Below are 72089 nucleotides of genomic sequence, written 5' to 3'. Positions count from 1 at the left end.
AGAAACAGCAAGGTCAGTACTCCCTTGTCACTTCAGCTCCCAGAATACAGCCCCGTTGCCTTCACACATTTGGGGCTGGTATGGTGATATGAGTGATGCCAGATAAGAAAATGCCTCTTTCCAAGACCCTCCCTCCACCATCTGAGAAAGTCCGCCAATTAGAAACGTGTCTGTATTAACAGAAATCTGGTCCCGAGATTCGTAAAGAGTCAGCATTATGGAGTGAGTTCATGCTCACAATTGCCAATTGAGAAAATCTACAGAGAGGTCCTGTCACTCTTAGACTTTGGGACAGGAAACTCAAGAAAAGGTAGAAGCCTGAGGCTGGACTTAGGATCACTCAGGGAGCTAATATAGGGAGCTTCCGGCAATAAGAAAATCTTGGAAGCACAAGACATATAAGGGAAGATGACCTCAGCACCCAGAATCAAACATTTAGGTCAGCTGTCAGAGAATGAATTACACTTCCTCACTTTTCCCATTCAAATATCTGAGTGTTCTAAAAAATCACACGTATTTTGTACATTTATACTTGTCTAACTTATTTTGTGAAATGTAGTTTAGCTAGAAAAGTGTGTACTCGAGCCCGGCCCCATGGCCAAGTGGTTAAGTTCGTGCGCTCCGCTGCAGTGGCCCAGGGTTTCGATGGTTCGGATCCTGGGGGCGGACATGGCATCACTCATCAGGCCACGTTGAGGTGGCATCCCATATGCCACAACTGGAAGGACCTGCAACTAAGATATATAACTATGTACCAGGGGGATTTGGGGAGATAAAGCAGAAAAAAATAAACAAATAAATAAAAGTGTGTACAAATGTATATATCCAGTTAAAAAATAATAAAGTGATCTCCCATGGAGGAAATATCTAGTTAGAAAATGAGGCACTGTCGGTATCTTAAAATTCCTTTGTAGATCACAAACTATTTGATGAAGAAAATGATCATTTAACATTTGAGTGAGTGCTTTCAGATTATTCAGGTGCATGATGATGAGTACGTGATTGCCCTTAGGACAGAGCTAATCCTTGAGGAGTTGACAGCAGCATTTCATGACATCTCAAAAGGCCTCTATGAATTTGTCATTCTGGAGGGTAAAGATAAAATGGCTCAGAAAAAGGGTCACCCCTGAAACCACCAGTGACACCACCCTGTTGTTCTCAGCTGCCTGTGTTTGCTTGGGTTTCACACACAGGAACAGGCAGTTGTCACAGCCAATCATGACAAAGGTGAAATGGGAGGCACATGTAGGGAAGGCTTTCCTCTGGCCAGAAGCTTAGGGGATCTTGAGGATGGTGGAGATGATGTAGGTTTAGGAGATAACTGCAGGGATCAAAAACCAAAAAAGAACAAAAACAGCCATTAAGAAGAAGGTAAACTCCATGAAAAGAGCGTTATTGCAATAGTTTGAGCAATTGCCCTCAGTCACAGAAAAAATTGTTCACCACATTTGATTTGCAGTAGGAAAGATGAAATGTGGCATAAACTGGCCAAATTTGAAAAAGGAACCCAAACACCCAAGATACAATTACCACAAAGTTGTAGGTGCAGCTGTTCATAATGATGTTGTACCTCAGAGGGTTACAGACAGTCACGTAATGCTCCATAGCCATTGCTCCCATTAATATAAACTCTGACAAACCCAAAGGTAATACAGTTGTGCACCACACACAGTCAAAGATACTGTCTGCATTCCAAGGAGCAGCAACCCCCAGAGCATCAAGGGGACAGCAGTGGATGTGATCAGGATCTCCAGGATGGATAGGTGACCAAGGAAGAAATACGAGGGGGACAGCAGACATTTATCAACACAGACCATCATGATGATGACAGTATTTCCAATCAATGTCACAGAGTAGAAATGGGAGAAGTTAGCAAATAAGACAACAACATAATTCTTGGGAGCCAGGGAAGGCTAAGAGATAAAATTCAGTGGCACTGGAGTGATTCCCTAACATTTAGTTCTGAGCTCTTGTTCTTTGTGAAATCTAGAAAGCAAAAGAGATAACATTGCTCCTGATCTCAAAAGAAGTAGAAAAAGTTCCAGGCAGAGAAAGATGTTCCCCTTGTCTTCATAGGCTTGACAACATCACCACGAAGAGTTCATGTTCTACTGTTCCCTCTACATGGTCAGTGCTACTATTTTTTAAGAAAATACATGATATATGAAGAAAATTGAATCTGGTCAAGAAGATGAACACAGTCACCAATGCTATACCATGAGCAAGACAGCCCCTTTCTCAGCAGGCACCATCTGCATCTAAATCTACAGGTTATCCTGCCTCCCACTCTGCTCTGAACAGCCACACACAGGGAAGGTCTGCTTCCTTGACCACTGTGCTCCTTTTCACCACTAAGTCCCTTTCGTCTGAAATGCCCAAACTATCTGGTCTACCAAGTATATGCTGTCCTGTGAACCCTGCTCCAGGATCACATCCTATGGAAAAGTTTTCCCACCAATCCTACCCAGAGCTGGTTATATGCTTACTTTGTTTCTTCCTGACTCAGGGTCCATTTGCGTCATATTCATTTTGAAGCTTTTCCTTTACCTCGAGCATCATTGGTATCACAGGTGGGTATGAATGTGGGGGAACTCTTTGAGGAATTTCTGTAATATCTTGAGGACAAGGAGTGTCTTTCTCAGGCTACTGGTCAGCTAGTTCCCTGAGTGAATTACTGTTTTCTTTCTCCCTACTCTTGGAAGGGAAAGTCTGCCTTGCTTTTCTCCCCAGTGAATGTGTCTTCTCATAGGAGGTAGGCTAACAAGCCCCTGGGCTTAGTCAGTCAGGGGCCTCTCTCTCCCAGACTCTAATACCAACTTAAGACTAACAGGTAGAGGGTCTAGAGGAGAGCGTGGGAGGAGCTTCCACCCTCGATGTCCACCTGTCCCACACTGACCTCATGCTGGGACTGACAGACAAGAGACTAAAGGTCCAATTTCAACATCCTCTGCCTTCACAAGAGCTCAAAACCTTAGATCCAGCAGGAAGTCAAAGGCACCAAATGTGAAATCTGGGCCCAGTCCACACCCTGCATAAAAGTGGCCATGCTCTCAGTCTAACAGAAGTTCAAAAAGTCTCCCTAGAGCCAATGTTCCTTTTATAACCAGGTTTTTCCTCCACAATTATATGTAAAATTAAAGATTCACCTGTCACCAACATGAAATAGACCCAAGGTCCTGAGCCCCCTAGGATTTCTGTGTTCCATTCTTCATTTCCTTCAGGTCTTTGCTCAAGTACCCAAGCTCAGGGAGCCTTTCCTCATCATCCTCTCTAAAAGGACACATACCACCCTTCACTCTCTGTCACCTCACCAAGATATATTTATCTTCTTAGCTCTCCTCAACTGAAATTATTTCTTTACTTTTTGTTTATTTTCTCTTGCATTTTATAATGTAAGCTCTATGAAAGCAGAAAGTTTGCCATGCTTGCTTACTGTTTCTGATACTCGATGAATAATTGTTTTTTGGAGGAATATTAGCCCTGAGACAACATCTGCTGCCAATCCTGCTCTTTTTATGTTTGTTTGTTTTTTTGGCTGAAGAGTACTGGCCCTGAGCTGACATCCGTACCCATCTTCCTCTACTTTGTATGTGGGACGCCTGCCACAGCATGGCTTGCCAAGTGGTGCGTAAGTCCACATCCGGGATCTGAACCAGTGAACCCTGGGCCGCCAAAGCAGAATGTGTGAACTTAACCACTGCACCACTGGGCCAGCCCCCTTGATGAATATTTTTTAATGAATAAGTCAATGAATCGATCAATAAAAGAATGAATTCATGAACAAAGCTTATCTAGTCTTGGCTATGGCCAATTTTGAAGTCAACTCTGCTTTGTCTCCCTTCAGTATTCACTGAAACACTGCCCTGTCAACATGCAGTCCTTTCTTTGCAGATCCCTCATAAAATGGCAATTGGGTAACAATTGTTTGGAGAGCTCAGTAGTCTGCATTCCATCATTTCTGTTTAGCCAGGACCAGATGAAAAGAAAGGAGAGGAGGGTCCTGACAAGAGCAAGGAGCTGTGCTTATGTCCAATTTGAGTCAGCAAAGAGTTGAATCTACTCTCTGCTGCACAAGGAGTGGGGATTTGAAGATGAGCCCATCCACTCTTCTGCTCCCCTAGCCCACTCTTCAGGCTGTAGGTATCCTTGTTCTAGAAGGAAGCCAGACCCAAAACTTCCCATCCTGATCCTCTCCTATTCTGTCTTTCACAGAGGGAAACTCATGAAAGACACTTACCTCCAGAGAAAAAGATTGAACTGGAAAGTTCTATAGCTCTCAAGGATGTTGCCCAGACTACTATGTTCAGTCTGACTAGTGCTGAGCATCCTCTGTGGGCCAGAGCAAGCTGCTGCTGTCTTCATTCTCAGTGAAAGAGAAAACATTCTTCACACTAGCACATATAAAAAGTTCCGATAATAATAGTGCTGTGGGAAGCCCAATCATCTCTCTCTGACTTTCTCACTCCTTATTTCCCTCCCCAATGTGTCCCCAAGGGGAGTATAAATCTGTCCAAGGTCAGAAATTCTCGGCATGCAGTCAAGGGAAAGCCAAAGAAACGTTCAGCCTTCTCTCCTGGGACTAACCAAATTTTAGAACTCTTAAAGGTTCTTTTAAATGGCCAAACTTGAAATCTCTTTTGTCGGGAGTTTCTCAGCACCCAGGCTGCCTTTCTCCAAGGCTCCAAGTCCTGGTTACCACAAAGCAGTTCAAACCAGCCTCCTGCTCTCCTCTTTGCATATTTCTAATTCCATTTAGCCCTACAGAGCCTAAGACCACCCAAGCAGAAGACACCACAAACCATTCAAAGACATATATCAGAAACCTACATGCCAGAGATGGGCAAGTGATGTGAGTAAAATGGTGGATGAGGCCACTCCAAGCTCCTGTTCCTCCACAAAAACAGCAGAAAACAAGCAGAAACTGTCAGAACTAACTTTATCAGAACTCTGGAAAACATTTGAAGATTTATAGCAACCAAGGATCACTGATTCAAGAAAAACGCAACTTAAAATTGTTAGGAAAGGGAAGCAGACCATGCAGAGCAACAGGCATGCTCAGGAGTAACTTTCAAGAATGACTTCTAAAGACTCATGTTGCCTGAGGATGACGCTCAGAAGAGGAAATAAAGGGGGTCAGGAGTGGCTATTTCTCACATTTTAAAAATTCCCTCATGGAGTGACGTCAGCATCATGGCTGAGTGAGTTATTCCCTTCGTCTTTCCCCTCTAAGTTATAACCAGTCAAACATCCATTGATCAACAATGGACTCCCTGCACAGCATACCAGAATGCCTGAGAGGTCCATGCATCTATACATCTGATGGTGGGTGGACTGGACCTCTGGGAGGCAGTGGAACTAGAAGGGCAACACCCTTCACCAACCCTGGCAATGGCGATCCAAAAGGTGGATGCTCACACTGACCAGAGGGTGCAGGACCTGAGAGCTCACTTGCAGCTTAGCCCCTGCCCCCCTGACCCCCACAGTGGTGGTGGTGGCACACACATCCTGAAGCTTCAGGACACAGAGTGGTGCCAGTGACCCAGCCCCCTCCCCAGCCCCCAGTAATAGCTCCAATCTTTCCAGCAGTGGGGACAGCATCTAAAACATGGATTTTCCTGGCAGGGGTGGGGTGCCCTGACCAGAGGTTTCAGAAAGCACATAGGTGTATGGCAGAGACTCCAGGAGCAGCAACAGCATTTGTGGCTTAGCCACTTCCCCTCCCCCAGCAGTGGCAGGTGGCATCTGTGACCTGGGGCTTCAAAAACCACTGCAGAACGTGTGACCCAGCCCTTAGTGGTGGCACCACTGACACCAGCTCTACCAGCAGCAGGGGCTCCATACAAGATCCTGGGCCCCCAGCAGCAACAGGAACACCTGTGAACCCAGTACCCCTGGCAGCAGTGCTGCCAGCGCCTGTAGAAAACCCAGGGGCAGCAAAGCAAGTGGTGCCTGGAACAGCAGCACCCAACCCTATGGAGAGCCCACAGAGAGCCAGGGGAAGCACCCAAGACACAGGCAACCCCACAAGCAGTGCAAGTGCTCACAGGCAAGTGACACTTGAGGCAGCACCCGAAACTGCATCAACATTGTAAGTTGCAAGGCAATAGCAACCTCAGAGGCAAAAGCAACACAAAGATGGAACTGACAACACCTCTTGCACTGGCAGTAGAGCATGAAAAGTGCAGGCTCTCAAATACAACCAGAAGCAGCTCAGAACCAAAGTAACCAAAGTTATACCCCAATGAGAAAGGTGGTTACTACCACAAATGCACTGGCAGAGGAGTAACTGATCAAGTACCATGAAGAACTACAGTAACATGGCAGAACAGAAAGAAAATAGCAACTCTCCAGAAACCAAATTTGAAGTCACAGAACATTACAATCTAACTGATAGAGAATTTGAAATAGCTGTCATAAAGAAAATCAATCTTACAAGAAAACTCAGAAAGACAGTTGAATAAGCTCAGAAATGAAATTAATGAAGAGAAGGAATACTTCACCGAAGAGACTGAAACTCTAAAAAAAAAACCCAAACAGATATGCTTGAGATGAAGAACATAATTAAAGAGATGAAAAATAAAGTAGAAAGCTTTGGAAGTAAAGTAGGCCGTACAGAAGAGAGAACTAGTGACCTCAAAGACAGAAACCTAGAAATAATTCAGGTGGAAGAGGGGAGGAAAATAAGATCCTTTAAAAATGAATAAATTCTACAAGAAATATTAGACTAAATTAGGAAAACCAACATAAGGATAATGGGCCTAGAAGAAGAAGAGATGGAGAAAGGAGTAGAGAGCTTATTTAAAGAAATAATAGCTAAGAAATTCCAAAACCTGGGAAAAGAACTGGATATACAAGAACATGAAGTTAATAGAACTTCTAATTATCTCCATACAAAAAGACCTTCTCCAAGGCATATTATATTAAAATTGTCAAAAGTCAATAACAAAGAAAGAATGTTAAGGGCAGCCAGAGAGAAGAAAATAACTTACAAAGGAACCCCTATCAGGCTATCAGCAGATTTCTCAGCAGAAACTCTACAGACTAGGAGAGAGTGGAATAATACATTCAAAATATTGAAAGATAAAAATTATCAGCCAAGAATACTCTATCTAATAAAGTTATCCTTCTGATATGAAGGACAAATAAAGGCTTTCCCAGACAAACAGAAGCTGAGGGAGTTCATCACCCTTCTACAATGTTGAAAGGAGCACTTCTACATGAAACAGAAAAGCAAAGGTTTACAAAGCTTTGAGAAAGGTGAAAAATAGACAGACAGAATCTGAAAATTGCAACTCCATATCAGAATAGGTTAGTAAACAATTATAACATAAAGGCTAAAGGGAAAGAAAGCATCAAAAATAACTGTAACCCCTTCAATTTGGCCACAAACTCGCAACACAAAAAAGATAAGGTGTGACAACAAGGACACAGAAGGGGAAGAGTAAAAGGGTGGAATCGGCACAGAGTAATGGAGACAAGACGCTGTCAAAAGAAAAAGGATTACCTCATCTATGAGATCTTTTATACAAATCCCATGGTAATCACAAAACAAAAAATGAGAGAATAGTCACAAATCAGAAATATAGAGGAAACTGAGAAAAACATCACAGAAAACCATCAAACCGAAATGGCAGACAGAAATACAAGGAAAAAGAAACAATAGAAATGTGGAACAATCAGACAACAAAAGATAAAATGGGAGTATTAGGCTTTAATATATCAATAAACATTCTAAATTTAAATGGATTGAATTCACCAATCAAAAGACACAGAGTGGCTGCACAGATGAAAGAGCAAGACTCAATAATATGCTACCACCAGGAAACACATCTCAGCTCTAAGGACAAACACAGGCTCAGAGTGTGAAAGGGCAGAAGATGATATTCCAAGAAAATGGCAACCAAAAGAAAGTAGGCATAGCTATATTTATATCAGAGAAACTAGACTTCAAGCCAAAAAGATAACAAGAGGCAATAATAGACATTATATAATGATAAAAGGGACATTCCATCAAGAAGATATAACACATTAATATATATGCATCTAACATAGAAGCACCAAACTATATGAAGCAACTATTAACAGACCCAAAGGGAGAAATTGACAGCAACACAATAATAGTAGAGGACTTTAACACCCCACTTACATCAGTGGATAGATCATCCAGACCAAGAGTCAACAAGGAAACAGCGGCCTTAAGTGAAACACTAGACCAGACTGATTTATTAGATATATAGAGAATATTCCATCCAAATCAGCAGAATACATATTCTTCTCAAGTGCACATGGAACGTTCTCAAAGATTGACCATATGTTAGGGCAAAACATAAGCCTTGATAAATTTAAGAAGATTGAAATCACGTAAACAATATTTTCTAACTGCAGTGTGTGAAACTCAAAATCAACTACAAAAAGCTGGAAAAGTCATAATATATGGAGACTAAAAAAACATGCTACTTAGCAACTATTGAATCAATGAAGAAATCAAAGGAGAAATCAAAAAGCACCTGAAGACAAATTAAAATAAAAATACGACATACCAAAACTTATGAGATGAAGCAAAGGAAGTACTAAAATGGAAGTTTGTAGTACTACAAGCTTACCTCAAAAAACAAGAAAAATCTCAAATAATCAATCTAACACTATACTTAAAAGAATTACAAAAAGAAGAACAAACAAAGCTCAAAGTCATTGGAAGGAAGGAAATAATAAAAATCAGAGCAGAAATAAATGACATAGAGTCAAAAAAAATAGAAAGGATCAATGAAATGAAGAACTAATTATTTGAGAAGATTAAAAAAATTGACAAACCCTTAGCCAGACTCACTAACAAAAAGAGAGAGAAGGCCCAAATAAATAAAATTAGAAATGAAAGAGGAGAAATTACAATGGATATCACAGAAATACAAAGGATTATAAGAGAATACTATGAAAAGCTATATGCCAACAACGTGGATAAGCTAGAAGAAATGTATAAATTCTTAGGACCATACAACCTCCCAAAACTGAATCAAGATGAAATACTGAATAGACCAATCACAAGTAAATAGATTGAAACAGTAATCAAAACCCTCCAAAAAAAAACAAAAATCCAGGAGAAAATGGCTTCTCTGGAAAATTCTACCAAATATTCAAAGAAGATTTAATACCAAGCCTTCTCAAACTCTTACAAAAAAATTGAAGAGGTTGGGATCCTTTCTAACTCATTTTATGAAGCCAAAATTATCCTGATCCAAAAACCAGACAAGGACAACACAAAAAAGGAAAATTAAAGCCTATATTGCAGATGAACACAGATGCAAAAATCCTCAACAAAATATTAGCAAATTGAAGACAATAACACATGAAAAGGATCATACACCACAATCAAGTGGGATTTATTCCAGGAATGCAGGGATGGTTTGACATCCACAAATCAATCAATGTGATACACCACACTAATGAAATGAAGAACAAAAATCACATAATTATCTCAATAGATGCAGAGAAAGCATTTGACAAGATTCAACAGCCATTTATGATAGAAACTCTCAATAAAATGGGTATCGTAGGAAAGAACCTCAACATAATAAAGGCCATATGTGACAAACCTACAGCTAAGATCATACAACTGTGAAAAACTGAAAGTGATTCCTCTAAGAAGAGGAACAAGACAAGGATACCCACTGTCACTGTTCTCATTTAACACAGTATTGGAATTGCTAGCCACAGAAATTAGGTAAGAAAAAGAAATAAAAGGGATCCAAATTGGAAAGGAAAACGTAAAACTGTCACTATTTGTGGATGACATGATTCTATATATAGAAAACCCTAAAGTATCCACTAAAAACTGATTTGAAATAATTAAAAAATACACCAAAGTTGCAGGGTACAAAACCAACATGCAAAAATGAGTTGCATTTCTATACACTAACAATGAACTAGCAGAAAGACAAATGAAAAATGCAATCCAATTTGCAATTGCAACAAAAAGAATAAAATACCCAGGAATAAATTTAACCAAGCAAGTGAAAGACCTTTACACTGAAAATATAAGATTGTTGAACAAAATTGAAGGCATAAAGAAATGGAAAGATAATCTGTGCTCATGGATTGGAAGAGTAAAAGTAGTTAAAATGTCCATATTACCTAAAGCAATCAACAAATTCAATGCAATTCCAATGAGAATCTCAATGATATATTTCAGGGAAATAGAACAAAGAATCCTAAAATTTATATGGAACAACAAAAGACCCCAGTAGCCAAAGCAATCCTAAGAAAAAAGAACAAAGCTGACGATATCACAATACCTGATTTCAAAATATACTACAAAGCTATAGTAATCAAAACAGCATGATACTGGCAGACAAACAGACACACAGATCAATGGAACAGAAACGAGAGCCCAGAAGTAAAACCACACATCTATGGACAGCTAATTCTCAACAAAGGAACCAAGAACACACCTTGGAGAAAGGAAAGACTTTCAATAAATGATATTGGGTAGACTGGACAGCTACATGCAAAAGAATGAAAGTAGACCGTTATCTTACACCTTATCATAAACAAAAATTAACTGAAAATGGACTAAAGATTTCAATGTAAGACCTGAAACCATAAAACTCCTAGAAGAAAACATACACAGTACACTCTTTGACATCAATTTAGCAGTATCTTTTTGAGTACCATGTCTCTGCAGGCAAAGGAAACAAAAGAAAAAATAATAATGGGACTACATCAAACTAAAAAGCTTCTGCACAGCGAAAGAAATCATCAATAAAATGAAAATACATCCCACAAACTGGGAGAAAATATTTACAAATATTCAATAAGTGGTTAGTTTCAAAAATATGTAAAGAACTCATACAACTCAACTACAAAAATAGAACAACCCCATAAAAATGTTTCTGGCAATGAAACAATTCTATGCAGAGAGGCATGCCAAAGAGAAAAAGAAGTATTTGAAATTACCCTTTTCTAGATGGCACAGTCCCCTTCCTCTTCATTGTGAAGTGTGGTCCCTGGAGAGCAGTATCAGTATCATCTGGGAATTTCTTAGGAATGTAAATTCTTGGGCACCTACACCAGAACTACTGAACTGGAAGCCCAGCAATCCATGTTTTAACAAGACCTTCAGGTGATCCTAATGCTCTGTGTAGATTGAGTACCAGTACTCTAGGGTTTATGGTGATTGCCAGCAATAGCCAGTCCCAGAGTCCCCTACCAGCCTTCCCTGTTCCCAGATCAGATATAATTATGGGCCTGTTGGCACAAGGGAGGCAACAGCAAAGAAATTTCTGTTAAATGGGGTTTCATTTAATTTCTAGAAGTTTCTCCAGGACATAAGTAGTGATGAGAAGTATTTTATTGGCTTACTATACCAGAAGGCAGAGAAAAGGTGGCATTGAATCAACAACTCCATGTTCACTGGCAAGTATGTGAATATACCACATTTTTCGAAGGATCTTGATTTACTTTGAGAGATCAGACCTGAGATTCAGTGGGTTTGTCCTGGAAGAGCACAAAGGCTGAGACTTGGCTCTTTGTTCCATTCCTCTGCTTTCTTCCAACCCATCTATTCCCAGAGATAGATTTTTGGTAAACTTTTATTATAGAAAATTTCAAACATTTCTTAGAAGAGAAGAGAGTAGTCACACAATGAGTTATTTTTTCAAATCAGGATCCAAACGAATCCACATGCATGCAGTTTGTTTGACATATCTCGTAGGTCTCTTTTAACCCATAGATCACATTTTATTACAAAGTTCTTACAAGTTTCCCAGATTTGGCTTCCTTATGCAAAGAAAGTTTATTATAAGCAATTGTCTATGGCTTAAAGCATGAACTTTAACTCCCAAGAGCTACCTCCTATGAATCAGTCCATGGACATAAGTGTTAGTGGAGAACATGACTTTCCCAGTGTATGTATGAAAATGAGTCAGACAGAAAGCACGTCAGTTCCCCAGCCTGTAACTGGCCTTCCCACAGAGGGGAGGAAATTAAGACACATTCATTCATGTCTACTAAATGTCAGGCACTTGTTAAGTACTTTACACCTATAATTTCCTGGAGTGTTCACAATGATGCTATCAGAAAAGCTTTTATTAATCTCCATTTAAAAGACAGTTGGGTTGAGGATGAGAGGCTTAGAAATGTGTTGAATATCACCAAGCTGGGAAGTGGCAGAGCCACAATTTGACCCCACATCTACCAGACTCCAAAACTCACGACATTTCCATGACACCAGACTCTTTCCAGTCAGAGTGAAAGGGACCAAATGACGGAAAAAGAGGTGGGAGAAGTGCAACAAAGTTTTTCCTAAAAGCTAACTCTACCTAGGAAAGGAAGAGAAATCTCTTTCCTCCTCCTCTCAGCCCTCCTGCTGTGAACATCGTACAGACAGTACTAGAACATTATTTCCAGAAGGCAAATGGACACATGGCCCATAAGATATTTCTTACCAAACACAGATTGAGTTATTTCAAGACTGTGAGTCTATAAATGCTTACAGGAGAGACGACAAGAAATGATCAGTGTAGAGTTGGATTTGGGAAGAGAAGAGGGCAGACCAGAATCAGCAAAATGCAGGGTTAAAAGAATGCACCTTACCCATGCTTTCTTTTCCCATTTAGTGTCATCAATCAGTGTCAGGATTTCAAGTGTGTGACCATAGATCTGACAAAGACGTATGATGCTACATCATGTGACTTCAACTTCCACTGGATCTGAGAGAAGAGTACCAAATGATTGCAATCCTCCGTGGCCTCTGAAGAGAGCAACAAATATACTTATAGAGACAGCAAAAGAGAACATATATGACTGGGAAAGGTCCAGGAAATACAGAACATCAAATTACTGTGTCAGTCTTCCACAGGTTACTGGCAGAGCTCCCTAAAGTATCCTCAGGGCTAATGCGCTAGCCCCTCCACAAATATACTCACATACACACAACTGAGGCAAACTCCCCACTCTCAAAAAGCAATTCCCCAAGACCCCATTTCCTGTGAGAGTCATGTCTGTGACACTTTTTGGATCCATACAGCTTATCTAATCAATGATTCCTTTATCCATTTGTCTACCAGGAAATGTCCTGCCTGTTTGGGGAAATGAGGTTCTGTATTTTGCTTTGGGGGACTGATATAGCCATCTCCAGGAGAAAGAGTCAGTCTTATGGAGACGACTCAGTTTGTACCATGATGAGGCCTGTTTCGATAGGACTGAGCATTTCTGACTGATCAACAGGGTTTAGCCTCTTGCCAGAGTCTGTTTTATCCTTAGAGCACATGACCATCCTACCATGGAGAAATTGCAGACTGAGCAGATGTGAACATTACTTAAAGAGTAGCAAGGGTGTAAGAGGATAAGCTCAGCTTCTGTGTCCTCATCTCTGGTCCCCAGAGACCCTTGTTCACATGCCCCTAACCCCATCCCCTCTGGGATACAGAGGCCCCTCAGTCTGAACTGAGGCTGGGCCTCGGGGTTGGGAGAAAAGGGGGCTCCTGGAGCCAAACTTGGAGCAGAGAGAGCACTGGTCATGGGAATGGAGAAGGGTCTAAGCAAGGCAGGAATCTGCTTGGAAACCCCTTTTAAGACAACCAGACAACCAAAATGACCAAGCAAACTGAATCTCTCTGTTCTCCCACAAAGCCCTGAAGAGACACTCAAGCTTAAATTTTCTTGGTCTTGGCCTGAATCTCCATTTGAGCAGGTTTTCATTACCTAACCATGTTTTTTGACTATATTACAAGATTTTGCAATAGTCTCTTGGCCCCAGTGATCACAACATATTCTTGCCTGCAGTTCTAGAGTGACCTTGCTACTGAATACAGGCTGATGACACAAAGGTGCCACAGCCTTGTACTGGTTGGCATCACATAGACCCAGGAGTAGTCCAGCTGGCCAAGGAGTCAAAAAAGAGGAGGGCTGCTCAAGGAAACACTGGGTGCAGGCAGGGAGTGGGCATGTAGTTGAAAGAGAACACCAAGAACAAACGGAAATCATACATGGGAGGAAACAGTTCATTTGGCCATACTGGAAGAAAGGCCAGACAGAGGTAGAAAGTTTTGGGCCATCCTGGCTATTCTCTGTGTTTGCAAGAAACCGTCAACTCTATAGCCTCCTCAGTAAATGGAAAAGAGAGAAGAGAGGACTGTGTGTTTTGAGTAACAAGAATTAAACCACAGGGGAAACTGTATAAAACTAATGCAAATTATACTCACCTCAGTAAACTACTCACCATTTATGTCTAACAACAATGTGCCATACTGATTATGTATATCATTAGATCTATCAAAGTAAATTGTTGTTTTATTTTTTATTAAAACACTAAGCTCTGTTCCTATATTCTTAGACTTCATAATTTTTGATTAATTAACATGGCCACTTACAATTTAAAAAATGAGATTATACAGTAAGTGTCAGAACTTGCTTGAAGGAATTCACTGGAGATAATTTGTATTTGGGGAGGATTGGATATTGGAATTATATCAGTACTCTGCGGAGATACATGCCCTCTGATGATTTTGGTAAAGAACGAGTGCTGAAGTTCAGGAGGGGAAGAGGCTGAGTCTGTGGTAGAGAAAAGAATAAATAGAATTCTAACTGAGAAGAAACCCAAGAATTCAGACAACAGATAGGAAACCATAATGCTTCTGTTTTGAGAAGGAAGAACTGTGGTTGCTGCACTTCCTATTTTATGACAGAATAAGTTTCAGACTTTCATAGTCAGGAAATGTAGGCATCTAGTAATTTCCCTAGTAGACATCACAAATTTCCCTCAAGATGTGGAGATACTTCTGCACAAGTTCTAAAAGAGGCCCAGTGGGCCAGGGTGGAGGTGTGGGAGGGTGCACATTCATTTTGGTTTAAGTTCATTGCCGGGGGCTGCAGGGATTACTGGATCCTTAGAAGGGTACATAAATGCATTCTTATTGGGCAGCAGTGGTATGGCTTTAAATAAAAAAAAAAAAACAGCAAGGGAAATTTAGTAAACTGTTGGATTAGAGTTTTGATTTTGCTTCCAATATTCTATGTGAATCTGTACAGATTTCTTACCATTTCTGTGACTTAATTTCGTTACCTGTAAAATTAGGTATTATCCCTCTCAGAAAATTCTTGTCTGTGTTAAATAAGATCCCCATTAAGTATCTCAGTGGGAATAAACAATAGGGGAAGCACATTGTGGAAGATTTGATGTTGCAATCTTCATGCAAGAAGTGGCTCTTCCATTTGCTGCAAGTTGAACATGGGCAAACCACTTCAATTCTCAGAACCTGTTTACTCACTTATATAATACGGGAATAAAAAGATACCCAAATCGGGGAACGGTGCCTAAAAAATTCTGTAGGTAAGCCACATGAATATCAAAGCCATACTTTTCATGCCTCCTGCTTGCCTACAAGTTACCTATCCTCTCTGTGTGAGCTACTGGTCCCAACCAAAGTCACTGACCCCATCCTCAGACGATGACAGATTAATACTGATTCATGACTGAAAACATCAGGTATAGGTAGCCTTTGGTATTGTCCCTGCTGTTGCCAACACTTGCCCCAAGAAGCTATATCTTTTGGTGACCTTGGCCTTCTGGTTAATCCTCTTGGCTTCTTAAGTGTCTTTCAGCACAGGCTGAGTAATAATGCAGTAAAAGTCTTAGCTCCCCTCCACTTTACCCTGGCTCCTGACAAAGACTGTAATTTAGGATTCAGCAGCCCAAGTCTCCTGCAGTGGGCCCTCATGATTCCCTCAGACATCGTCATTACCAGCCAGTGAGTCTGAGGCAGCAGAAGTATTTGATTCTCTCTCAAGCCACAGTGCATGGTCAATCTCTCAACTTCAGGTACAAAGAATTGAATTAATTAAAATGCTTCATTCATAATACACTCCATTAATTGGTACAAGCATGGTCTTTTTATGTATTTGTTTTCTTATTTATTTATATAAAAAAAAGTAATAACACCCATGACACTATAACCCATACACTATACACCCATAACACTATACAACATACAAACAAGAACCTTTATAACAGCTAGTATTTACCTATGTAGTCGTCTTCTATTCTACCCTTCTGTTTCCCCCAGCACAGGTAACCACCATCCTGAATCCCATGTTCAGCACTTAGTAGTTTTTTTAATTCACTTTCATCTCATTTTTATGTACACGTTAATTTTAGCTTTATAAAAAGGGATTATGATATAAGGAATCATTTAGGACTTCTTTTTTATTTCATATTATATGATTCATCCATACTGTTGTGGTTCATTAATTTTGACTACTGTATGACACCCCGTTATGTGACATTATATATACCAGGACTGTTCCTGTTGGTGTGCAACTGGATTGTTGACAGGTTTTTGCTAATGTGAACAGTGCTATCATGAACATTCTTCTGGTATTTATATGCAAGAGTTTCTCTTGATTATATCCTGAAGAGAGGAATTGTTGGGTTATAGGGTATGTAAATTTTCAACTTTATAAGATAATGCAAAATAGTTTCCAAAGATATTATATCAATTTTCAGTCCCATGATAAATATATAATAGAAATATATGAGATTATATGGATTTATGTATGGTCTTCATCTGCTTTTCCCTAATTATCAGTATATTATTTAGAGTCATTCTAAATGCTATAAAAAACTCCAGATATTTAGTGGCTTACCACAAGTAAAGTTTATTTCTCATTAACGTATGCATTATGCTTATTGGTAGCACAGACTACTCCACAGAAGGAACCCATGCTAGTGGAAGGTTTTCTGTTTTCAATATATAGCCTCAAGCATGTAAGTGAAAAAGATAGAGAATTATGCATGAAGAGTCTTTGGAACCAGGTTTGAAAGTCACCTTCCACTCACATCGCACTGGCTAAAACTCACCCACATGGCCACTCCTATCTGCAGAAAAGAGTCAAAACTTTATTTTACCTATGTGTAGAGAAAGAAGAGGAAATGTGCTTGGTGACAATCTAGCAATCTCTGCCCCAACTAATAAAGTTGAATATTTCTTTACATGTTTATTGGCCATATATATATATATATATTTCCTCTTTCATAAAATGTCCAATTGCAATATTTGCCATTTTTCTACTAAGTTGTTTGTACTTATCTTAATGGCTGGTAGAAGTCCTCTAGATAATATTTTGTTTGTGTGTTCATTGAAAAATCTCTTCTCGCAATTTGTGACTTGTCATTTCACCTCCTCTAAGGTGTCTCTTGATGAACAAAAGTTCCCGATTTTAATAAAGTCAAGCGTATCTATCTTTTCTTTTACATTGTCTCTTTTCATATGTTCTAAGCCACAATCTGAAAGATGTCCCCACAAATTTTCTTCTAAGAGTTTTAAGGCTTAAATATTGACATTTGAGTTTGATCCATCCTGAATTGATTTTAGTATATGATGCAATATAAAGAAACAATTTCATTTTTGGCCATATGGATCACTTTTTTCCAGCTCCAAGTATTATTCTTCCTTTCCTCATTTTTGTCATACCAATGATCCATATAATGTGTGAGTCTATCTTGGGCCTCTCTATTCCATCCCATTGATTGATTTGTCAGTTCTTACGTTTCATACTGTCTTAATTACTACAGCTTCAAAATAAATCTTCATGTACAGTAGGGTGAATCCCACCCCTGCTTCTCCATTTTTAGAAAATTCTGAATATCCCTCTCCATTTACACTTCCCAATAAAGTTTAGAATCACTTTACCAACTTCCATGAAAATCTTGTTGGAATTTTGATTGTTATAGCATTGAATCCACAGAAAAATTTGGGGAGAATTTACATCCTTATGATAGTAAATCTTTCTAACCTTAAACTTGACATGTATCTTAATTTATTTAGATCTTCTTTAAGATCTTTTATGAAGTTTAATAAAAATAACTTGAAAGATATTCTACCCTTTTTTCAGAGATATTCATTGGTATTTTATGTCCTGATATTATTGTGATTCCATTTAATTGCATTTTGTGGTCGTTTGTTGCTAGGGTATAGAATTGCAGCTACCTTGACAAACTCTTCTATTCTTTCAAATATATCATCTATAAATGATTATTTGTCACTCTATTATTTTTCCTTCTCTTATTGTGTTGGTTAGTACCTCTAGCAAAATGTTGAATTAAAGTTGTGATATAGAGCATCATTGTCTTGTTCGTGATTTTAAAGAAGATGCTTTCTATCTTTCCACAATACCTTTACTATAGTTATTTTATATCTATGCTTTAGTAGGCTAAGAACATTCCTTTCAGTTCATTAGTATCGAGTGGTTTTAATTAAGAATTTATGTTGAATTGAATGCTTTTTCTGCATCAATTAAATGATAGCTTTTTTCTCTTTGCCTTTTTTAATGTGGTGAATTGCACATACATATTTTCTAATATGAAACCTCGTGGTATACCAGTGATAAACTCAAATCGGTCACAGTTTATTATCTATTTTTATTCATTTAATTTGTTTTGTTAATATTTTGTTTTACTCAAATTTATGAGTAAAATAGTTCTGTTATTTTGTTTTCTCCTAATATCCTTGCCTGGTTTCAATGTTCTATAAATTTTCAAACATTCACAGCAAAATATTCCTTATGATAAAAGGAAGTGACTAGCTAATTCAGATCTCCAGTTATGAAGCTAAAGGGTATCATCACCAAAAGAGGAAAACTTCTCTAAAGACCTCTATTTATCTTTTAAAAAATCAAGAGATTTTTACATTATACCGCAAATATATATATATTTGTTTGCTTTCATATGCACAATGTTTAACTACTTATAATCAATAAAATTGACACTCCAGGATAATGTGCCATGATATATCTTGGGGTGTTGAGTACACCAAGTATGCCACCAGTTGTTTCTCCTAATGTGTAACTCATTGGCTCTAGAATAATTCATTCTGACTCTTATCCCTTTTAGCTACTTTCTTGCCCGGAGCTTTGCTTCTCTGTCCCAAAGCCCTGAAGCTACAGACAGATGATGTTCAACATCCTTCCTCTCACTCTGGTAAGCTGTTCTTTGACTAATACTGCATCACTTTCCTACTATTTAGTCTTGCATTACCATGATACTGCCAAAAGAATGTAAAGTATACTAGGTAAAAACAAACATTTTAAATTAGACACCTGTAAGTAGAATCTTCGTTCTGTTAATTCTCTATTTGGGAAGCCTTGGAGAAGTTGCTTAATCTTTCAAAAACTTAGCACCAAGCACTGCTTTGGTATTGAAGATACAGCAGGAAGTAGAGCAAAGTACCTGCTCTCATGAAGTGTCCATTATAGTGGATGATACTGACAATAAACAAATAAATAAAATGATACACCTTAGATCATAACAAGTACTATGAAGAAAAATGAAAAATAATGAGGCAAGGATTGTCAGAGTGAAGGTAGAGGTTTGTTATTTTTCATGTAGTGTTCAGAGGAAGCTTCCTTGAAGTGACTTTGAAAAAGCAATTTTTGGGAAGTGAGAGATTGATTCATGCACACATCTTGGGTAATTCTAACCAAAGGAAAGAGCGCGTAAAAAGTCCCAAGACAAGACTTGTACTTAACATGTTGAAGAAATACCACAGAAGCTAGAGAGTTTATAACAGAATAAATGAAAGAGAATGGTAGATTATGAAGCCAGAGAGGTCATTGGGAACCAAATAACGTAGGATCTTTTAAGCTATCATAAGAACTTTGGATTTTCCTTGAGTTGAGATGAAAAATCATTGTAAAGTGTTGAGAAGAAAAATGACATAATCTGACATTAATAACAAGATGGCTTTGGCTGCAATGTCAAATATGGAAACAAGTTAATAAAAGCTATTACAATACTACAGGTGAAAAGTTATAGTAGTTTGAACCAGAAAGGTAGTGATTGAGGTGGTAAGAAGATGTTGTATTTTAGAAATGTTTATAATGTAGAGCTAACAGTGTTGGCTAATAAATTGGATATGAAGTAGAAGAAGGAGAGAGGAGCCTAGGATAACTCCAAGGTTTTTGGCCTAAGCAATTGGAAGAATATTTTCTTTTCTGACATGGAGATGCCTGGAAAGTACAGGTTGAGATGAAGAAGCATATCATGAATTTGGGTTTGGACATGTGAACATTGAGATTACACTTAGATACCCAAATAGAGATGCTGAGTACGCAGCTGGATGATCAGGTCTGGAGTTCTAGGGATAGGTTCAGGCTGCAGGGTATAATTTTTGGAATTGCAAGTATACAGACCCCATTTGAAACCATAAGACTGAATAGAATTACTTAGGAAGCGAGTGTTGTAAGAGAAGATAAGTCAGATGGCTGAGCCCTGGATCTTCCAATGTTGAAAAAAATAGGAAAAGAGGTAGAAGGTGAAGAAAGAGAGAGAGAGAAATTGATTCCCAGAAACCAAATTAAGAAACTGTTTCAAGAAGGGCCTGATAAACTTGTGAAATGTGCTTTAAAAAGATGAATATTGATAACATTGGATTTAGTAATGTGAAGATAACTGTGTACACAGAGCTTTGTAGTGTGGTAAGTACAAAATCCTTATTAAAGGAGCATGGGAGAAGAGGAAATGGAAACAAGATTATAGCCAAGGCTTTCATGGAAGCTTCACTAAAGTCGAGCAGAGAAGTGGTCCGTACCTAGAGGGGGAGGGTTTTAATTTGCAGATGGATGATATTACAAGTTTGTATAGTAATAAGACTGGTCCAGTAGAGACTGATCCACTTATGTGGCAGGAGAAAAGAGAGTGTATTGTTGGAGTCATATCCTTCGGTACACATAAGACCAATTCAAAGACGGAAGAGTTGCCTTCAATGGAAGCATGAACAAACAAGTCATCCATAGTAATAGAAAGAAAGGCAGAATTTATGGGTACATATGCAAGTAGGATATTAGATTGATGGTAGGAGAGTGTCAATGTCCCCTCTTGGTGGCATCTATTTTCTTGGCGAAAATAAGCAAAGTCATCAGCAGAGAATGAAAAGAGTAGGAGGTGTTAGTGGTGTAAAGAGAGAATAAATGTGTGAGTAGGAGAATAGGAAAGTGATTGAACTAGAGAAATACACTAGAATCAAAGGGCCACAGTGAAGGTATATTTAGAGACAATAATCATTAATGTAAAGTAAAACTAGTCAGTGTATGTAGCAGCCACCCTGTAGGTTCTTTCAACTAAAGACTAGTTGGATCAAAATAGGGTTAGAGCTTGGTCAGGCAAATAGGATATTGAGAGGGGTTCAGAAGTTTGAGAATATATGAAAGAGAGTGATTATAATGATGGACCATGGAATCAAATATGAGCGAGGTTGAAGAGAAAGCACAGGGGATTAAGGACAGTAAAAATATTGAAAGATCAATGAATTGTAGATACAAAGGAAGAAAGAAATTGACTAAATTAAGGTACTAAAGGTGGTGAGCTGGAAAAGATAGAAGATGGTGGTTAGAAATGTGGATGCTTAAAATCGAGATTATAGATACTAATCAGCTGCAAAACAGAATAAAATCATTCCATTTGCAATAACATGGATGGACCTTGAGAGAATTATGTTAAGTGAAATAAGCCAGCGAGAGAAAGATAATCTGTGTATGACGCCACTCATATGAGGAATTTAAAATTATGGACTAAGAACAGTTTAGTGGATACCAGGGGAAAGATGGGGTGGGGGGTGGGCACAAAGGGTGAAGTGGTGCACCTACAACATGACTGACAAACATTAATGTACAATTGAAATTTCACAAGATTGTAACCTATCAATAACTCAATAAAGAAAAAATCGAGATTATAGAGAGGTACAGGTATCGATAGGAACAAAGGAAACCTTCAGACAGAGTAGCTGGAGAAGGATGAAGTTCAAGATTGCTTGAGGAGAAAAGATCAAGGAACTGAGAGGTTGATCTGTTAGAAGGATTGTTTTCGTGCATTTTGATGTCACTAAGAATTATGGCAACACTAGTGTTATGGAAAATAACAGTGATTTAGATATTAAAATCTTCAAAAGTTAGTTACAGTGGCCTGAGTGTTTGTAGATAACCACAACTAGCAGGGGAAATTGTTGGTAGAACAACAACTTCAAAGCTGGGCAAAATTTAAGGAGGCAGATGCATAATTGATATGGGTAATAATGAACAAGAATTAACACCTAATCCACATCCGAGCACAGAGAACTGAATAAAAAAAGTCATGACTTCAGAGGAGTTATAGGTGCACAGTGTCCTTAGGGAAAGTACATTGCAAGTAGAGTACGAAAATCGGTGAAACACTCAGAGAAGAAGTTGAGGATGTAGAAGAGTTTGATGATGTCCCCTGAGTTCCAAAGGGATCAAGAAAGTGTTTCACAAGAACTTCTCTTGTGAGGTCACTAAAGTCATCAATAACCTCCAAGAGCTAAATCCAGGGTCAATTCTTGGTCTTCATCTTACTTGACTTCTCAGGACCATTTGACACAGTTTATCAGCTCCTCAAAAAACTTTCTCCACTGGGCTTTCAAGACATCACTCTCTCCTGGTTTACCTCCAGTCATGCTGACCACTGCTTTCCAGTCTCCTTTGTTGATTTCTGTCTATTCACTGATCTCTAAACGTTGATAACTCAAGCCCTAGTCATTTGCATTATTTTTTTCCTTTTTATCTATGTGCTTTTCTTTGTCACTCAGTTATTCTCATAGCTTTAAATACCACCTACATTCACTTGACGCTCACATTTATATATCCAGCCTGAAACGTCCTGAACTCCAGGGTTTTATATCTAATTGCCTAAACATATTCTCTTAGATATTTAGACATCTCAGACTTAAATTGTTCTTAACTAAGCTCCTGAAAGTCCTCCAAAACTAGCTTATTCCATGGCGACACCTCAGTTAATAGAATACCATCTCACTTAATAGAATTTTAACCTTCCAGTTTTTCAGACCAAAAAATATATAATCATTAATTCATCTCTTTTTTCCATATCAGATCCAAACAAATCCGGTTGTCTATAGATAGATGTATAGCTTGTATAGATAGAAAGATGATAGATGATAGATACATAGACATAAAATATATTTAGAAACAGACCACTCCTCTCCTCCACTGTTATCACTCTGCTCCAAGTGGTTATCACCTCTAACCTACATTATTGTAATTGCCTCCATGGTAAATTAGACTATTGTTCAAAATATTCACTCTCTTCATCCAGTCAAAGCAAAAATTACCCCAAAGTTAAACAGGCAAGGAAGAATTTATTCCAGGTTATTGCAGTAGGAGAGTGAAGCAAGAACTCAACTCCACTGAAACAAGGATGGGAGTGTTTTTAAGCATTGAGATGAGTTACTGGAAAACTACTGAAATATCTTAATCGGGGGGTGAGTGTTGATCAATGGGATGAGCACATTGAGTTATTTCTGAGTCTGGAACTTTTTTTTTTTTTTTTTTTGCTGAGGAAGATTCACCCCGAGCTAAAATCTGTTGCCAATCTTTCTCTTTTATTTTTTTGCTTGAGGAAGATTCGCACTGAGCTAAGATCTGTGCCAATCTTCCTCTACTTTTTGTATGTGGGATGCCTCCACAGCATGGCTGATAAGTAGTGTAGGTCCAGGCCAGTGACCCAAACCATGAACCCACGCTGTCAAAGCAGAGTGCACCAAACTTAACCACTATGTCATGGGACTGGCCCCCTAATGTTTTTTTCTTTTTTTCTGTGATTAGGCCCTCTGTGTTTGTTAGTTAGTGCCTATCAAAGTTAGGCTCCTACCCTCCCATAGGGACTGGGGATAAGGGTACCATCTTCCTTGAGGATTACATTTCAAAGAGGTGGCTCCCTGGTCCTTGAGAAAGACCTACCTGGGTTGAAAAATTGACAAGGGGCTTTTTAAAAGATTTACATGTGACAGGGACAGAAAAAGAAATTATAATTACAAATGCTCCAAAGTAAACACTCTAAGAAAAAGGATATCTGGGGCCTGGAGTCAGGAAGAAGCCTGCCTAAAGTTGAGTCAAGAGAGGGAAACATTAATGCTGTCTTGGTCTACCAGGTCCAGCCCCTACTTCCTTAACTGGCATACTTCTCCACACATTGATTCTGGGTTCTGCCCTGTGACTGGCTTTCATCAGTAGAATGAGACTGAAATCTCAATGTGCCAGTTCTGAGCCCAGACTTTAGGAGGCTTTAGTGTTTCCACCTGAGTTTTCTTGTGCTCTGCCACTGTCATAGGAAGAACATGCCCAAGTGAGCCTGCTCGTCCCAGGAAGAAGAGAAGAGATACTCCAGTTGTCAGCCCAGCCTCATAAAAAAGCCCACCTGAGATTAGCACAGCCACCAGCTGAGTTTAGCCTAGATTAGCTGGAACCCTAATGCATGAAAATAAAAGTTTATTGTTGTATGCCACTGGAGTGTCGTGCTTGTCTCTTATGTAGCAAAAGGTAACTAACACAATCTCTTAACTGGTCTCCCTCCTTCTCTCTTACTCTCCTTTAATTGATTGTATACCCAGCAGTCAGGATAATCTTGGTAAAACATTAAACAGATTCTGTCACTTTCTTCATTATCTTGCAATCGTTTTCAACTCACTCCTAGAGAAAGCAAATGTTTTTAAAAGGCTTACAAGGCTCTACAGGATTTAAATGCCAATTACCGCTTTCATTCCATTTTCTCTTACACTCCCCTGTGCTCACTCCATTCCAGCATCTTTGCCTCTGCCTTCCCTTGGATCTTTCCACTTATTGCTCATTATGCCTGGAATGTTTTTAACTGATATCCAAACTTCTCACCATTTTACCTATCTCAAGCTTTCCCCGACAATCCTATTTAAAAGTTTGTCACTCTCCCAACAGATATTTCCTTTCATTCCTATTTCACTCTTCTTTGCAGCATTTTTCCACCGTCTAACATCCTATTTTTAACAACTTTGCTAAGATAGGATTCACATGCCATAAAACTTACCCATTTAAAATATACAATTCAATGTTCTTTGGTATATTTACAGATATGTTCAACCATGACGTCAAAAAGAAGGCGTGTACCCCTTAGGTATCACCACCATATGCCTGCATTCTTCCCAGCCCTAAGCAACCACTAATCTACTTTCTGCTTCTCTGTATTTGCTTATTTCATATGACTTTCACATGAATACAATCATATAATATATGACCTTCTGTGACAGGCTTAATATAATATTTTCAAGGTTTATCCATGTTGCAGCATGACTCACTATTCCTTTTTATGGCTGAATAATATTCCATTGTTCATTTATTAATTCATCAGCTAATGGGCATATAGATTGCTGCCATCTTTTGTCTATTATGAGTAATTCTACAATAAACGTTAATGAACAAGATTTTGTGTGGATGTATGTTTTGACTTTTCTTAGGAATATACCTAGGAGTGGAATTGCTGGGTCATATGGTCACTCTATGTTTAATTGTGAGGGGAACTGCCAGTATTTTCAAAGTGGCTGTACCATTACACCTTCCCATCAGTGACGTATATGGGATCCAACTTTTTCCACATCCTCAATAACACTCACTATTATCTCACTTTTTGATTCTAGCTATCCTTCTGAGTGTGAAGTGATATCTCATTGTGGTTTTGATTTGCATTTCCCTGATAAAGAATGATGTGGAGCATCTCTTCACGTATATCTTCCTTGGAGAAATGTCCATCAAATTCTTTATCCATCTGAAATTGTGTTGTTTGTCTTTTTATTATTGGGTTATAAGTGCTCTTTCTGTATTCTGGGTTCAAGTCTCTTATTAGAGATGTGTTTTGCAAATATTTTCTCCCATTCTGTGTGCTCCCTTTTTACTCTCCTGGAAGTCTTTTGATGTACAAAAGACTTTAATCTTGGTGAAGTCCAATTTATCTATTTTTCATTTTGTTGCCTGTGCTTTTAGTGGCATACCCATTAAATTGTTGCCAAATTCAATGTCATGAAGATTTCCCCCTACGTTTTCTTCTAAGAGTTTTTTAGTTTTAGCTCTTATGTACAGGTCTTTGATTCATTTTTTAAGTAATTTTTTGTATTGGTGTGGGATAAAGATCCAAATTCATTCTTTTGCATGTGTATATCCAGTTACTTCAGGTTTTGAGTTTTTATAAACTTAGGATTGAACGCAATGTTCTGTCCAATTTTTTCCCTTCTCTAAACTAATTACAAGTATGTGTCTAGGTTATGGAAGCAACAGATTATAACAATGAAAAAATACAACATATGTTACCTTTATCAGACATATATAATCTTATACTTCTGTATTGAAATTAGGCATTTTGGCAAATTATACTATCATTCACAAATTCACTGTCCCTCCCTGAGGGAAGAGAATTCTTTCCTATCCTGCTGACAGCAGTCTTGGCCTTGCCACTTGCTTTGGCCAATGAAATCTGACCATAATTTATTTACTCTTTCCCCACTACTTCAAAACCAGACAAGTCCAGTTAGAGACTGTCCCATTAGCCTGGACTATAATAAAGACAACAAGGAAATGAGGGACAACTGACCCACAGTAGACAAATAATGGGAACAAAACCAAACATTTTTTGCTGTGAGCTACAAGGATTTTCAAGGTTATTTGTTATGATAACATAACCTAGACTATCTTGACTGATATGACCATGAAGAACAAGTAGTTCGTAAAAGATATACAATTAGCATTGCAGAGGTTAGCAGTGCAGGCTACTTAACATACTGGTTAAGAGGATGAACTCTGGAGTCAGACTGGCTAGGTTTGGATCCTGGGCCCCTAGGTACTAACAATGTGACCTTGGGCAAGTCACATCCTGTCTCTGTGTCGCAGTTCCTTGAGTAATAATAGTAGTTACACTATGGAGTTGCTTTATGGTTTAAATAAGTTCTTCTGTGTTTAGTAGTAAGAAGTAAGAGCCAGACCTAAGTAGTATGTCTTAGATTGAGTTCCCCAGTAGGTAAAGGATTTATGAGCTATCATTTCATTTGGGAATCCAATCCATCAGAGCAGTCATGAGTGACAAAGGATATGAAACAGAGAAGGCTATAAAACGAATAAAAAGACGCATTATCAAGTTTGCTGCCACTGAGTGCAAGTAATTGCTTGATCTTTAGGACCACTCACCTTAGAAGATGTATAAACTGTGTCTCATGACTGTCCCTCAGAAGGGAAAGGGGGAAAAATTATCTACTGGCTTCTACTTTCGTTGGTCAAATTTCATGCAACAGGGAGTAACTCCCAGAACTTCTGGGTTGTCCAAGCAAGGACTTGGATGCCTAGTGTATCCTTCTTTGGAAAATCAACAAGGAAGCCCTGGGTCCAGGTATGAGAGGTGCTCCTGGCATGCATAACATGGAGTATCGGCTGTTAATATCATTATTACTGTTTGTGTTGTACATATAAACCAAGTATTTCTAAAATCAATTTTTGGGAAGTATTCAGCACAGCAGAAAGCTATTAACTTGAGAGTTGAGGATAAGAGAGTTTGGGATTGGGTCTCTCCAGTGTTTAGCTACAGAGGTACACTGTTTTGGAGTACGGAGTTGTGCATGGATAGTTTTCTGGCTCTTAGTACCCAGCACACAGATAATACAGGTACTGTGTGTTGAAGAAGTTTCCTTGGAATGATGCAGGCTCCTCTCTTCTGCTGAGGGTGGTATTTCTTCCTTCTCTGTAATACTAACCTCGGCCTCAAGTTAAGGAAAGCGTATGGTCACATCTACATGGGCCTCCATCTCCTAATCTTCTTCTTAAGCTTCAGCTTCTTTTAAGCTCTAGAGATATATCCCAAAATATTCTGATTCAACAGGAGGCTCCACTTAGCAAATATTTTCCAGTTAGAGAAATATATGTGTGTAAATAGGTGAGTATTCCTGTATAAAAGAAAAATTAGATACCTAAAGCATAAATAAATATGAGTGAGAGGTTGAATTACTACCTTCCTTAAGGTACATAAAAGAAGTGCAATTATTTAATTTTTGTAGCCTGTACATACAAACAGTTACCAAAATTAAAGGAATATTAAAAGCCATACAGTAAAAAGTCTTGCTCCCTTCCCCATTCAATAGCCCTTTCCCATTACCACAATCTCATAGGTAACCACCCAGTAGTTTCTTATGATGCTGTCCACAAGCAAATACAAGCTAATATAAACATGTACTCATTTCTACTCCTTTGTTACACAAAAGACTGAATACTAAATTCAATGTGCTTCACTTTTCTCACTTAACAAGATAGCTTGGAGATCTTTTTTATTTTTCTTGTTTTCTTTTGAGAAAGATTAGCCCTGAGCTAACATCTGCCACCAATCCTCCTCTTTTTTGCTGAGGAAGACTGGCCCTGAGCTAAGATCTGTGCCCATCTTCCTCTACTTTATATGTGGGATGCCTGCCACAGTATGGATTGCCAAGTGGTGCGTAGATCCACACCCAGGATCTGAACTGGCAAACCCCAAGTCGTGGAAGCGGAACATGCAAACTTAACTGCTGCACCACCTGGCCAGCCCCTTGGAGATCATTTTTAATCACTGAAGAAAGAGCTTATTTAATCTTTCTACAGGTGCATAGTACTTCATTATACAGAAGAAACATAATTTAAGCAGTGGCCTATTGATATCCCATTCAGTTATTAATATTTTGTTATTACAAAAATGCTGTAGTGGATAAAACTGTGTTCATGACATAAGACATGGACACTAATTGGGAACAGGGTCAGACTACGTAGGAGAAGGGTGAGGCTGGCAGTGCTGGAAATGAGACACGAGGATAGCTCTGGGGAAAGCTGGGTAACAGCACTGTGAACTTGGGGTTTGTAAAGGGAGAGGAGAGGGGAGCCCAGGAATGAATTGGAGAACTGGAGCCACAGAAAGAGAACTACCAAGAGGAATCATGAAAGAAAGTGGTCAGGAGAGGACCAACAAATGAAGGGGGACAGGAGGCATATGATGGGGTATCATGGACCTTGAAAATATTTAAGAATGTGAGAAAAGCAGGGAGAGAGAACAGAGGCTGCCACTTCATGCCCCTCTCTGAACTCCCTTGTCACTTCAGCTCCCAGCCCAGCAGTTCCATTGCTCACGTCCTTTGTGGCAGGCAGCACAATCTGGGTGCTATCAGATGAGAGAGAATATCTCCTTACTTAGCCCTTCCTCCCAGACCTGGAGAAAGGCCACAAATTAGACAACCACCCTGGGATTGTAAAAGTATCCAGAATCATGGACTGAGTTCATTTTCTAGTTCTCTCTCCCTGTAACTCTCCACTGAGTTCATTCTTCTCTCTGCCAGCCAAGAAAATATGCAGAGAAGTACTAAGGCAACAGGACTGTGGGACTGGAAATCAAGAGAATATGTTTAAGCCAGGGAAGGAATAGGGAGCTTTACACAGCCAGAGGACATAAAGCACAGAACAGTTTACGGGAAGACGATTCAAGAACGTAGAAGCAAGTAGTCATTCAATCCTGCAGTCGGAGAATATTTTTCCTAGACTTTTCTGTTCGGAAATCTAAATATTACACACATTATCTTTACATTTAATTTTTTAAAGTTTTATTGTGAAATTGTATCATAACTTGAGAAAGTATATGCATATATGTGTGTGTTTATTTACATATATATACATATTTAAAATAACAAAGTGAATTTTTTAGTAACAACCAATCATGTTAAAAACCATGGCCATAACCTAAAAGACTTTTGTTGCACACAGATTATTTGCTTATGATTATGATGCAGATCAAAGATGAGTAAGTTCTTTTCAGATCATTCTAGAGGCCATAATAAGTGTTTTCCCATGTAATATGCCTTAGGGAAAGACTAGCTCCTGAATAGTTGACAGCATCGTTTCCCTCCATCCCTAAGGGCCTCTATAACTTTGTCATTTCGGAGGGTGAAGATGAAAGGGTTGAGGAAAGGAGTAACTACTGAAAGCAACAAGGAAACAGCCCTGTTGTACTCAGCTGCCTGCGTTTGCTTGGGTTTCATATAAAGGAACAGGCAGCTGCCGTAGCCGATCACGACACAAGTGAAGTGGGAGGCACATGTAGAGAAGGCTTTCCTCCGGCCAGAGGCTGAGGGGATCTTGAGGATGGTGGAGATGACGTAGGTGTAGGAGATAAATGTAGGGATCAAAGAACCAAAAAGAACAAAAACAGCCATTAAGAAGAGGATAAACTCCATGAAAAGAGTGTTATTGCAGGATAGTTTGAGCAATTGCCCTCGGTCACAGGAAAAACTGTTCACCACATTTGATTTGCAGAAGGAAAGATGAAATGCAGCATAAACTGGCCAAATTTGAAAAAGGAACCCAAACACCCATGGCACAATTACCACAAAGTTGCAGGTGCGGCTGTTCATAATGATGTTGTACCTCAGAGGGTTACAGACTGCCACATAACAGTCCACAGCCATCGCTCCCGGTAATACAAACTCTGTGGTCCCCACAGCATGATACAGGAAGAGCTGGGTGACACATGCAGTCAGAGATATTGTCTGCATCCCAGGGAGCAGCAACCCCCAGAGCATCACAGGGACGATAATGGATGTCACCAGGATCTCCAAGGCAGAGAGGTGGCCAAGGAAGAAATACATGGGGGACTTCAGACGTTTTTCAACACAGACAACCACAATGATGACTGTATTTCCCATTAATGTCACTGAGTAGAAAATGAAGAAGATACCAAAGAGGATATGGTGTAGTTCTTCGGAGCCAGGAAAGCCAAGGAGATAAAATTCAGTGGCACTAGACTGATTCCCCAACATTTAGTTCTGAGCTCTTGTTCCTTGTGAAATCAAGAGAGCAAAGGAGAGATAACATGTTTCTGATCTCAAAAAGATTGAAGACATTTCCAGTAAGAGAAAATATATCCTGTTCCTAGACTCCACAACATAATGCTACTATTTTCTATACAAGGTGGGTATTAAATACTTTGTGAAGGTTATGTACAATATATGAAGATAAATGTATATGTCCAAGAAGATGAGCAACAGTCACCAATACTATACCCTACGCATGAAAACCCAGCCACCTTAGTATGTACCCTTGTCTCTCAATTCACTCGACATCCTACCTCCAACTCTGTTCTAACCTGCCACACTGTCTACTTCCCTGACCACATTTACACCACCACCCCTTCCATCCTGAATGCCCTAAACTATCCTCTGTGCCCATGTCCATGTCCTGTAAAATCCTGCTACATTTCAAGAGTTATAAGACAGTATTCCTAGCCAACCCCACCCAGACACGGTTACTTCTTTTCTTTGTGTCCTCTAAACATAGGCTCCATTTGCGTTATATTCATTTTAAAATTTTTGCCTCAGTTATATTTATCATTTTGGGGGGGTTGTTTAGAATTGAGGTCTATTCAGGACATTGTCATAGGATAAGAACTATGTGAGACAAAATATTGTCTTTTCCTGACTTCTGGGGAGCTGGCTTCCTGGACTGGGTTATCCACTTCTTCCTCCTTATTTTTATCATAAAAGCCATCTTCCACCTCTCATTTCAGTGAATGTGTCTCCTCCAAGCAGGAAGACCTTCACCAGATCCCTGGTGTTGACCTCTAGCTCTGCTATCGTGATTCCTTTTGTCATCAGATGACAGCAGGGAGGCAAGGTCCAGAAGAAACTGCCATCTGTACTGCATGATCTCTGCCCTGGAGACAGGAGTCAAGAAAACAGCTTCAATATGGAGGCAAAATCCTCTATACTACCCGGGGTCTCAAATCTCTAGTTATAGCAGGGAGATAAGACCTCCAAATGGGCAGTCTGACCATCTAACCAAACTGCTGTGATCTCAGTCCCATAGAGCAAACTGGAAAATTCCAAAGAGCATATCTGCTTGTTTATGACCTTCTATTTTTTCCAGAGTCCTAGGGTAAGCACAAATGTTAGAAGACACCAAAATGATGAATGACACTGAGTTCCTTAAGATGTCTGGGCTCCTTCTCACACCATATGCAGGTCTTTGCTCAATTGTTTCCTCTTCATGAGCCCTCTCCTAGTCATCCTCTCTAAAACAATACCTGCACAATTTCACTCTCTAACCTCTTCATGGTTATATTTTTCTTTCTATTTGTTCTCATCAATATCTCAAATCATATTATACTTTACCTGTTTATCATCCAAAGCCCACATTAGAATTAAGTGCCTTGAAGGCAAGTTCTTTATTTTTTTCGTATCACCACCAGTGACAAGAGCAGAATTTGACAAAGAATGTACGCTAGAAATATTTTTAAGTGAATATATCAATTAATAGAATAAAGAACAAATATAATGAATAAGCAAAGAGCATCCAACCTGACTACTTTTCCCTCCATTCATTCTCTAAAGCATTCAATCTGTTCTGAAGCCCATCACCCTGCAGTCTCTCTTCCTGGAAGTCCCCTACAAAATGACACGCAGATATAAGGAAGAGAGGAAGAGGAACGACAGAGCAGAGTCTTTGGTAATAGCAGAGTGTGCCTATCGCCAGCACTGAGCATCCTCAATCTGCTCTTTGCTATGAAGGCATGATATGATGTAACTCATCTTCTCTGCAGCTCCCTTAGTCCATTCTTCAGGCTCTAGTGATCCTTGTCCTAGAAGCCAGCAAAGCCCAGGCCCTCCCATGATAATGCTCTTCTACTCTCTCCTTCACCAAGGGAACCCCTTGAAGAAACTCACCTCCAGAGAAGAGGACTGCACTGAAAAGTTCTATTGCTCTTCAAGCATCAACCCAGGCTACCTTCTGCCTGGATAGTGCAGAACCATGCCTGGGAGACAGCGGCAGCTCCTGCTATCTCCATTCATAGTGAATAACACTGTCCACACACAGGATCCTAGGGAAAAGTTCAGAAATAACAGTACTGAGGGAAATCCAGATGTCTCCCTCTCTCTCAATCTCTCTGCTTCTTTCTTTCTCTCCGTTATCTGTCCCCAAGGATAGTTATACACTGAGGAACAATTTGCACAGGTTCAGAGACACACTAGGGATGTAGTCAAGGAAAAGCTGAAGAAACTTTCACTCTTCCCTCCTGAGGCTAATCAAGTTCTAGAACATGGGAAAGTTTTATGCAATGGGCAAACTTGAAAGCTCCTAGTCAGGAGTTTCTCAGCACCCAGGTTGCCTTCCTCCCAGGCCCTTACTTATCACAGCAATCTAAGCTGTGAATAGTCAACCCCCTCATCTGCTCTGTGCTTCTCCCCAATTCCATTTAGCCCAACAAGGCCTAAGCTACCTCCGAGCTGATGACCCCACTAATGGCTCCAAGATACATATGGAAAACCTAGAGGCCACCAAATAGACTTCTGTCAAAATTTTCTCTTCATCTCCAAGCTTTCATGAAGCCCATCTTTCCCAGATGATCTCTACACTCCCTCTACCACATACCCTCTTGCCATAGTTATGGGAACCTGGGAAGAGAGAAACAGAGAGCTCTGCCACCTACTCCAACCTCATGGTCTGTTAATACCACAGCCCATTCCAGTCTCTCCAACATGCCTGCTTCCCAACTATGGCTGTTCAGCCATACACTTCCCTTGTAGATCTTCAAATGCTACCAGGGCACATTCCTGAGCTGCTTGAATTGAGGGGTAATGATCAAAGAAACAGTGTTCACAATTGACCAAGAAAAAGAAAACACTACTTAAAAGTGAGGATGACTGAGATGTTGAGTAAAATAGCAAAATCGTATTTAAACTATTTGTTTTTACATTTTGAAGAACAATTGTCATTCTTCATAAAATTAGCATAGGCCATGATTTAAAAATCGAATGGAAAGATATAAGGTAAATGTAAATGTCCCTCTACCCCTCTGCCCAATTCTCCTCATCTATCTCCTAGAGCTAAATGTTATTATAAATTTCTAGTATATCCATACAAAAGTTTCTGTGTATATACACAAATATCTCTATATATTCTTTATAAGTAAATGATATTTTAATAAACATAGTTTCCTACTATTTTCTTCTTGATATATATAAAATATGATATATATAAAATATATAAAATATTTTATATATGTGTGTATATGCATGCTTGTGTGTATACATTAAAACTTTCCATATTATTAATTATATATGAATCACATTTAAGTGATTGCTTAATAAATATTTACTTTATGAATATACTGATCATTTACTTAATGAGTATACTGATGAATATTTGTTTTTTGCCACTTTTTCATTTTGTAAACAATGCAGTAATAAGTATCCTCATATGTCTGTAAGTCTTGTGTGCAAGTATACCTTTTTAATTGTATTAAATTATTACCTGTTATCAAATCACCCTCAGAAAAGTTTCATCAATTCATAATCTCTTGAAATAAGATTATGTTGAGACTATCCCCAGAGCCTCTGGGCAGGATGTTTTTATTTCCATGTCAACCCTGTGATGTTAGCAATAGTTGATAGCAGATGTATAGATCTATTATTTCACTGGGGGCTGCTGAATGGTGATATTCTAACTGCACTGGGCAATTGGAGCATGAGCACATGTCTTAGAACCAAAAAGATGGTGAACCATGCCTGGGCAGGGCAAAGCCAGGGGAAACTCTGGTGAAGGCCCATAGCAGTCTTGATGTGCAAATCGGTCATCTGACCTGGGTATAAGGGCGAAAGACTAATTGAACCATCTAGTAGTTGGTTTCCTTCGAAGTTTCCCTCAGGATAGCTGGCACTCTCACATGTGAACCCATGCAGTTTTATCCAGTACAACGAATGATTAGAGGTCTTGGCGCCAAAACGATCTCAATCTATTCCCAATGGGTAAGAAGCCCACTGGCATGGAGCTGGGCATGGAACACAAGTGCCTAGTGGGCCACTTTTGGTAAGTAGAAGTGGCACTGCAGGATGAACTGAACACCAGGTTAGGCATTGATAACTTGATAACTATAGTTTTATAATAGACTTCAAGTCTCAGTAGTGTCAGTACTTCGACTTTGTTCGTCAAGATTGTATTGATTATTCTGGATCTTCCGTCTTTCTGTACAAACACTATTAACAGATTGTCAATAGCCACACAATAAATTATGGGGATTTTGATCGAGATTGCATTGAATCTATAAATCAAGTTGGGAAGAATTCACATCTTAATAATATTAAGTTTTCTTATCCATGAGCATGAGATATTGCTCCATTTATTTATTCTTCTTTTATTTCTTTAATCAGAGTTTTGTGGTTTACCTCATGTCTATCTTGTAACAATTTTGTTAGGTTTATGCTTAAATTTTTTTGGTGCTAATGTAAATAGTGTTGTGTTTTTAATTTCAAATTGCAACTTTTTCTTGCTGGTATATATGAAAACAACTGACTTTTTTATCTTAACCTTATATCCTGTGACCTTACTATAATCACTCATTATTTCCAGGAGTTTGTCAAGTCCTTGGGATTTTCTACATAGACAATCGTGTCATCTGTGAACAAAAACAATTTTAGGTCTTCCTTCTCACTCTGTGTATATTTTATTTCCTTTTCTCGTCTTATTGCATCAGTTAGGACTTTCAGCCCAATAAGAATGGTGAGAGGGACATCCTGCCTTGTTTTTAATATCCGGGGAAAGCATCTAGTTTCTCATCATTAAATATGACATTACTCGTAGAGTTTTTGCTGTTCCTTATCCAAGCTTCTTATATATCAAACTGGAAACCAGAAGTCCCTTGAATCATTTGATTTTAATATAAAACACAGATGCAGAAACACCACACAAAGCAGTAGGTCCTTATTGTTGAAAGGTACTCATAGCTTCCCTTTTGCTTTCCCAAGGATGGAGCTAATGCTCAAGTTTGTGGTCTCTCCCTGACCTGCGGATTCGTGCCAACCTTCTGCACGTGCTCACTAGGCTTCTGCCAAAGCTCACTCAAACTGCCATTGGGAATGCACACAGGGAGCCAGCCACATGGTGGGAGGTGTGTGGGTGAGGCACACTGAGAGCTGAGGATGCCCATGGGGTGGTTGGGAGGATCCACAGACAAGGCGTCCTCAGCGCCTGGTGTGCAGGCATTTTTATCTGACCAAAGTGACAATGAAGCATGGTGCTGGAATAAAAACAGTCAAGTCTCAAAAACCTTATCTCATATGAGTTCTCTCTTAGAAGGATGCTAGAAAGTCTGTACCATCAAAACTTGGAAGCAGAAGGCAGCCCAGTGGCTTAGCATTTAAGTTAGCATGTTCCACTTCAGCAGCCCAGGGTTTGCTGGTTCGGATCCCAGGTACAGACATACCCACTGCTTGTCAATCCATGCTGCGGTGGGCATCCCACATACAAAGTGGAGGAAGATGGGCACAGATGTTAGCTCAGGGCCAGTCTTCCTCAGCAAAAAAAAAAAAAAAAAGAAAGGAAAAAAAAGAAGAGGATTGGTGGCAGATGTTAGCTCAGGGCTAATCTTCCTCAAAAAGAAAAAAAAAAACCTTGGAAGCAAACAAGAAAGAAGGCCTACAGAGCACAAAGCACAAGGAAAAAATTTATTGTTAGGTTTAGGATATCTGTAGGGGCATGTCAGGAGAAAAACAATAGGGTGACTATTCAAGCAAAATTTTAAAATAAGGCAATTATTAACTAAAGGAAAAACAAATTGATAAATCAAGAAATACCTATATAAGGATATTATCTATAAATATATACCAGTAGAAATAGTTGAACACAGTTGCCTCTGAACAGGAGTACTGTGGATCAGAAGGGAAAAGGTGACAGTCTGATAGTTCACTATATAAATCATTTAGAATTGTTTGATATTTTTTCTTTTTTATTGTGGTAATAAATACATAACAAAAAATTTACCATTTTTAAGTTTAAAAATGGCATTAAATACGTTCACATTGTTGCACAACCATCAACACTATCCATCTGTAGAACATTTCATCCTCCCAAGCTGAAACTCTGTCCCCATAGGTTAATAACTTGCATTCCCCCTTCCCCAAGCTCCTGCTACTCACTATTTTACGTTCTGTCTCTATAGAATCGACTATTCTAGGGACCTCAGATAAGTGGACTCATACAATATTTGTCCTATTGTGTCTGGTTTATTTCACTTAGTATAATGTTTTCCAGATTCATCAATATGTAGCATATGTCAGAATTTCGTTGTTTTTTAAGTCTGAATAATATTCCATTGTATGGATATACTACGTTGTGTTTCTACATTCATCTGTCAATAGACTTTTGGGTTATTTCCATATTTTGAATATGGTAAATAATGCTATTATTGCAAATAATGCTGCTATTTCCTTTTATTTTGGATTCTCAAGAGTTATTAATAGTAAATTACATAAACATTTGGGTGTAAAGGTAATTGTTCAGCTATCACATGTGAAGGGAAAATCCCCAGGGTTGGCTTGGCTCCTCTGATTCAGAATCTATAATAAGCAGCTCATAGTTGCTAAGCACTGGTGGTGAATCTGAGTGGGACGGATGACATCAGGCATAGTGTTCAAAAATAATATTCATTCTTTCTATTGGAGGGCTGGAGGGGGCTGCAGGTAAAATGGATGAGGACTCTAACATACTAGAATGACTTGATAAAAATACGTATATGGTTTCTTAGGAATTGTAAAGCCTACCAGACAGTTTTGTACAATGGTATCATAACAAAAGAAAGATATAACATGTGAAAGTAAAGCCACTGGTGCATGCAGATGGAAGACACAGGAGCAAGCCTAATGTCACAGAGGAAGGACAAATATGCCTACATTTGAAATGAGTCATAGAAAACAGGTATGAGAGACAAATGAAAGATGAAGGATTGACCTACCATAAAGAATCCCCACTCAACTCCTAGGTCAGGCAGAAAATTAACAATCATATATAAACTGAGAGAGTCCTATACCTTGAGGCTTTAACAATTTAACTACATATTCAACACAATCCCAATCAATATCTCAGCAAGTTTTTTTGTAGTTATCTACAAATTGAGTCTAAAAATTTATGTGGAAAGAGAATGCTAATAGAATAGTCAAAACAGTTCTGAAAAAGAAGAGGCACTTTTTATATCATTTATTTATACCACATGTTAATCTATCCACCTGTATAGATACATTCATCTAAATATGGGTGCGTACTGATGTCTCCAATTCTAATCTAAGACCATATGCCTTATTCTAGCCTTCTCCCCTTGTTTATCTGTAACTTACTTACCCACAGTGAGAAACCTGTCTCCCACCACTTGTCAACCTTTATTGATTTGTTCAACTGTAGTATACATGTACAGCAACTTTGGAATTGTTAATTTATACCCCCAGTGAGAAATAACTTTACTAAAAAGAGTACTATGATTGTGTGTGGTTCATTTTCTTTCTCTTTTTTTTTCTTTTTTTGTGGTGAGGAAGATTGGCCCTGAGCTAACATCCATGATAATCCTCCTCTATTCCGTGTGTAGGATATCTCCACAGCATGGCTCACAAGTGGAGCAGGTCCGTACCTGGGCTCTGAACCCATGAATCCAGGCCGCCGAAGCAGAGCACGTGAAAGTTTAACCATTCAGCCACGAGGCTGGCCCCCACGGTTCCTTTTCTTAACTTATCCTTAGAGATTCCACTCAAAACACTGTTTTCAAAGCTATGTAGGTAAGCTCCCTTCTTCCCCACTCTCATCAGAGAGGTCATGCCATACATTTACAGTGTTTGGAAGGCAGTCTCATGTGCACAGTCTTTTGACCACAAAAGAATGGCAGAAATATTAATTGACAATAGTGGTGTGACAAGAACAGGGGCTGAGATGGGACAATATTGGAACTGGGACATGTGGAGTAGGAAGCTCAGTATAAAGCTGGAAGACAGCTTGGTACACTTGGTCTTTGTGAGGAAAGGGAAGGGAAAAAGGAACATAGAACTGTAGCTAAGGGAGAAAAGAAATGGAATAAACATGTCAGAATTGAACAATATAGGGATAAGTTCCCAGGGGCTGCCTCTTTTTCTGCCCTCTCTGCCCTCCTGCCTCAGACCAGGGACACAGCAAAGTCAGTTCGCCCTTGTTATTTCAGATCCCAGAACACAGCCCCATTACCTTCCCACATTTGGTCTTGGCATGATGATGTAAGTGATGCCAGATAAGGAAACACTTCTTTCCAAACCCTCCCTCTACAGCTGAGAAAGTCCACCAATTAGAGACATGTCTGCATTAACACACATCTGGTCCTGAGACTGGTAAGGAGTCAGGGTTGAGGAGTGACTTCATGCTCACAGCTGTCAGTCGAGAAAATCTACAGGGAGGTACTGTCACTATTGGACCTTGGGAGAGGACCTCAAGAAAAGGTTGAATCCTGAGGCTGGACTTGAGATCATTCAGGGAGGTAATATGGGGAGCTTTAGGGAAAGAGGAAATCATGGAAGCACAGAACCTAGAATCAAATATTTAGGTCAGCAGTCAGACAATGAATTACACTTTCCTTGCTTCTCAGATTCAGAGGTCTGCGTGTTCTAAAAAATCACACAGGTTTTGTATGCTTACATTTGTTGAATTATATTGTAAGATGCATTATAATGACAGAATGTGTATAAATGTATGTGTTGCACTTGAAAGTTAATAAAGTGAACTCCCGTGTAGAAACCACACAGTTACAAATGGCTGTATCTTAAAATTCTCTTGTAGATCACAAACTATTTGATGAAGAAAATGATCATCTCAGATTTGAACAAGTGCTTTCAGATTACTCAGGTCCATGATGATGATCCCTGATTGTCCTTAGGACAGAGCTAATCCTTGAGGCGTTGACAACAGCGTTTCATGACATCTCGAAAGGCCTCCACGAATTTCTCATTCCGGAGGGTAAAGACAAAAGGGTTCAGAAAAGGAGTCACCACTAAAACCATCAATGAAGCCACCCGGTTGTACTCAGCTGCCTGTGTTTGCTTGGGTTTCACAAAGAGGAAGAGACAACTGCCATAGGCGATCACAACAAAGGCGAAATGGGAGACACAAGTAGAGAAGGCTTTCCTCTGGCCAGAAACTGAGGGGATCTTGAGGATGGTGGAGATGACGCAGGTGTAGGAGACAATTGTAGGGATCAAAGAACCAATAATAATGAAAACAGCCATTAAAAAAAGAACAAACTGTGTGAAATGACTGTCATCACAGGATAGTTTGAGCAGTTGCCCTCGGTCACAGTAAAAATGGTCTAACACATTTGATTTGCAGAAGGTAAGCTGAAACGTGGCATAGACTGGCCAAATTTGAAATAGGAACCCAAATACCCATGACAGGATTACCACCCAGATGCAGGTATGGCTGTTCATAATGATATTGTACCTCAGAGGGTTACAGACTGCCACATAACGGTCCACAGCCATTGCTCCAACTAACACCAACTCTGACGTACCCAAAGAAAGGTACAAACACAGTTGTGCACCACATGCAATCAGAGATATTGCCTGCATCCCAGGGAGCAGCAACCCCCAGAGCATCAAGGGAACGGCAGCAGATGTGGTCAGGATCTCCAGGACAGATAAGTGGCCAGGGAAGAAATACATGGGGGACTGCAGACGTTTATCAACACAGACCACCATGATGATGACCGTGTTTCCAATAAATGTCACAGAGTAGAGGAAGAAGAAGGTGGCAAAAAGAGTATTGTGTAGTTCTTTGGAGCCATGGAAGCCAAGGAGATAAAATTCTATAGCACTAGAGTAATTCTTCAACATTTAGTCCTGTGCTCTTGCGCTTTGTGAAAAGGAGAGAGAACACGCTTCTAATTTCAAAGGACTAAAGATATTTCCAGGTTGAGGAAATAACTCCTCTGCTCTTAGGCTCCACATCATCTTCCACTATTCTCTGTACAAAGTCGATGCTAAATGTTTTATGAAGAAAATATATAATATATGAAGATAAATGTATACGTCCAAGAAGATGAGCAACAGTTACCAATAACACCCTTAGGCATGAAAACCCACCCATCCCCGTATGCACCCTTGTCTCTCAATTCACTGGACATCCTGCCTCCAACTCTGCTCTGACCTCCCACCTTGTCTACTTTCCTGACCACAACGGGCTCGTTATACCACCATTCTTTCAATCTTGAGTGCCCTAAACGGTATTCTGTGCATGTTATGTCCATGTCCTGCAAAACTGCTGAATACAACAGTTATAAGAAAGTTTTCCTAGCCAGTCCCACCCAGATATGGTTACTTATTTCTCTTGTTTCCTCTGAATGTAGGTTCCTTTTGCCTTATATTCACGTTAAAATTTCCACTTCAGTTATCTTTATCATCATTTCTGACTGTGGGTAGGGCTGCCTGGCAGGGAGGTGCGGTCTACTCAGGACATTGTGATAAGATAAGAGCTATTTTGAGACAAAATATTGAGTCTTTCCCTGACTTCTTGGGAGCTGGCTCCCAGGAGTGGATTATTCACTTCTTCCTGCTTTTTTTGATGAAAGCCATCCTCCTCCCCTCATTTCAATGAATATGTCTCCTCCAAGCAGAAGGGGCTTCACCAGCTCCCAGTTGGTGACCTCTAGCTATGATATTATGATTCCTTTTGTCATCAGATGACTGCAGGGAGGCAGGGTGCAGAAGGAGTGAAGAAGCTGGGACTTTCCTCCCCAACTCCCTCTGTCCTGCATGATCTCCACCCTGAGATGAGGAAACAAGAAAACAGCTATGGTTTACAGGCAACACCCTCTGCCTTCCCCAGTCTCAAATCTCTACTTCCAGCAAGGGGACAAGACCTCCAAGTGGGAAATATCTCCCTATTGCCAACTAGCCATGGTCTGAGTCGCTAGAGCAGCTTGGTAAAGCCTCCAGGGAATATCTGCTTATCTATGTCCTCCCATTTTCTCCAGAGTCCTATAAAAAGGAAAATGTCAGAAAATACCAAAATGGATCACATTGATCCCCTTAGGATGTCTGGGCACTTTCCCTCACCACATACAGGTCAGTGCTCAAATGTCTCCAACCCCTGGGCCCTACCCCAATCATCCTCCCTAAAACAACACATGCATTTCTTCATTCTCTATCCTCTCATTAGGCTGTATTTTCCTCTCATTGGCTCTCATCTATGCTCTCTGCTATGGAGGAGGGCTTTGATGTAGAGCTCATCTAATATGCAGCTCCCTTAGTCCACTCTTCATGCTCTAAGTGTCCTTGTTCTAGACAGCAGCAAACTCCAGAACTTCCCATCCTGATCCTTTCCTACTCTTTCCTTCACAGAGGGGAATGCCTGGCAGACACTCACCTCCAGAGAAGGGGACAGGACTGGAAAGTTCTATGGCTCTTCAGGGATCAGCCCAGGCTACCTCCTGCCTGACTAGTGCTGAGCAGAGCAAGCTGCTGATGTCTTCACTCTCAGTGAATGAGAAAACTCTTCACACCAGCACTCGGGAAAGATATCCAATAATAATAGTGCTGGGGAGCCCAACTGTCTTCCTCTGTCTCTCTCCCTCCTTCTTTCCTTCTCCTCTCTGTCCCCAAGGAAAGTTATTCATTGAGGAACTAAATTTGTCAACTTCAGGGAAACTCAAGGGATACAGCCAAGGGAAAGCCAGAGAAACTTCCCCCTTGCCCTCCTAAGGCTCATCAAGTTTTAGAACATGGAGAAGTTGTGTGTAATGGACAAATGTGAAATCTCCTAGTCAGGAGTTTCCAATGCCCAGACTGCCTTCCTCCCAGACCCCAAGTCCTGGTTATGATCAAACAGTCCAGGCTGTAAATAGCCAGCTCCCTATTCTCTCTTTGCCTCTCCCTGATTCCACTTAGCCCTGCAGAGCCTAAATGACGCAAAAGGAAAAGACACCACAAATGTCTCCAAGGCACACATCAAAAACCCAATGGCCACTAAAGAGCCCCTGTCAAAAGGTTTTTTTCATCTCAAAGCCCTAACAATCTCATCTTCTCCAGATGGTCTCTGCACTCCCTCTACCAGACACTCTCTGACCATAGTCATGGGAACCCCGGCATGATGGCAAGAGAGGATCTGCCACACAAACCAATCTCAGGATCTGCTGATGCCACAGCCCATTCTGGCCTCTCCAACACGATGCTTCCAGCTTGGGCTGTTCAGTCATATCTCCCCTTCTAGGTCTTCAAATGCTACCCAGGAACCTTCCTGAGCTGCTTGAAGAGAGAGATAAAGGCTGAAGAACCAACATACATAAGTAACAAAAAAATAGTGTAAAAAGTGAGGATGGCTGGGGAGCTTAATAAAATAGAAAAATAACACTTAAAATATTTATATTTCCTTTTTAAAGAACAACTTCCATTTATCACAAAACTAGCACAACTCATGGTAAAAAAAATAAAATTTTATAGAGGAATATAAAACAAAAATGCAATGTCCCTCTCAAAAATGCCTGATTTTCCTGATCCATCTCCTAGAGCTAAACAGTATTATTAGTTTCCATTGTGCCCATACATGCATAACTCCATATGGTCTCTACTTGCCATTTTAGGAAACATATTGTCCTGCTGCTTTCTTTTTGTTATATGAATATGTGTGTGCACTAAACTTTTCAATATTAGCACTCATTTCTCTCACATTTTGAGTGATCGCTAAATAAATATTTACCTTATTAAAAAAACATCATTTATTGAATGAGTACCCTGCTATGAAAATTGTTTATTCTAGTTTTTCACAAGTAAAAATGATGCTGCACTAAAATATCTTCATATGTAAGCCTGCATGTTTGTACAGTTATGTCTTCCTAAATTATATTAAATTTATTAGCTGTTATCAAACAATCCTCCAAAAAGTTGTGTTAATTCATAATCTCTTGAAATGAGATTATATTGAGCCCATCTCCACAGCCTTCTGCAGGAAGTTACGGGGAATTTCATTTCAGTGTTAACCCTGCGGAGATCCCAGAAATGACACTAACATATCAGGAGTCAGTAATCATACTATGAAGTAATGACACATCCCAGAGGCCCTCATCCCCATGGGAACCGTGCAGACAGCTGCCCAGGACACCTCCATCCTAGCGTCTGCCTGTTAGCTCTGAGCAGCTGTGTTGGGTCATATGATGACTGTTGGAGAAATCTGAAGGAAGGCTGCTGGCAAACGAGGAAATCTGAGGAGGGCAGACTCATTCTCCCTGAATCCTTACTGCAAAATCAATTTCTCTAGTTCAAGGCATGGTTCAGTTCCTCTACATTTCCTGTCCAGTGTTGTTTAAGGCCACAGAATGTAAGAAGGGGTGTAAACTAGTAAAACTCATTGGAAAAAAATTGTCAGTTTCTTTGGAGCTAGGTATATACCCACCCTACGATCCGGTGACTCTACTCCCAGGTATTTACCTAACAAATGAAAACACATGTCCTCACAAAGACTTCTATTAGAATGTTCTCAGCAGTATAATTCATTACAGCAACTGACACAAAACAGATATCATTCAACAAGAGAATAATTCAGTCGATCCTCATTAATCACGTATTCTGTATTTGCGAATTCATCTACTGTCTAAAACTCATTTAGAATGCCAAAGTCAATATTTGTAGCACTTGCAAGGTTGTTCACAGACATGCGCAGGTACGCTCAGAGCTGTGAAACTTTTGAGTCACCAGTGTATATGTACCCAGCTGAGGTTGAAGAAGACAACATCCTGCCTCCTTATTTCAGTTCCCATATCGTAAACAAGTATTCTCTCAGCTGCCTAATTAGAGCCATGTTTTTCACATTTTTGTGCTTTTTGACAGTGACTTTGCTGTTTAAGATGTCTCTCAGTGTTGCTAAGTGCAAGAAGGCTGTGATGTGTCTTATAGAGAAAACAAGCTTAGAGTGATAGATAAACTTCAATATCCAAAATAAGTGTTAGATAAGCTTCATTCAGGCATGGGTTATAGCGCTGTTGACTGTGGGTTCAACGTTAATGAATCAACAATATATATTACCTAAGGTGTCTGAACAGAAGCACACATGAAACAAGGTGATGTATTGATCAGTTGATGAAAATGTTGTGACAGAGTCTCACTGGAAGCCATCTCAGAATTTCTCCTACAAGCAACAGTTCAGGATTCTCTAATTCAGTGTCCCCAGCAACTTTATAGAACACAACTACCACAGATATGAGAATCAACTGTATATGCACATGAGGAAATACTACTCAGCAATAAAAAGTAACAAACCACTAAGACACACAATATGGATGAATTTCATAAACCTTACACTGAAGGAAAGAAGCCAGACACTGAAGAGTGCATACCTTATGACTCCATTAAATAATGCTTTAGAAGTCAAAAATAATCATAATCTATGTTTAAAGAAATCCAAAAAGTGATTGCCTTGGTGCTCGGGGGAAATTGACTTGAAAAAATAAGGAGGAAATTCTGGAATATATTATCCCCTTTATACATTGCTGACTTCTTTTTGCTACCTTTTTATTCAGGATTTTTACTTCTAGGTTTATGAGAGATATTGTCTGTAGTTTTTCTTTCTTATAAGTTCTTTGTCAGGTTTTAGTATCAAGGTAATTTTGGTTGTACAATGAATTGGCAAATATGTCCTCTTTTTCTATTTTATGGAAAAGTTTGGTATTGTTTCCTCCTAAGGAGTTTAGAAGTTTTCATCAGTGAAAACATCTAGGCCGGGAGTTTTCTTCATGGGAAAGTTTTTAATTACAGGTTGTGGTAGCTACATAACGGCCCACCTCCCAAAAAACTCCACACCCTGGTTCCCAGAACCTGTGAATCTTACCTTGTATGGCAAAGAGGACTTTGAAGTTGTTATTTAGGCTCTTGAGATGAGGAGATTACCCTGGAATATCTGGGTAGTCCCTCGACGACTGGTAATGTTTCTTGTCTTCAGTCTAGTTTCTAGTATTATAGAACAGCTCCAGGTTTCTTAAGCTTATTGCTTGCATTTTATAACTTTTTCTACTATTTGAATTACAATCTGTCCTTATATTTCAAGCATATCACATGGAGACATCACAGAGTTGGGCTGAAGACCTCTGACTTTTATCCATTCTGACAATCTCTGCCTTTTAATCGGAGTGTTCAGTCCATTTACATAGAATATGATTATGGATATTTTTTATTTAGGTGTACCATTTTCCTATTTTTTTATTTTGTCCTATCTGTATTTCTGATCTTCTAATCTCCATTTCTTAACTTTTTCTGTATTAATTAATATTTTTAATTCTCTGTTATAGTTTCTTTATTAGGATTGTAGATATAGCTATTTGGATTATTCTAGTGTTTGTTATTGGGATTATAATATGCACTGAAATTATCACCGTCTACTAAGAGTTGATACTGCAACATTTTACATAAAAAGTAAGAGCCTTGGAAAAGTACAGTTACATTTATGCCCCTATCTATTATGATTTTCTTATCATATATATTAAATCTACAGATACTATAATCCCCACAACATAGGACCATAATTTTTTGCTTTAAAGACTCATATGTCTTTTAAAGGAATTATGAGAAGAAAACACATATTTTACTCCTGGTGTAAGAGATGTATATTTATATTCCTAAATTCTACCTGATTGGTTATGTTAGGGCTTCTTATTCTCACTTTTTATCCATTTGTTCTGAGACGTATGTCAGAGAAGCATCTAAGAATGATTCTCCCAAAAGTGAGAGCCACGTGACTGAGTCAAAGACTGGTAGATTACAAGGCTCTGGGGAGGCCACCTACTGCAGGAATCTGCCCTGTAACATTATTACCCAGTGGGCATTGAAACACAGCTCAACAATTTCTCAGGATGGTGAACACACAGCTTTGGAAGGGAGCTCTTATTATTCGACTGTTCAACTTTATGTTAAGCATTAAACTAACTTAATGTAACTTCTACCCATTGTCCAATTTCTGCCCTTTTGAGTTACATGGACTGGCTTTTAAATGTCTTCTCACTTAAATCTTCAAAATTCTATACAAAATATTACCAATTCCAATAACTATGCCACGGAATCTTGACCTTCCAACATCCAGACTACCCACGTTTCGATGCAACGTGTCTTGTTGTGGGTTTTCTTTCATATGTTCATGATATTCTGCACTTACAGGCTTCTTCAAACTGCGAAGACACATGCTTCAGTTCTGGGAGATTTTCTTACGTTTTCTTTTATAATCTGCTCACTTATGTTTCACTTGCTCTATCCTTATGGAATACTCATATCCAGATAAGGGGCTCCCAAAGTAATCTTTTAAATTTCTTAACTTTCTCTCTAATTTTCCAACTTTTTTGACTATTTTTCATTTTTTGTGCATATTTCTTTGATTTTTTTCTTCAACTGATTTGTGGATTTCTTTTTGCTAGTCCTAATATTATATTCTGGGAGCCCTTTCTTTTATTTTCTGATTGTTTTTTACATAGCATCCTCTTCTTCTTTAGAATATAATATGTTCTAATTTTATGGATATATTGTAGGTCGTTTTTTATCTCAATTTCTTTTGCTCCCTATCTGATCTCTGTTTTCCTCAAATTATTTTCTCTTTTATTTCTCTCATAGTGAAAGTTCTTCTTAAGTATATCTGGTCCTTGACTGTCCTTTCATAATTTGTTCATGTTTCTCTCTCTCTCACTCTTTTTAAGCTATAAATTCTGTATCAGTAATCCTAAAATCTAGAGCTTTCCCAAGTTAATGTTTTTTAATGACAATAAAGTGTCTTTTCCAGCTGTTGTGGTGGGTGGGTGGAACATGGATAAAGTAAACAACCGTCCTGGATTGACAGCTGACTGAGGGAGTTCCCAGGATGTGGGACTTTCAGATTTAAAACTGGGACAATCCTAGGCCAAGTGAGATGAGTTGTTACCCTACTTGTGAACAGGTGTTTCCTTGGGTACACAGAAAATGCAAGGGACTCTTGGTGTATAACTGCTCTTCACACTTTTTTAGTCAATATCCCTGTTTTTAACCCCAAGTCTCACCCTCTCAACTTCCATGGTAACTGGTGCCTCCATGGGCCGAGTCTCTCACTGGTTCTGTTGAGTGAATGGATTTGCTTCTCTTTGGTTTTCCCCATTGCAGAAAGCTAGTTTTCATTTCATAATCTTATTATGTTGGAAACACTTCCTCTGCTTTTCCATGTCAAAAATTAATCGAAAAATGTCATGCATGGTACTTTTTTTTCCCATTTGCTTTGTACTTGTTTGTTAACTCTTTTTTTATTCCAATAGTGCCTTTTAGTATGGTTCTGGGAGCAAGTGCAAATGAATGGCCAATTGATCATTTTAAACAGAAAGTCAGGCTATTTGTTTCTTCTTTTCCCTGGAAGTTAACTGTAGCATCCTAAGGGAAGGGTCAGCTGTCTGTTTTTCCAGAATCTTGATCCTGCCTTATGCTTTATCCAATATTTTCTGACCCTGAGCTGATTAGGGTACATAGGAGTTATTAGGGCACTCCTATAAAGTGAAGGTGGTCCAATTTGGACGAGAGGAAGAGAATGAACTACAGCTGTGTTTTGATGGGAGGTAAGGATTGAAGCACAGCAGATTAGGAAGAGGTGCCTCCTCTGAGCAATCTCTGGTCCTTAGGGAGTCATGGAGAGAGGATGCATGTATGAATAGCTCAGGGTACAGAACCTTGGAAATTATCCTGTTTTCCTGGTCCAGACTGAGCCTGAAAAAAGGGTTAAGATTAGAAAAGTAGAAAAAGGAATAGTTATAAATAGTCCCTAAATAGCACAAGAAACCAAGATAGGTCACTTCCAAAGTCAGTGTCATTGACACTATAATTGGAGAAGTGGCATCACTAACAATTTGTAACACAGATATCACAGTGCAGGATTACCCTCTGATCCAAGACTGCTGGCGTTGTGCTGGGAAGTGGAGTGGTGGGTTACACTCGAGTGTGTGTGTACTTGCATGCATGCACACACATGAGTATGTCATAGGAACACAACTAATAGATGTTAATCTTTAGTTAATATATAGTTGTTTAATCCTTAATTAAAGGTCTTCTCCAAATGCCACTGGACAGTCGGTGGAGATTTCTCCATCTTTGGGCATCTGTAAATGTCAGAGCCATCTCGAAATCAGGAAAAACATTTTTCTCCACTCAAGAAGTTTTTCTGCATTGACTCACAAGGGACTAATTATTTTGTCACTTTGAAAACTTTGAATTAAAGCAATTATCTACTTCCTAGATGGCACACACCTTCACTCAGCTTCTACTAATATATCAGGGCACAAAATCACTCAGAATGTTCTCTTGAGAGACTCTCTGCTGCAGCTCTCCCAGCTTCTTATCATGCCCCTCTCCCCATCACAAGTCAAGTACGGAAACATCTTTTTTTCTTACTCTTCCCTTCTGAAGTGATGAAGTTCTTGCCTTCTGAGTTTGAGGGACTTGGGTTAAGATATACAAATTACCCCATCATCACCAGCATCACATGAGAATAGCCCTGTCTCAGATTTAGATTAATATAAAATGTAATTTATTAGGGCACTATTAGGCAGATGTTTTCTTAACCTTGGGGCTGAAGGACTGTTCTAAAGGAGAATTCTATAAAATATTTGCCATTAATTTTCTAAAGACCTTTGTCTTTGGTGACTCTTTGTCCCGATCCTATTTTTGGAGATAGAGTCTGAGAGTTAGAACCTCTGGAATCTTAACCTGAGCTTTGTATTAACTCATCAGGTAAGCTAGACCAAGTGATTCAGCTTCCAAAATCTCATTAGAACTGGAAGAAAGGATGTCTTGAAAATTGATAGAAAATCTGTCCTGGTGAGACTGATCCTTAGATTCTTTGGTCATCTTCCATTTTCTCTTGATTTGTCAGGGACCATGGGTGTGTGTAATGTCACGTGAGAAACTCTGGGCTGGTGTTTACAGATGAGGCAAAAGTTGAGTTGGATCCCAGCTTGCTAGATGGAATCCTTGGATTCGTTTTATAGTGTCTGTCTTAAAATCCAAAGATCAGAGTTGACTTCCATCCCTTATCTGACTGATTGATGGTGAGCACAGCAGGGAGACTGCTTATGTGATCTATTCAGTGCTCCTCTGCAAAACTATCCTGAAATGGCTTTCAGGGATTTAGTCTGGTGGATCACCGTGCTTCCCATATTCTTGATTCATGTATATCCTGATAAGTAAAGGAAAGTAAGAGGTGTAAAGTGTCTACTGTGTTCTTGGTGCTGAGAAGACACTTTATGTTGAATAAGGACATTCTCCTACTTAACAAGAATACCATTATCATTCATGAGAAAGTTAACGTTACTTCAGTAATATGAAACATACAGTCAACGCTAAATTTTCAAAAATTTTTCCCAAATACATTTATAGCTTTTAAAAAAAAAAATCCAAAGATCTTAGCAAGGTTCATACATTGCATTTGATTATTTTCTCTTTTTTTAATTGATCACATTTCCCTTAATCATTTCAATCTTTTCATTTTATTTTGGGGTTTTTTTTGGCTGTTTCATTCCTCTTCTCAACGTCATTTATTATATTTTCACAAAATATAGTATTCCTTGAGCACCTTGTAATTTGGTCTTTGCTTCTGAGATGATTTTAACTGTTTTTTCAATTTCTTGAATTTACTTCACATTTTTTCACACCTTACTGTTTTTTTGTACACTTCTCAACAGAATTCTTTTTTAATTTTCTGATTTCCGTTGTTGTGTCATATTTGTAAATGCATTTTAATTATCATTAATTCACATTGTAGATTTATTTTACAGAAACGAATTTACCAGTCAGAGTACAGTATAGTTCTTTTTGTCTTTAGCCTTACAGTTTTCAGTTAAAATACTGTTTTCCAAAGTTACTTAGCACTTGCTTAGAACTCTGCTGATACCCAAAGTTACTCACCTCCTTTTTCTTCCACGCTTTTCAGTGAGGCTGTGTCACACATTCATAACACAGTAGATTCTTTTGTCTGCATTCCATCCTGGAATCCCCAAACTTCTGATTGCTTTTTTTAAATTTGTAAACATCAAAGTTCACTTTTTGTGCTGTGAAGATCTATGAGTTTAACAAATGCATAATGTAATCACCACTATAGTGCCATACAGATTGGTTCCATTGCCCAAAAATTCCCCTGTACTTCCCTAGTTAAACACTGTCCCCTTACTTATCCTAAAGCGGTAAGTATCCACTTACTTCTTTTCCATCCCTATTAGTTTTTCTTTTGTGCAGAATGTCATTAGAATTGAATCATACAATATGTGGCCTTTTGTTTTGGCTTCTTCCACTTAGCAAAATGCATTTAAGATTCATCCATGCTGTTATGTGAATTATTAGCTCAGCCCTTTTTATTGCTGAGTAGCATTCACATTGTATACATGGATCACAGTTTCTTCATCTAGTCACCCACTGAACGGCATTTTGGTTGCTTCCAATTGTTAGAAATTATGAATAAAGTTTATATGAACATTCATTTTCAGGTTTTTGTATGGATGCAAATTTTCCATTCATTTTAGGAAGCACAATGGCTGGATTGTGTGATAAGTCTATGTTTAACTTCATAAGAAACTGCCAAACTGCCCCAAAGTGGTTGTAACATTTTGTATTTCAAAGAGCAATGAATGAGCATTTCTGATGATCTAAATCCTCCCAAGTATGTGGATTGTCATTTTTTTTAATTTTAGCTATGTTAATGATATTTCGTTGTCTTAATTTGCAGTTACCTAATGCAAATGATGCTGAGCATCTTTCAGTATGCTAACTTGCCATCCTTGTATCTTCTTTGGCATTTACGTGTTCAGATCTTTTCCTTATTTTTCTATTGAGCTGTTTGTTTTCTCATTGTTAAGTTTAAGAGGCTTTTTTTTTTTTTACTGTATATATGTATTCTGGATACACATATCCTTTATCAGATACGTGATTTTTCAAAGTTTTTTCCAGTTTGTGCCTTATCTTTTCATTCTTTTCACAGTGACTTTTGCAGAGTAAAAAGTTTTCAATTTTGATACAGTTCAATTTTTCAATCTTTTCTTTCACGGATCCTGGTTTTGATGTTGTATCTAAAAATTCATCGTCAAACCTAAGGTCATGCAGATTTTCTTCCAGAGGTTTCACAGTTTTGCATTTACATTTAGGTCACCTTAGTAAGTAAATTTTTACGTAAAGTGCAAGGTATGTGTCAAGACTCATTTTGCTGCATATGGACATCCAATTGTTCTAGCATTAGTTTTGAAAAGACTAGCCCTTCTTTATTGAATATCTTCTGCAACTTCATTAAAAACAAGTTGTCTATATTGGTTTAGCTCTATTTCTGGGTTCTCTATTATCTTCCATTGACCTATGTGTCTATCATTTTTCCAATACTACCCTGTCTTGATCAATGTAACTTTATGGAAAGTCTTGAAATCAGGCAATGTGAATGTGAATTCTTTTTCAAAATTGTTTTGGTTATTTTACTGCCTTTGCATTTCCTTATAAATTTTAGAATCACTTTGTCAATATCTATGTAAAAGCTTCCTAAAATTTGGTTGGGATTGCATGAATCCATAGGATGAAATTGGAAAGAATTCACATCATAACAGTACTGAGTCTTCCAGCGCTTGAGTAGGGTATAACTCTCCATTTGTTGGATCTTCTTAGATTTCCTTTGTTGGTGATTTAGAGTTCTCCACTACAGATCCTGAACATATTTTATTAGATTTATGCCTAAGTACTTCACTTTATTGGTGCTATCAAAAATGGTATTATTTCTTTAAATTTCAATTCTAATTGTTCATTGCTAATATATTGGAAAGCAATTGACTTTTGTATATTGACCTTGTATCCTGTGTCCTTGTTAAAATCACTTAAAATACTTCCAGGAGATTTTTGGTAGATTCTTAGGGGATCTCTACATAGACAATCATGTCATCTTGGAATAAAGCCAATTCTTTTTCCTTTCCATTCCATATGCCTTTTATTTTGTTACCTTACCTAATTGCACTAACCAGGACTTTCAGTACAATATTAAATAGGATTAGTGAGAGAGGATATCCTTGCCTTGTGCCCAGTCTTAGCAGGTGAGGAACATTCACTCTGTCACCAAAAGATGTTAGTTTTAAACTATAAAGTTATAGTTAAACTATAAAGTTTTTGTTTTGATACCCTATGCTCAGTTAAGGAAGTTTCCTTCTATTTTTGAAAGTTTTATAACAAATGGGTGTTAAATTTTGTCAAAGGCGCTTTCTAAATTAATTGATATGATCATATGGTTTTTTATTTAATCTGCTTAAACAATGAATTACACTGATTAATTTTTGAATGTTGAAACACTCTTGTATTCTTGGGATGAACCCTAATTGTTTGTGATGTGTTATCCTTTTTATGTATTGGTGGATGTAATTTGCTAATACTGTTTTGAGGTTTTTTGTGCCCGTGTTCATAGGAGATAGAGTTCTCCACTTTTATTTTGTTGTCTTTGTCTGGTTTTTATATTAGTGTAGTGTTGGCCTCATAAATGATTTTGGAAGTGTCAATGAAATTTTAATTAAAATCCTCAGATCATTTGCTCATAACACACACAAAAAATTATTTTAAACTCATGTGTAAGAGTTTGGGGATAATCAAGAATAGCCAAATTAGTTCTAATAAAACAGAAGGATGTAAATGTCCTACTAATATTAAGATTTATTATAAACCTGTAAAGCATTTGGACTATAAGCATAAACCAATACATCATATAAATAGAATAGAGAGCCCAGAAATAGACTCATGAAATAAAAGCACTCATTATACTATAGCATGACAGATCAAATCAATGTGGAGAGGCCTGATTGTTCAATAAACTGTATTGTGACAATTGGTTATCTATACGGGGGAAAAAACAGTAGATCTCTCTTGATTTCTTACATGTCTCTTCAGATTCTCTCAAGCTCACTTGTCTCCTCGATCTTTTGCTCAACATTAACTACCACCTCCTTAGGCAAACCAGCACTGCTCCCAGAATACCTCATTCCTCCAGTAACTTAAAGACTCAAACAAACACCATTTGGGGTCCTCCACTGGAAGGGGAGAAGACAGGACCTTGGAAGAAGCAAGCAAACAAATTCCCTCTCCCTTTCTCACTACAATGGACTCTTCACAGCACAGTTTCTCTATAAAGCTTGACCAGAGTACTCCTGTATGACCACGACTGTAGCTCATCAGAAAGAGGTCAGCATGGTATTTCCTCACACTGCATTGTTTACCATGCTTTCTTGTCTACTTTCTTTCACTCTTGCTGTACGAGGATTGCACTCTTCTAAGTAAATCTTTAGCATTTAATCCTCGCCTAAGGTTCATGATTTCTAGAGAGTGCAGGCTGTCACCAACATTTTTACCTGTCTCAAAATTAGTAACCATTTATTTAAAACATAAATGTTTAAATCAAAAAATTAAAACTGTTAGAGGAATATATAGGAGACTTTTTTTAATCATTTGATTTTAACATAAAACACGAATTCAGAAACACCACACCAAACATATGTACAGCTTAAGAAATTATTATGAGGTGAACAGCTGTGTAACCACCACCCACATCAAGAAATAGAACTTTGATAGCAACCCCAGAAGCCTGCCCATGTGTCCCATTCCAAGCACAATCCTCACTGCCTCAAAAGTAACAGCAAAGCACAGCTTTGTGGTAATCACTTCCTTGCATTTCTTAATGGTTTTATCACACCAGTATGAATTGCTGCATACTATAGATGTCTTCTACATTTTTTAATTTGATATGTTTTTTAAGACTATGTTAATCTACAGTTTCACTCTATATAGTCCTTCCATTTCCTTCCAATCTGTTTGTTGAAGAACGCAGGCTTTTTGACTACAGAGTTTCCCATAGTCTGGATTAATGTCATGTCATACTCAGGGTGCAGTTAAACACATCTTTCTGTTCTCTGCATATTTTTCTGTAACTTGGTAGCTGGTTTCAGAGTCTTGATCAGACTTAGATCTGACAAATAATGAAGATAATCTTTTGAAAATAACTGTAAATATCATTATGAACTCATGGATTCAAATATATTTGATGAACTTCAAATGTTTGCAATTATAATATTTTAAGAAACACAGCTTCTCTCATCTTTGGCCAGCAGAAGCCTCCTTCAGTTGGTTCTTGAATCATTTTAACATAAGCCTAATAATCTTTGATATCTGGTGTGGGGATTGGAATTGGCCATCCCCAGATATGTCTCATTGGCATGAGGATTATTTTGGGCTGGTTACTTTTAAAGACTGCAGACATGAGAGGAACTCTGAAAAGTAGAAGTTACCCTTTGAAAGAGACATTTACATTTGTAAGGGAAATCTCCATCCGTAAAGGTGTCTCTCTCTCTGGACAGGGAAGAAGGGGGGATGACCTTATCTCTAGAAACTCTTATCAATGTGTAAGACAAGGACTGAAATCTGCATAATAACCTTAATCTTGTTTACTGTACTTTTCTGGTAATCTGTCATAGTGACTCCCCCAACCCCCAACGTCCTCCTTTGTAGCTGAAGATAGTACTTAAGATGAGAACCTCTGCCATTTTGGTGAGTTTCTCAGTCTTCCTGAGTCTCCCCCATGTATACAGGTTATAAAGCTTTATTTCATTTTCTCCTGTTATTCTGCTTCATGTGAATTTAATTCATAGCCTGGCCAGAAGGACCTAGAGTGGGCAGAGGAAATGTCTTCCTCCCCGACACTGGTATGATAAGATGTTACAAGGTCATCTTGTAGATTTCCTGCCCAAGACCTAAAAACAGCCATTTTTCCAAGAAGCCCTGGTTTAGGTATTCTACTGGGAAATAGTATTGCAAGGCACAATCTGGGCCTAGGGATATATAAAATAGGTCTATATATAAAAAATGAGTCCAGGGTCCAGCCCCATGGCTGAGTGGTTAAGTTCGTGCACTCCACTTCAGCGGCCCAGGGTTTTGCCGGTTCAGATCCTGGGTGTGGACATGGCACCACTCATCAAGCCATGCTGAGGTGGCATCCCACATGCCACAGCTAGAATGACCCATAACTAGAATATATAACTATGTAACAGGGAGCTTTGGGGAGAAAAAGGAAAAATAAAATCTTAAAAAAAAACAAAAAATGAGTCCATCGTGATATGTTACAAGTTAAATACAAAACTCTAGAGACTTTACTTAACCTCTTCTATATTATTTTTATATCTAGGATATTTCATAATTATTCATGTGCTTTATCTTACATTACACACATAACATTCCTAGATAATACTTCTGTCTCCACTGATACAGTTACTGAAAACTGTTAGAAAAAATTTTGCATATGCTCTTCCTGTTCTTCTCCCATTTTAAAAAGTGTGCTAGATCTACATTGTCTGAGTATATAGCTATTACAAGAGACTCCTGTTAAGTGCTTTGAGTGGAAACGGACTTTTTGAACAGTATACACAAATATAAATCACAGAAGAAAAATTAAATTTGACAGCAGCAAATTAATATTTCCGCATGACAGAAGATTTCATTAAAAAGGTGAAAAGAAAAAAATCCCAGACTGACAAAAGATATTTCCAACACACACATCAGATAATATAAGATAGTTATTCGAAATATCTAAAGATTATCTCTATATGCTTACAAAAGTAGCCAAGGACTCTGGATAAGAAAAATGTGAAGCTCCATCTCTCCTCCCCTATTATTCTCCCATTTTCTCTATTCAGCTCTACAGAAACTTTACAGAGTATCTATACTTACTGAAGACTCTTCTGCCAAAATATCTCGTCTGCTACAGTGAGATATTTGCAGAAGGAAGCAAACTCTTTCGGCAATTAGAAGCAGGATAATTTCTAGTAAGGCATTATTATGGAGTAGAATTTGAAACAACGTAAAGACATATATAATAAGACTTTTATTCCCAGCACTATTCTTATTAATGACCTTCTAACTGCCATATCCGCAAGATAACCAGTTTCCTGTGCTCCCTTTCCAGGCTTTTCTTCATGCAAATATATGCAAATATAAGCATAAATTAATTTTTACTGTTTTCTTCCAAAAAGGTAACAAACTAAACAAAATGTTCTGCTCTTTGCTTTTCTTACTCAACAGTATATCTCAGAGATCTCTTTCAACATCGTAGAAAACTTTCTCATTGTTCTTTTAGCTGCATAATATTTGGCTGAATGGAAGTTCCATAAAATATTTAAGTAGTCGCTTTTTGATATACATTTGGGTTGCTAATACCAAACTTGTGTATTTACAAAGAATGGAGCAGAAGAAACCTGTAAACTAGTGTCATATGACACAGCAATGTTAATTGAGAATACTGGGTGTGACAGGAACAGGGATTGGGATGGGACAATACTGGAACTGAGACGTAGGGTTAGGAAGCCCAGGGAAGAACTGAAAGACAGCTTGGTAAACTTGGTCCTTGTGAGGAAGGTGAGGCAGGAAAGAGCACAGAAATGAATCTGGCATTTATGGACAGACCTGAAAAAGGATCAGAAAAGAAACTGGGCTTGAGAAGGGACACGGGGTAGCTAAGAGAGAAGGGAGGTGGAATGCACATGTCAGAAGAGAACAATGTGAGAAATGCAGGGAGAAGTGACCAGGGCCTGCCTCTTTTTCTGCCCTCTCTGCACTCCTGCCTTAGCCCAGGGACACAGTTAGGTCAGCTCTCCCTTGTCACTTCAGCTCCCAGAAAACAGCCCCATTGCTCTCCCACATTTGGGACTGGCATGATGATGTGAGTGATGCCAGATAAGAAAATGCCTCTTTCCATGATGCTCCCTCCACACTCTGAGAAAATCCACCAATTAGAAATGTGTGTATATAAACACACATTGGTTACTAAGGTTGGTAAGAAGTCAGCATTGTGGAGTGAGTTCGTGCTCACAATTGCCAGCCGAGAAAATCTAGAGAGGTACTGTCACTACTGAAATTTGGAGCAGGAACCTCAAGGAAAACTTAAACATTAAGCTGGACTTGGGATCACTCAGGGAGGTAATATGGGGAACTATAGGAAATGAGAAAATCATGGAAGCACAGGACAATATAGTGGAAGATGACCTCAACAGCTAGAATCAAACATTTAGGTCAGCTGTCAGAGAACGAATTACACTTTTCCTTGCTTTTCAGATTCAGAGATCTTGGTGTTCTAAAAAATCACACATATTTTGAATATTTATACATGTCAAATTTATTTTGTGAAATGTATTTTAACTAAAAAGTGTGTACAAACATATATATCCAGTTAAAAAACAACAAAGTGATTTCCCATGGAGGAATCATGCAGTTAGAAAATAAAGCACTGTCAGTAACTTAAAGTTCCCTTGTACATCACAAACCATTTGGTGATGAAAATAATCATTTCAGATTTGAACCAGTGCTTTCAGATTGTTCAGGTCCGTGATGATGACCCATGATTGTCCTTAGGACAGAGATAATCCTTGAGGAGTTGACAGCACTATTTCATGACATCTCGAAACGCCTCTATGAATTAGTCATTATGGAGGGTAAAGATAAAAGGGTTCAAGGCCTGCCCATGGCTGAGTGGTTAAGTTTGCATGCTTCGCTTCGGCAGCTCAAGTTTTCTCCAGTTTGGATCCCAGGCACAGACCTAGCACTGCTCATCAGGCCATGCTGAGGCGGCACCCCACATAACACAACTACAAGGACCTGCAACTAGAATATACAACTATGTACTGGGGAGGGGGGAGCGGCAGGGTGGGGAGGGGGGGCTTTAGGGGTAAGAAGAAGAAGAACAAAAAGATTGGCAACAGATGTTAGCTCAGGTGCCAATCTTTAAAAAAAAAGGTTCAGAAAGGGAGTCACCACTGAAATCATCAGTGGCACCACCCTGTTGTACTCGGCTGCCTGGATTTACTTGGATTTCACGTAGAGAAATAAGCAGACACCATAGCCGATTACAACAAAGGTGAAGTGGGAGGCACATGTAGAGAAGGCTTTCCTCCGGCCAGAGGCTGAGGGGATCTTGAGGATGAAGGAGATGACGTAGGTGTAGGAGACAACCGTCGGGGCCAGAGAACCAATGATAATGAAAATAGCTTTAAAAAAGAGCAAACTGTGTGAAAAGACTGTCATCACAGGACAGTTTCAGCAGTTGCCCTCACTGACAGTAAAAATGGTCTAACACATTTGATTTGCAGAAATTAAACTGAAATGTGGCATACATTGGCCAGATTTAAAATAGGAACCCAAACACCCATGACACAACTACCACCCAGATGCAGGTGTAGCTGTTCCTAACAATGTTGTACTTCAGAGGGTTACAGACAGTCACATAATGGTCCACAGCCATCGCTCCCATTAATATAAACCATGACATACCCAAGGAAAGGTACAATACAGTTGTGCACCACATGCAGTCTCATGAAGCGGCAACCCCTAGAGTATCAAGGGGATTGCAACAGATGTGATCAGGATCCCTAGACAGAAAGGTAGGCAAGGAAGAAATACAAGGGAAACTGCAGACATTTGTCAACACAGACCATCATGATGATGACTGTGTTTCCAATTAATGTCACAGAGTAGAAGAGGAAGAAGGTAGCAAACAAGATATGGCATTATTCTTGCGAGTCAAGGACCTAAGAGATATAAATTCAGCGGCACTAGAGTGATTCCTCCGGTTAGTTCTGAGCACTTCCTCCTTATGAAATCTAGAGAGTAAAAGCGAACACTGCTTCTATCTCAAAACAAATAGAAACAGTTCCAGGCAGAGAAAATATTCTCTTCTTCATAGGCTCTAAAATATCACTAGGAAAGGTTTGTGTTCTACTGTTCCCTCTACGTACAATGCTAATTCTTTTAAGAATGTACACAATATATGAAGAAAATTGCTTCTGGCCCAGAAGATGAGGCCAGTCACCAACACCACCCCATAGGCAAGACAACTCCTTGCCCAATACACACCACCTGCATCTCTCAATCCACAGGTTATCCTGCCTCCCACTCTACTCTGAACAGCCATGCAGTCTGCCTCCCTGACCACAGCATGCTCCTTTATACCACTAAGTCCCTTCCATGGGGAATGCCCTAAACTATCTGGTCCACCAAGCATATTCTGTCCTGTGAGCTCTGCTCCAGTATCACATCCTATAAAAAAGTTTTCCCACCCAATCCTACCCAAATCTGGTTATGTGTTTACTTTGGTTCTTCCTGACACAGGGTCTATTTGCATCATAATCATTTTAAAGGCTTTCCTTTACCTCCATCATCATAGGTATCACTGGTGGGTGTGAATGTGGGGAACTCTGAGGAATTTCTGTAATATGTTGAGGGCAAGGACTGTCTTTCTCAGGCCACTGGTCAGCTAGTTCCCTGAGTGAATTACTGTTTTCTTTCTCCCTACTCTTGGAAGGGAAAGTCTGCCTTGCTCTGCTCCCCAGTGAATGTGTCTTCTCATAGGAGGTAGGCTAACAAGCACCTGGGCTTAGTCAGTCAGGGGCCTCTTTCTCCCAGACTCTAATACCAATTCCAGACTAACAGGAGGAGGGTCTAGAGGAGAGCGTGGGAGGAGCTTCCATCCTCGATGTCCACCTGTCCCACACTGACCTCATGCTGGGACTGGCAGACAAGAGACTAAAGGTCCAATTTCAACATCCTCTGCCTTCACAAGAGCCCAAAACCCTAGATCCAGCAGGAAGTCAAAGCCACCAAATGTGAAATCTGGGCCCAGTCCAGGCCCTACATATAAGTGGCCATAGTCTCAGTCTAACAGAAGTTCAAAAACTCTCCCCAGAGCCAATGTTCCTTTTACAACCAGGTTTTTCCTACAAAATCATATGAAAAATTAAAGACTCAGTTGTAACTAACATGAAATAGACCCAAGGACCTGAGCCCCTTAGGATTTCTGGGCTCCATCTCTCATTTCCTTCAGGTCTTTGCTCAAGTGCCCAAGCTCAGGGAGCCTTTCCTCATCATCTTCTCTAAAAGGACACAGACCACCCTTCACTCTCTGTCACCTCACCAGGATATATTTCTCTTCTCAGCTCTCCTCAACTGAAATTATATGTTTGCTTTTTGTTTATTTCTGTCTCCCATTTTACAATGTAAGCTCCACGAAATCAGAAAGTTTGTCATGCTTGCTTACCGTTTCTGCTACTTGATGAATATTTTTGAATGAATAAGTCAATGAATCGATCAATTAATGAATTTATGAACAAAGCTTATCTAGTCCCAGCTAAGGCCAATTCTGAAGCCAATTCTCCCTTCAGTCTTCACTGAAACACTGCCCTGCCAACATGCACTCCTCTCTCTGCAGATCCCTTATAAAATGGCAATTGGGTAACAATTGTTTGGAGAGCTCAGTAGTCTGCCTTCCATCATTTCTGTTTAGCCAGGACCAGATGAAAAGGAGAGAGGAGGGTCATAACAAGAGCAAGGAGCTGTGCCTATGTCCAATATTGGGTCAGGAAAGAGCGGAATCTACTCTCTGCTGTACAGGGAGTGGGGATTTGAAGATGAGCCCATACAGTCTTCTGCTCCCCTAGCCCACTCTTCAGGCTGTAGGTATCCTTGTTCTAGAAGGAAGCCGGACTCAGAACTTCCCGTTTGATCCTCTCCTACTCTGTCTTTCACAGAGAGAAACTGCTAAAAGATACTTACCTCCAGAGAAAGAGACTGAACTGGAAATTCTATAGCTCTCAAGGATGTGCCCCAGGCTACTACGCTCAGCCTGACTAGTGCTGAGCATGCTCTGTGGGCCAGAGCAAGTAGCTGCTGTTTTCACTCTCAGTGAAAGACAAAATTGTCCTCACACTAGCTTGTAGAAAAAAATTCAGTAATAACTGCTATGGGAAGCCCAATTGTATCTCTCTGACTTTCTCTCCTTCTTTCCCTCCCCAATGTGTCGCCAAGGAGAGTTATATGCTGAGGAACCAAATTTGCCTAAGTTCAGAGAAACCCTAGGGATGCAGTGAAGGGAAAGACAGAGAAACTTCCAGCCCTTCTCTCATGAGGCTAATCAAATTTAAGAACTCTTAAAAGTTTTTTTAATGGCCACACTTGAAATCTCCCTCATCAGGAGTTTCTCAGCACCCAGGCTGCCCTCCTCCTAGGCCCCAAGTCCCCCATAGAAACATCAGAAAATAAGTAGGAACTGTCAGAACTAACTTTGTCAAACTCTAGAAAAGAATAAAAGATTTATAACAACCAAGGAAACACTGATTCAAGAAAAAGGCAACTTAAAAATGTTAAGAAAACTTTGTGATGAAGAAAACTTTTATTTACCCTTGCCCATGCTTTCCCCCTCTCAGCAGCAGTCTTGAAATAGCAATTTGCATTCCCATTGTGGGACCCCAGTCCCTGGTTCTCAAGGGAGCAGAGTAGATCTTACTTACAAAGTATTGTGCACGTCTGTTCTAACTGTCTGGGGCTACCTGAAGGACTGACACAAGATGCTTCTCCTTGTTTCACCTAACACAGAACTCACCCAGGGTGGAAAGAGGCAGGCATTGCTCAAGCAAGTTTTTGCTTACTAAAAACCCTCAGCAACCTGGGGCAAAAGATTATTGTTAAGACATACAATAGGCCATCGAAAACCTCAGAAGGAAAGTTTCTTTGGGAAATTGGGGTTTTTAAAAGCACTTGCATTATACTGGGGGATTTAGCTGTAAATGCCTACATTAAAAAAGTAGAAAGACTTCAAATCAATAACCTAACTTTGCATCATAAGGAATCAGAAAAAGAAGAGCAAATTTAATCCAAAACTAGAAAAAGGAAGGAAATAAAAATTAGAGAAGAGATAAATAAGACAGAGGATATAAAAACAACAGAGCAAATCAACAAAATCAGAAATGGGTTATTTGATAAGATTGACAAAATTGACAAAGTTTAACTAGATTGACTAAGAAAAAAAGAAAGAAGACTCAAATTACTAAAATCAGAAAAGAAAGTGGAGACATCATTATGTATTTTATATAAATAAAAGATGATTATAAGAAAATACTATGAATAATTGTATCCAACACATTGGATAACCTGGATGAAACAGATAAATTCCTAGAAACGAACAACCTACCAAGACTGTTTCATTATGAAACAGAAAATCTGAAGAGACTTATAACAAGTAAAGAGATTAAATTGATAATCAATACCTCTCCAAAAAAGTCCAGAGCCAGATGGTTTCAATGGTAAATTCTATCAAAGATTGAAAGAAGAATTATCACCAATCCTTCTCAATCTCTTCCAACAAATAAAAGAAAAGAAACTTTCTAACTCATTCTATGAGGTCAGCATTATCCTGATACCAAAGCCATACAAAGACATCACAGGAAAAGAAAATAGACCAATATCCTTTACAAACATAGATGCAAAAATCTTCAACAAAATACTAGCAAAGTGAATCCAGAAGCATATTAAAAGGATTATACACCACGACCACGTGGGCTTTGCCCCAGGAATGCAAGGGCGGTTCAACATAAGAAAACTCAAAGAATGTAATACAGTATATTAATAGAATGAAGAGGGAAAAAACCACATTATCATCTCAATTGACACAGAAAAGGAATTTAACAAAAGCCAACATCCTTTCATCAACTCAGAAAACTAGGAACAGAAGGAAACTTCCTCAATATTATAAAAGGTATGCACAAAAAACCCCTCAAAACTAAAATCATACCCAATGGTGAGAAACTGAAAGTCTTCCCACTAATATCAGCAATAAGACAAGAATGACCACTTTCACTGTTGCTATTTGACATTGTCCTGGAAGTTCTAGCCAGAGCAATTAGGAGGGAAAAAAAAGAAGGAGGGAAAGAAGGAAGGAAGGGAGGGAGGGAGGAAATTCAAGTCACCCAAATTGGAAAGGAAGAAGTAAAGCTATCTACATTCTCAGATGACATAATCCTATACATAGAAAATGCCAAAGAATCCACAAAAAACCTACTAGAGCTAACAAATGAATTCCACAAAAACTTACAGAGTTCAAAATCAACACAGAAGAGTCAGTTGTTTTTCTAGACACCAGCAAAGAACAATCCAAGAGGAAAATTAAGAAAACACTTCTATTTACAATAACATCCAAAAGAATAAAATACTTGTTACTGAAATACCTATTACCTATACCTAAAATAACATTTAACCAAGGAAGTGAAAGACTTGTACTGAAAACTAAACAACATTGCTGAAAGAAATTAGACTATTACATAAATGAGTCAAAGATGGCCTCTGTGTATTGCCCATAGGTTGTTTACTTCTTCACTGCAGGTTGAGACCTGTTAGTGCAACAGCTCAACAGCACCAAACTCTATCTTTCATGCATCCAATTTATTTTTTAAATAGCCCATATAAGCAGATTTTTAGCTATTTGAGCCTTCCTGCTTTGCATACCCCACATCTGCTGACCATTGATAAAATAGATCATCATAGTTATAACAGTCTCAACTTGCTACAGCCCTTCAGAGCTTTCTGACCCATAGACTCCACATAGTACTGCTGAGTGACATCACCTAGACAAGGAAGGCTCCTCTCCAACCCCTTATTCCCCTGGGAGCTTCCTTGCCTTCTGGTGGCCCCTTGTCTTAAGCCTTTGGACAGTCTCATGCTATGAAGGACTTCCACGCTCATGAAACCCTGTCCAATAAAGTTTGTTGTGTGTCACTGCTCCTCATGGTCATATTTTTTTCCTAGATTATTTCCAAAATCCCTTACACAGACCTCAGTAAATAGAAATAACATACCATGTTCATGGATGGGAAGACATAATATTGTTAAGTTGGCAATCCTAGCAAAAGCAACCTACAGAGTCAATGTAATCTCTATCAAAATTCCAACAGCCTTTTTTGCAGAAATGAAAAAGCTGATTCTTAAACTTATATGGAATTGCAAGGAATCCTAAATAGCCAAAACAACCTTGAACAAGAACAACAAAGTTAAAGAACTCACATTTCCCAATTTCAGAACTTACTACAAAGCTACATAATCAAAACAGTGTGGTACAGCCATAAGGATGGATATGAAGACCAATAGAATAGAATTTAGAGCTCAGAAATAAACTCACATAGCCAACTGGTTTTCAACAAGGGTGCCCAAAACATTGAATTTCTGTAAGAAGGTGCTGGGAAAACTGGATTTCCACATGCAAAAGAACGAAGTTGGGCTCCTATCTCATGCCATTTACAAAAATTAACTCAAAATGAATCAATGACCTAAATATAAGAGCTAAAACCGTAAAAATCTTAGAAGAAAACATACAGGTAAATCTTTATGACCTTGGATTTGGCCATTGATGATAGAAAAGCATGAGAAACAAAAGCACGAGAAACCAAAAGCATGAGAAACAAGAGAAAAATAGATAAATTGGAGTTTATCAAAAGTACAAACGTTCGTTCACCAAAGGACATTATCAAAAAAGTGAAAAGACAACCTACAGTATAGGATAAAATATTTGCAAATACTATATCTGATAAGGGTTTACTATCTAGAATATAGAAAGAATTCCTACAACTCAACAACAAAAAGACAAACAAACCAGTCAAAAACTGGGCAAAGGTTTGAATAGACATTTTGCCAAAGAAGATACACAAACGGCCAATAAGCACATTAAAAGATGCTCAATATCACTAGTCATTAGGGGAATGTAAATCAAAACCACAGTGAGAAATCACTTCATACCTACTTGGATGGCTACAATTAAAAACAAACAAACAAACAGAAAATAACAAGTGTTGGCAAGAATGTGGAGAAATTAGAACCTTCATATATTGTTGGCAGAAACGTAAAATGGTCCAGCTGCTGTAGAAAACAGTTTGGCAGTTCCTTAGAAAGTTAAACATGGTATTACCATATGACCCAGAAATTCTACTTGTAAGCATATATTCAAAAGAATTGAAAACAGGGACTCAAACAGATATTTACGCCGTTGTTCACTGCAGAATTATTCATAATAAGCAAAAAGTGGAAGAACTCTAAATGTTCACCAACAGATGAACGGATAAACAAAATGTGGTGTATACATGCAATGGAGTATCACTGAGCCATAAAAAGGAATGAAGTTCTGATAAAGGCTACAACATGGATGAACTTGAAAACATTACGCTAAGTGAAACAAGTCAAACAAAAACGACAAATGTCGTATGATTCCATTTATATGAAATATCTAGAATAGGCAAATTCATAGAAATGCAAAACAGATTAGAGGTCACCAGGGGCTTGGAGAAGGGGAGAATGGAAAGTTATTGCTTAATGAATAGAATTTCTGTTTGGTGTGATGAAACAGTTTTGGAAATAGTGGTAATGGCGACGCAATATTGTGAATGTAATTAATGTAATTAAGCATACTGAATTTTACACATCAAATTATTAAAATGGTAAATTTTGTTATATATATTTACCACAGTAAGAAAAAAAGACTTGAGAGGAGTATTAAAACAAACAAACAAACAAAACACCCAGAGATGACCAAATGGGCTCCTGTCAAAATTTTTTCTTCATCTCAAAGCCCTCATGAGCCCCATATTCCCCAGATGGTCTCTGCACTCCCTCTACCAGATATCCTCTGGCCAAAGTTATGAGATCCCTCATAAGAGAAATAGAGAGCATCTGCCATCCATCCAATCTCATGGTCTGCTAATGCTACAGCCCATTCCAGTCTGCCCAACATGCAGGCATTCCAGCTGGCTGTTCAGACATACCTTTCCCTAGCAGGTCTTCAAATTCTATTGGGTCACCTCCCTGAGCTGGCTGGAGTGGGAAGCAAAGAGTGAAGGGTCAAAATGCAGGGGCTGAAGATTATAAAAATCACTTCAATGTGCTTATCTTTGCTTTTGGAGAAATAATTATTAATAAATTAGAAAATTAACAGAAGCTCATGTTAAAAATTCAAGCTGTATAAAAGGAAATAAAGTAGGTAAAAATTCAATATTCCTCTAGAGTTGTCCCATCTCCTAGAGCTAAATACTTTTATTCACCTCTTATGCATCCATACAGAAATTATCCATGCATATATTTGATATGTACCCATACACTCTTTTCTTCAAGCAGTATTCTATCATACATTGGCTGGTTCAGATCCTGGGCGCTGACATGGCACCACTCATCAGGCCATGCTGAGGTGGCGTCCCACATAGCACAACCAGAGGCACTCACGACTAGAATATACAAGTATGTACTGGGGGGCTTTGAGGAGAAGAAGAAAGAAAAATGAAGAAGATTGGCAACAGTTGTAGCACAGGTGCCAATCTTTAAAAAAATAAATAAATAATTAATTATGTTAAATTTTTCTTTTATCAAATTGCCTTCCAAAAAGTTGCAATAATTTATAATCTCTTGAAATGAGATTACATTGGGTCTATGCCCAGAGTCTTTGAGCAGTATGTTTCCACTTCAATGTTAACTCTGTGCAGACCCTAGAAATGACGCTAACGTATCAGGAGTCAGTAATTGTATGGTGTCCTGGAAATAAGGACACATCTCAGAGGTCCTTGCCCCATGGGAACAGTGTTGACAGCTGCCCAGGAAGTGTCTGTGCTAACATCGGCCTGTTTGCCTTGGAGCAGCTGTGTTGGGTCATATGATTACAGATGGAGAATGTGAAAGGAAGGCTGCTGGCAAACGAGGAAATGCAAAGGACGTAGACTCAGACTCTTTCTCTCAGGACTCCTTTTTCAGAATCAATTTCCTTAAATCATATCCTAGATCCTAGATTCAAAGCCACATCAAATCATCAGAAAAAGGAGCCTGGTGTCTTGAGTTCTATAACCGACTCTTTCCCTGACTTATTGAATTCATGGTTCTATGTTTCTCTCCAAAATACAAAGAGCAGACTATCCAGGATGAAAAAGGAAAAACTATCATAGAGAAGAGTAAGGTCTCTGAAATTGGTTAAGTCTGTCTTCTACCTTCATTCAGCAGTAGAAATTCCTCACACGGCCTCTCGTATCCATTCTCAACTCTCTTCATTTCATTCTGCACAAAGGAACTCCACGATCCTTTTTAAAAAATCGTGGTTAAAATACAGATAACATAAATGTACTATCTTAACCATGTTTAAGTGTCGAGTTAAGTACATTCACATTATTGTACAACAGATCTTTAAACTCTTTGCATCTTGTAAAACTGAGACTCTATACCCATGAGACAACTCCCCACTCCCCTCTCACCCCAGCCTCTGGCAACCACCATTCTACTTTCTGTCTCTATGAATCTGACTACTCTAGGTACCTCACTTAAGTGGAATAACATAGCATTTGGTTTTTTGTGTGGACTTTTTTCACTTAGTATAATGTCCTTAAGATTCATCTATGTTGTAGCATGTGTCAAAATTTCTTTAGTTTTAAAGACAGAATAATATTCCACGGTTCCATGGTATGTATATACCACATTTGTCCATTCACCCATTGATGGGCACTTGGGTTGCTTCCACCTTTTGGCTACTATGAATAATGCTGCAGTGAATATGGGTGTTCAAATATCTTTGACACTCTACTTTCAATTCTTTTGAGTATATACACAGAAGTGAAGTTGTTGGATTATATGGTAATTCTATTTTTAACTTTTTGAGGAACCATCATACCATTGTCCACAGGCTGCACCATTTTACATTCCCACTAAAGTGCACAAGGGTTCCAATTTTTCCACATCGTTGTCAACACTTATTTCCTGGGGGTTTTTTTGACTGGTAGCCATCCTAATGGATCCGAGGTGATCAGAAACCTTTTAAAAAGCCAAATTGGATCATCTTACTCCCCTGCTTAAAACTCTTCTAACACGTTTCATTGTTCTTAGGGCAACTCTCCAGTCTCTAGCAAGACCTTCAGCATTCTATGATGATATAGCTTCGTCCACTTGGCTCCCACCGCCTGCTCTCATTTCTTTTGCTTTCTCTCCTCCAGATACCCTGATAGTCTCTCAGCTCATTGAACAAGTTTTGCTCCCTCCTCATGCCTCAGGACCTTTGAACGTGCTATTTCCTTTATCTTAAATGTTTTTCCCCTTCCCACCCACCCTTCCTAGTCAACTTTTATACATTTTTCAGCCCCTACTCAAAGGTCACTTACTCAGGAAGGTTTTCTCTGACCCATTCTGTTAAATGCTCTCATTGCATCCACTACTTTTGTTTCATGGAGTTTTTCACAATTTGTAATTACATATGTATTTGGTTTATTATTATTATTATTAATGCTGGTTCTCCCCTCTGTATCAGAGGGAGAGATTAGAAAAAGAGATCATTTTCTTTTTCGCACTGTTGTATTCACAGGCCCTGGCATGTATTAAAAACTCAATCTTTGCTTCCCTTTAATTGCAAATAAGTTTGAGTATATTTTCACAGCTTTTAAAGCCATTTACAATTGTTTTTCTGAAAACTGTCTCTTTATATACTTGCTGCTTTTTAATGGTTTGTTGGCTTTTCTCCTATGATTTTAGTAAGTTTTTGTATACATTAAAGTAAGTGTGCTCTTTAACTCTAATATGTATTGGAAATATCTTTCTCAGTTTTCTGTTTGCCTTCTGATTTTGATTATGCTTTGCCATGAAGTAATTTTTCTCAAATTGCACAGTATTATTTTTCAATCTTTTATTTCATGGTTCTCAAGTTTTATGTTTTGTTTACAAAGTGCCACTCCAAGGTTACATGTTTTTGTTGTTATTAAATGTTTTCTCTTACACTTTTTTATGCTATGAGTGGTCTTTATTGTTTCCTTTTTTTCACTTTCAGTTTTTCTTCAATAATCTGTGCTATTCTTACAAACAGAGATAAGCAATAAACTTTTTAAATTTTACATTTAAATTTTGCATTTATTTTAAACTTTCTGACTTGAAAGAGATCCCATACATCAGGGCATCTTTGAAATGTAGGGTACCCAATATTTAATACTAGTGAATATGAAGTTGAATGACTTACTCAAGGTCATATGGCAATTTACTAGCAAAACAGATTTAGTGACCAGGGTCTCCTTATTCTTAGACTAATGTTCATTATTAGTATAAAATACTGTTTTGTAGAGGGTTTTTTATGAATAATGAATCATTCTGGATAATCTCTTAGAACCTACAAAATCTGATAAGACTCAAAAATATCCATGGGGGCTGGCCTGGTGGTGTAGTGGTTAAGTTTGCACACTCCGCTTCAGTGGCCCAGGGTTTTGCAGGTTTGGATCCCAGGCCCGGAGCTATGCACTACTCATCAAGCCGTGCTGTGGTGGCATCCCACATACAAAATAGAGGAAGATTGGCACAAATGTTAGCTCAGGGACAATCTTCCTCAAGCCTCAAGCAAAAAGAGGAGGATTGGCACCAGATGTTAGCTCAGGGCTAATCTCCCTCACCAAAAAAAAAAAAAAGTCCATGTAGAAATTGTTTCATTTTGGCACATAATAGATGCTCAGTGAATTTTATCCCCATATCTTATCCTAGAGTGAAATTCGAATAGACAGGAGGGCTAAATGTAAAATTTGAAAAGAGAAAAAGGAAAAATAAGTAAATTTCTTTTATAATTTAGGAGTGTGGAAAAACTTTCTCACTGTGATACAAAATCCAGAAGCATAAAAGAAATAATAGATAAGTTTGTCTACACAAAAATTTTTAAAAATTTAACTCTTACCTGTCAAAATGACCTTAAGCAAAGTCAAACACAAAAACGTTTTGGAGAAAATGTAGGTAAATTATATCAGAGATAAAAAGCTAACCTACTTAATATATAAAAAGCTCTTAAAATCAAGAAAATAGATCAAAACCTAAAAGAAGAAAGTTAAAAAAATAGAAATCATCAGCCCTCAGAGAAAGATACACAGATGCCCCTTACAAATATGATGTTCAGCTTCACTCACTATAAGAGAAATTCACATTAAAATGACAATGAGATACCATTTCTCCTCTATTAGATTGGCAAAAATGACTTGTTGGGAAGACTGATGCAGAACGGAGCGAACTGCTTTCTCCAACAACCAACTCCTTTGATGGCAGTTTCAAGGATACTCACAGAGGGAAGGGGTCGGGTGGAGGTAGGTCCACCTACTACCCTGTAGCATTTGGAGATAACCTTTAACTAAGGTTCATTCTGCTCAGTACTAATAGGAGATTGAAACTTTTGGGTTTGTCTTGTGATATAACATTCCCAAAAACACACGGAAAAGGAAGAGAGGTTGATGGAGATAGACATGTAAATATAAATAAGTATATAGCAGCCTATCACTGATAAATACAAGGCTGAAATACAAAGCTCAGATAGGTGGGATCAGTGCACCTCAGGCAGGGATAAAAAACTGCAGGCTTCCTCCCACCCCACCCCTTCTCCAGCTCTGCCCCTGCAAAACTCTCTGCATGGAGTCGCTGGGCTTCTTGTAGGTCTCTGGCTCTCAGAGAAGCTACAGGAGGAATAAAAGGAGTTAAGCTTGGTCTCTGCCCCTGAATCCATCGAGCAGAAAGATCTCTCCATCTTCCCTTAGGAGAAGTAGGAGAGCTAGTAGGGCAAGAGGTCAGGAGTGTTAGGGACAATCTCTGCTCCTGGACACCAGTGAGGCAGGGAATAAATGTAACTACTCTAATAATAATCTACCACCTTCTATCTACAACCCACCCTTCCAGTTATATTCAGCTAATCTGTGTTCACTTACCTTGTACTGTGCCCATTTTGGACTACTTACTATGTGCCAAAGGCTTGCTTACCAAATGCTGTCCCTATCTCCCTGAATTCAGACTTCTGTTCACGCTGATTCTGACTTTTGAAATGTCCTCTCTTCCCATCTTTATCTATTAATGTTGTACCAGTACTTTAAGGACTAGCTCAGATGATTACTCTTTCGAGTAACCTGTGCTTCCATCCAGACGTGATCTCTTCCCCTTTGGAATTTTCTGAGCACTCGGTACCTCTCCTCTAGAACCTAGCAGGTCCAGCGCTACACTACAGTTATTTGTAGACATATCTTATCCCAATTATGTGGATTTTAGTTCATAGTTCTTAGTTCCAGGACAGGGTTCACTTTTACATCTTCACAGAGTCTGGTGCAGTATTGAACACATTGCTTGTATTCAGGAAGTTTTTGTTAAAAGAGGAATAAATGTGTGTGTGAACAAATGAGGAAATCCCCTGGGTCTCATTTCTAGAAAAGTTTTGCCAACTGAAAAGTCAATGTTCTTTGATATATGTATACATGTATTCTGATCTTCAAAAAGAAGTGATATGCCTCTTAGGGAAAGAGTAATGGTTTCAATTTATTGTGTACCTATCATGTGTCAGATGCTTCACACAGGTTCTCATTCAACAACTACAGTGACCCTGTTACTAAAGAAGCAGCTAACATTCATTGAGCTCTTACTGTGTACTAAGCCCTCTTCTAAGAACTAGATGCATATTATGTAATTCATAATCCACAACTACTCTATGTGGTATTAGCAGCATTACCTCTATTTTACTAGATAAGGAAAATGAAATAGACGTTATGTAACATACCCAAGATTGCTATAAGTTGTGAGTAAGAAAGCCAGGATGCAAATGCCAGCAGCTCACCTCTGTAGTCTGAGCTCTCAATCACT

General features: G+C 38.8%; 2 protein-coding genes and 2 pseudogenes across 2 annotated transcripts; all 4 read right to left on the bottom strand.

Annotated features, from left to right (window-relative positions):
• Nucleotides 1-1058: 1058 nt before the first annotated feature.
• Nucleotides 1059-1956, bottom strand: LOC124243352 (olfactory receptor 9A4-like; annotated as a pseudogene).
• Nucleotides 1957-29687: 27731 nt separating this feature from the next.
• Nucleotides 29688-30632, bottom strand: LOC124243473 (olfactory receptor 9A4-like). Its single transcript, XM_046669064.1, has one exon. The coding sequence runs from the start codon at nucleotides 30630-30632 to the stop codon at nucleotides 29688-29690; it is 945 nt and encodes a 314-aa protein (XP_046525020.1).
• An 8904-nt stretch (nucleotides 30633-39536) lies between these two features.
• On the bottom strand, nucleotides 39537-40481 carry LOC124243472 (putative olfactory receptor 9A1). Its single transcript, XM_046669063.1, has one exon. It carries the CDS (start codon nucleotides 40479-40481, stop codon nucleotides 39537-39539), a length of 945 nt encoding a protein of 314 aa, XP_046525019.1.
• Nucleotides 40482-58478: 17997 nt separating this feature from the next.
• On the bottom strand, nucleotides 58479-59830 carry LOC124243351 (putative olfactory receptor 9A1; annotated as a pseudogene).
• Nucleotides 59831-72089: the final 12259 nt, after the last annotated feature.

The sequence above is a fragment of the Equus quagga genome, chromosome 8, assembly GCF_021613505.1.
Source record: "Equus quagga isolate Etosha38 chromosome 8, UCLA_HA_Equagga_1.0, whole genome shotgun sequence".
NCBI lineage: Eukaryota > Metazoa > Chordata > Mammalia > Perissodactyla > Equidae > Equus > Equus quagga.
Note: the sequence above shows the minus strand (reverse complement) of the source record. Positions and strands in the feature narration are given on the sequence as shown.

Excerpts from the sequence above, each read along its gene's own strand:
- LOC124243473 (XM_046669064.1), bottom strand. The coding sequence starts at position 30,632 with ATGTTGGGGAATCAGTCTAGTGCCACTGAATTTTATCTCCTTGGCTTT.
- LOC124243472 (XM_046669063.1), bottom strand. The coding sequence starts at position 40,481 with ATGTTGAAGAATTACTCTAGTGCTATAGAATTTTATCTCCTTGGCTTC.